Source organism: Phodopus roborovskii, unplaced genomic scaffold (genome assembly GCF_943737965.1).
Source record: "Phodopus roborovskii unplaced genomic scaffold, PHOROB, whole genome shotgun sequence".
Taxonomy (NCBI): Eukaryota; Metazoa; Chordata; class Mammalia; order Rodentia; family Cricetidae; genus Phodopus; species Phodopus roborovskii.
Window position 1 is genome coordinate 21801575 of NW_026126433.1, and position 72089 is coordinate 21873663.

The following is a 72089-nucleotide window of genomic DNA, read 5'->3' on the forward strand; positions in this document are numbered from 1 at the left end:
GCTCAGCAAGTATGGCTACATGGACACACCAATTAAAATTCAATCTTGCTTGAGAGAGAAGTAAAGATGTCCCATACCTCCTTAATGCACTTTTGACAGTTAATGGCTGCCTGATGACAGGGAATCACATCTCTTTTTCTTTCTCTCTTTCCTTTTTTCATTTCCTTTCCCCTTTTCCTCTTCTTTTCTTGTTTTTGTTCAAATTCTTTCCATTTACATATTAACCCCAGTTCCCCCTCTCTCTCCTTCTCCTGCCCCCCATTTCTCACCCCTTCCCAACCCACATCCATTCCTCAGAGCAGAAAAGTTCTTCCTTAGGGAGTAAACAAACTCTGGCACACCACGTTGAAGCACAACCAAGCCCTTCACCCCGGTATCAAGGCTGACACAGGGTTTTGTAAGCAGTTATATTTAAGACTTTTTATCTGTTGTTCTCAGAAACTTCACCAGATACAGCATTAGGAAGTGCACAGAGAATACAGACAAGTGTGCTAGAAAGTGGTTATAACTTAGGAAGCCTGTTTAGTGATAACAAGTGACAGACCATGTCTAATTTTTCAAATGGACAAAAGGAAATCACCTCCAGTAAGGTACAGAAGAAAGGGTGAAGCTGAACACAGGGACCAACAAAAAGTATACAGATTTCAATTGCAGGAACTATACACAGGAACAATTAGCTTTGGAAACCTCTTTTCAAGAAGAGAAAACACAAAGAGGTTTGAAAATACTAAGTTACAAAGGGATATTTATTTCCATGAAACATATAATTTTCCTGAAGGGCTGGTAGTTGTTTGACTCCTAAAGCAGCCCCTGTGCCTGCAGACTACACAGGGCCAAACAGACCTCTACAAAGCACATTTTCCTGTATATACTCTAAATGTGCTCATTAAAAAGAATTGGCAAAATGGAGCAGAGTCAAAAAATGGACAAATAGTTCCTCTAGAGAGCAGAATAGGAACTACCCCAAGGATATTTTGCACTGCCAACATTTACTCAACAGGATGCCATAATTACTGTGGGCAAGTAACAGCTCAGAGTTCCCCTTCATTCTACTTTCTAGATGATCTTTCTAATTGAAGCTATTCTCTTCATTACCCATTATTACTTAATGTATATAGAGAGGGAGCAAATAATGTTTCTATTAGTTTATATGTCAGAAAAATATCAGAAACTACATACTGAATTAATGAAGAGAATCAATCACCACCCAGAGATCTGACACTGAAAAGGTAATAAGTAGATGTAGTTTGTACTCTGTCATAGTTGTCACTGTGTGGCTTCTATATGGGGAGGAAGAGGTAACCATAGAAATCATTAGGGTTTATATAAGCGCCCATCCCTTTTTCAATAATAGAATTCTTAAAAAGCTGCTATTTACATTATCAAATCATTCAATTTTATACTTCTAGACTTCCTTGCTTTTCTCTGTGAACAAACCACAAAGTTTAACTACTGGGCTATGAGCTAAAATAATGATACTGTTTTCTGGATGTGCCTACCCAACCACAAACCAAGTGTGTTTATGCTCTCCTGACAACTTTTCCTCTCTGTTGAATGAGATATGATATGCACAGTAGTAGCCATCTGAGTGTCTGAAATTGAAGTTTTAAATAAAGATGGCAGACACCCTACCTTCCCTGAAGATTATACCTCTAAAGTGTGACATGGGCAAATATACCTTAATCTCTGGATCTTGCTTACAAAATATAACCTATAATGTATATGTTGGTCTCTTGCATTTCATGATAATAATTTGTTTCCCAAATCAATACATAAAACAACTAAGAATTTTACACATAAACTGTCTTATTAGAAAAACAGAGGAAGAAGAAAGACTGAAATATCACCACATGCTGCATGTAAATGTATCTGTCAAGTATGTACTGTATAATCAGGGGTGGTCCTGTGAGAGTATATTGTTGCATGAAGTCTCAGATATCTTTGTTTAGAAGTACACTGATGTTCACTCAATGGCAAAATCTCTAAACATTGTGTCTCAGATTGTGTACCCACTATGAAGCAACACCATGACATATTTTTTAAATAGATTTTGCTGTTTTCCATATATATTATCAAAGTAATTTTGAGACATGGTGTTACTAGCATTTAGGCTTCTAGCATATAGATGAAATACCTCAAGTACCTGCATTTTGCATGTATGTCACCATAGAAGAATGACAGCCAGTGAATGGAAGTCTACTCTTTAGGAATTTCCCGTGGATCATTAAAAAGTTGCTGTACACATCACTAGCTAACAGATCATGGAGACATACAGAGTGGGAGAGGTAAGTGAATCAGCTGTGTCTTATTATTATTCTCCTTGTTCTTTTTTCTTCCTCTTCTTTTTCTCATCCTCCTCCTTTTCCCTCCCTTTCTCCTCCTTCTTCCTCCTATTCTCCTGGATGGCCCAGAGACCTAGCACAGAACCAAACAGGACTGGAGCAAAAAAAGTCAATGTAATGATGCCTAATGATACTCTACTATACTCATAGATTAGTACCTAGCCCAATAGTCATCAGAGAGGCATCATCTAGCAAATGGTGGGAACATATAAAGAGACATTCAGCCAGACAATAGGCTGAGCTTCCCCTCCTCTTTTTCTCCTCCTTTTAAAGCAAGCATTTAAGGTTTTTATTTCTTAAGATAAGCATGGAATTAAGATCTTCCCCCTTATCTAGAGAACTTAAGGGTTAATAAAGTTTCTTCTGAAACCACCTCCCTTTGCAGTTCTAGTGCTTTATGTACTGGGAGTCTTATGTACTTTTCCTCAGGCTTCATGCACTTTAATGGAATTTGGGGAGTTTGTTAGTTTATTGTCTGGCTCCTTTGGCTTAATGGAAGTCTTACTGAGGAGAAAGGCCTGCCTGATTCTTTTTTAACACCATCTGTGAACAGAACAGAAGCTGCTACAATAACTCTCCAATGCATTGGTCAGACTGGTTATCACTGTAACGAGATAACCAAGATTGGAGTTTCTCTTGCACAAGTTGTCTGTTTATCTGTTCCTGAAATAACCCCCAGTCCATTCCAACTAAGACTCCTAGCAGAAGAAGATACGTAGCCTCAACTGGCCACTTCCTGTGACCAGGCAAGACTACCATTGGAGGGATTGGGACACAAACAAAGCCACATAACCTTTGACCTCAAGTCTGTCTGACCTAGGGGATGCATTGGGATAAGGATCATGCCTAGATTGCTGAAGTGGCCAAGACTTGTCCAGCGTGAGACACATACCACAAGAGTGAGCCCACCTCTGACACTACCTAGAGTGCCAAAACCCAGAGGCTGGATGGCCCACAGACCTAGCACAGAACCAAACAGGGCTGGAGAAAAAAAAAAAAGTTAATGTAATGATGCCTATTTATATTCCGCTATACTCATAGATTGGTACCTAGCCTCAATATTCATCAGAGAGGCATCATCAGGCAACATGTGAAAAGAGATGCAGAGAATTTCAGCCAGACATTAGGCTGAACTCAGGAGGAAGAACTGTAGGAGCCAGAAGGATCAAGACCATCACAAAATATGTACACAATCAACTATCCTGGGTTCATAGGAGCTCACAGAGACACTGAACCAACAACCAGGGAGCCTGCATGGGAGGGATCTAGTCCCTCTGTATATATGTGACAGTGTGTAGCTTGGTCTTCTTTTGGGACTCCTAATGGGAGTAGAGCCTATCTCTGACTCTTCTGCTGGATTTGGGATACTAGTCCCCATATTGAGTCACATTCCCAAGCCTTAATATAAGGCAGGGTGCTTAATCTTATACAACTTCATATGCCAAGCTTTCTCTATATCCATGGGATGATTGCTCTCTTCTGATTAGAAATGGAGGAGGAGTGGATGAAGGTGAGAGGCACAGGGGAGGTTGTGGGGGAGAACAGAGGAGAGGAAGAAGGGGAAACCACAGTTGAAATTTGGATGTAAAATAAACAAATAAATTTAAAAATATAACCAAGATGGCAAGCTAAAGGCAGGAGAATGTTTTGTAAGTCATGGTTTCAGAGGTTTCAGCTCCTAGTTGGATGGATTTGCTGTTCTATGGTCAATAAAACATCCCATCAGAGAAGGTATAGTGCTGTAGAGTTGCCCAATATATGCCAGCTAGGAAAGAAAAAGAGGGGCAGACTGCAGATACACAATTTCCCCTTTTTCCTATCCACACTCCAGCATAGGGATCAACACATTTAGAGTCTTCCTATTTACATTATCCTTTCTGGAAAACCATTACAGATCCCAAGGGGTGCATTAACAACTCCTAGGTGCTTCTAATTCCAATAAAGCTAACAATCAAAACTAACCATAATACTTGATAAATATTTGCTTGCTCAAAACAATGAAAGGAAAGATGTGTTTAAAAAAAAAAAAACTCAAGAATTACTAGAGAGATAGCTCAAAAGTTAAAAATATTTGCTGCTCTTTCAGCCACAGTCAGATCCAGGATATCCTGTGTTTTTTTCTGAATGCCACAGGAGCCTGCAAGTATGTCAAGCACATGTTCACAACAAAAATAAAAATAAATAAATAAAAATAATAAAAATTGAGGACTATTAGCTTTATGCCATCATAAACCTTAGGTATTCCATGCATGCCCCCACCACCGCTGCATGCTATGTTACCATCACAAATGCCATAAACAAAGGTACTGAACATCAACATTTATTCACAGTCCTGGATATTGACATTATTTTTAGCATTAGAAGGGTAATCAGTATTTTATCTGGAACAATAGACGCATCCACATTTGACCAAATTTAGCATATGGTTGGTTCCCCATTATTATATTTTCTTTTTTTATTTTCCTCTTAAATATTTAGGTGACAACATAAGTTAAGTTCATAATTTAAATTTCAGGGATATTATGTTGGTTTTCCATACTTTAGTAGCAGCAAAACTCCTTGGATCTAACCTCAAAATTACCTTACACTAGCTCAGACTGAGAGCAGGTACCATGACCCAATATTAGTCACTTTTAAACCCATTTGGTGTCTATCTGTTCGGTAAGCCATTTCTATAGCCCAAGCTACAAATGAACAAATAGTCCTTCCAGGAATGCTCTCTGGGTTAATAGATATTGCTTTATCAGATGGATAAAGGAAGTAAGCTTAAAGCTAATGGATCTTCAAAGAAATATTCCCCATACCACTATGTCTTAGCTAACATTTAAAATATTAAGGAAAAAGGCTGTTCATGCTCAAGATAAAGGGCAGCATTTGCTACCAAAGAAAGAAATAATATGGCATGGTCCTTTGCAATAATGTTAATCTTCATCTGTGTCAGATCAAGTCATTTACTTAAAATATATCGGGATAATGTACCTACTAATACACATTAAATTATGAATGAGGTCAGCCCATATACTTTAATAATGGTCTTTTGTTTCATACATCCCCCAATATTTAGCATTTTCATCAACTAGCCAAGCATTAAAAACATTACTTAATTAAAAGTAAAACAAGCTAATATACATATTCTCTGACAGATCAGATGCATCAAGATTTCAGTTATCCAAAGTAATCTCTGCCTGTCAGAAAAAGGCACTCTCCTTGGAGTCATCCACACAGGGTCCAGTTTTCACTCATGGGATGCTGGGTCAAAAACACCTGCATAGAAAAAGCAAAAGGCAGAAACACAAGTAGGATTTGGGGTAAGAACAAAGCACAATGAAGCTGTTTCTGGGGAGCAACCTTCTCTCTCCCTACCATGTCCTCAGCTGCTTTTCATAGTCCTATATACTAAAGTCTTGACAGAACTCCTAGAGATTCTAAGTAGGCAGCCAGCAATCAGAGGACTTCTATTGGCATAGAGGCAAGAAGAAATCTGAGGTGAACTGAAGTGAATCTTCTGATTACCCATATTCCCAAAGAGATTAAGTAAAAGTAACTAGAAAGGAACTGGGGAAAGTTAGAAAACAAGTCTGAGAATGTAGACACAGTAACACCAGTATCATAAGACTTCATGTGCAGAGGGTTGGTTTGGTATTGATTCAAACACTTGGTACCTTTATGCATTATCCTCATTTTAATTAAAACTCATTGTTTGAAAAAAAAATGAAAGAAAGAAAAGAAAATCTTTGGAAAAGATTGAGGAAATTAAGTTTACAGACTGAAGTTTGCCTAGATCTGCAGTGTGGAATGACTTTTTGAACATAGTGATAGTTGGTAACTTCTATTTTAGACAGACCACAGTAGCCTTTTAAGCATTTCATTGATGTAAGTAGGAAAACAGAGTCTTCAGCTACACAGTTCTGTCTGTAACCTTTTGTTTCTTCCCACAAAGAGCTCTGGCTGGTATCTGCAGTTCTCATTCAGCACTGACCTCATGACAAATTACTTTGTTGGTGGAGTTTGTTTGGAGCACTCCAGCATCCTGTCTCTTTGCCCTGCTCTTATTTTCTCTTTAGCCTCAGGTTCTCAGTATGCATGGTTTGTCTATCAAAACCTGCTCTCAAAAGGTGAACATAAGCATAATCATACTAAAGAACATCTGACCTTGCTTCAGTATGAGTTATTTATAGGAACTTTGAATTTAAATCTACTACAGTCAAACACACAAAATTTGTACTAAAATCCCTACTGTAGAATTTCAGTTTTCACCAGATTTAACCCTTATTCTCTGAGGTATATCATCAACTTCTCTTCCCATCATTTGTAGAAAGTGGTAGTGTCTGTGTGCTTGTGTTTGGGTTGCGATTATGTTATGATTGTAAATGCATGTGTATGTTCACCTGGATGATATGGTACAATATTGGTGTGCACATATGTTTAAATGTTTAAATGTTACTCTGAATTGAGAAAGGAGTCCTTGGAAATTTCTAATTATGCTGTCTAGAGCCAGTATCTTAATATTATAAAGTCACTTCTGCTTTCATTTACATTTTTAAAAAATAAAGAAAATATTCATGCAAAATTTTACAGCTAGAAAAATAGGGAAAGATCATGGAAAAGTGTTTATAATATTAAGGGCTATCATTTTCATATTATTCTTCAACTCTTCTAAGACATCTTCATTTTTTTACTTTATGTCACCAGATTATAAGCAGTAATGCAAACAATAGTTTCTTCATCTACTGTTCTTACTATAAATTAAATACATTCCTTTAGTTTCAAATGCTTGGGAGCAGATATCTGATGCACACATTTCAAGGAGAAAACTGTCTTTACGTTGTTATAGCCACCACATTTGAAATATCCAGTTTGTGTGTTGCATAAGGAAGAGATCTGCAGAATATTTCCTGCCAGTCCCAACCTTTCCTCCAAAAGAGGCCCCCCAGTAAATGTGTCACCAAGTGATTTCTATTTGCTGTGCGTGTTCAGAGGCTTTATCAGCAGGAGGAGCATTGGAAATGCTGACACCACTGTCAGAGAGGAAGGGATGTCACAGAAATCCTCAGAAGCTAAGTGAGGGCCTGACAGCTCTGTCGGCTTAGCAATGCCCTGGAAAATAAGAAGAGGCTCAATCTGCAGGCATTTTTATGATTTAGTATTAAATGTCACAAACAGTGTAAGTCCTGTTAAAATATAAGAGCTATATTGAGAGGTAAATATGCAAATAATAGCCAGTAACCCCTGAGATAGAAAACAGATGTATAGATGATCAGAAGGAAGTCTGGAACAAAATCACTAATATTTAAATCTTTTAACTTCCAGTCCTTTGAGAAAATGATTGACACAGAGAAAGTGTTTGCTTCAGAGACATGTCTTCTTCAGGGAGCATGATGTAGTATTTATATACAAAAAACTGGGGGGGTCCCACTCAGATATTTACTATTATAAGGCTTTTTGGTAAGTGGTTGGGAATTAACATTAAACTACATTATATTTTCTTTGAATTTTCTGCTTAGTGTCATTGGTAAGTCATGGATGTGCATGTGCTCTCTAAAGTCACCATCCAGATCTAGTTTGTTGTTCTCTGCTCTTCTTGTTCCTTAAATACTGTAACTAATTTTGGATTTGTTTTAGCTTATTTTAGTAAGCGTCTCCCATCTGCCACAACCTCTTCTAGGCATTTTAAGTTAACTTGTTAAAGATTTACAACAACCTTATGAAGATCACCCATCATGATTTTCATTCTAAGCAATGTAATCTAGGCTGTCCTATGGTGGGAGAGCTTACATTTCAGTGCTTGAATGCCAGTCAAGGGCCACCAGGTCCAGAATGTAGTGGAATGTTAAAGGAGTAGGAGTCTGGAATGGAGAGATCTGAATAAAGCATCAGAGCGCCACCCAGTGATACAATTGTGTAATGGCAGTGAGTTATTCAGAAACCTGGGCACTGCAAATTGACTACACTTAAAATTCTGTTAAAAATGTCCCAGAGTCAGGTGGTGAAACACATAGAATTGAACTTGCTGATATTTGGAAAAGACGATATCAACATGGACAGTAAAATGTTGAGTAAAAATCTTTACTTTTTTGCAGTTATTACTATTGGTCAAACATGACTAAAGATACCTTTAAAAGCTATGCTTTGCATTGGTAAACATTCTTAACATTTAAGGATGCACATAAAAACCTATCAGTTGATGTTTCAGGTACTTGTTCAAATAAACTGTGATGCTATGAGCTTTCATTGCTCTGTGTTTCTTGGCTACAGGCAAGACATTGAGTAATGGATTTTATTTTCTCATCAAAAGCCTCATTAGTACAATTTGGCATTAAACTCCTGAAAGAAATTAGAATATATTGATTAGCAATTAATAGATGAAAGCAAGTGGATCAATGGGAAGCAGGCCCATGTGACAGTAGTACAAACTGAGGGAGAGTCTTAAATCCCAAAGTATTTCCTAAACAGGACAGTGCTTGATAGTTGGAAATGTTTGCATTTTCACCAGTGAGGAAGCTGTTTCCTTCTCACTGAAATCTGGAAGAAGCTGTTTCTTTAGACAAAAAAGTCTGTCTCATTTGTAAGTCCTCATTTAATGTGCTTATATCTGCCAATAAACATTGGGAAAAGGTCAGTCCCCTAAAACTCTATAAATACCAGCTTTGGTTGGGTATTTCCCAGTGTGGACTTGGCACATCAGAGAGAAAATTGATTAATTGACAAGACAGAAAAGCTCTTCCCAGAGGACATATAAATATTGGCATGTGTTGGGACAAAGCGGTCAATCTAGGAAAGCTCAGAAATTTAAAATCTTAAATTTTCTTTGTCATTAGTTATACAGCATTGTTATGCGTAAACATCCATTTTGTCATGATTGGAATAATATGGTATGTCCTAAGAATTCTGAAGAGTATAAGTAACTGCAAACCTCAACTTCACTACAATAGATTGTATACTCCATTACCATACTGTATCTACTCATTCACACAAGCCAAGCCACACTTTGTCTAAGCATTCTTTAGTTATCTATAACAGTTCACATCCAACACAATACTGTACCATTCCTATATCTGTGAACAGTCATTATCAATATTTCACTTTTCTATTGTCAAGTTTATAACAAAAGCTATGTTTAGAAAGAATCCCAAACCATTAAAGTGGTCCCAATTCAATGTACATGTGTAAAGAGATGCATCTTAGAAATCATTGTTTTGATAATCAGTTCTTATATCTGCATCTGTGTTTTCAGATGTCATACACAATAGAAGTTGTCAAAAAATGTTCTTGATTTATCTTGTCAAAATGGTGTTAGATTCAATGTAAATAAAAGAACTGAAGCCCAGAAAGGATAAGTAACTTAACTATGGTCACTCATTACTGAATTAGAAAATCAACATCTAACAGTCCCCAATATACTGAGTGAATATATTGAAAATAAAGTAAGTCATGATTTACATATAATAAAGGAAGACAAAACAAGGAAAATAAAGCTAAGATAATGAGGTTGGTTGCTGAAAACTTGACGAGATTAAATTTAAATTAAGAGAATTTAGAGAATTTTTTTTTCAACAAGTCTTTGCTTGCCTCAGCATCAGGCAGATCTTAGAAGGAAATTGGCTGCTATCAACCAAAATTACTTATCTGTTATAGGGGGAAATATGGGCTAAGTTGTGTTTGTTTCAAATTTACCCCATGAACAAAGTAAGGAAGCAAGAAAGGAAGGAAATTTTGCTCTATAACATTTCTACTATAATAAGGTTGCAGTTGTAATGCAATGTGCTCTGAGTGGAACAGTCCTTACCATCTCAACCAGAGCATCCTTGATTGATAAGCCATGAGAGAATTTCAATATATTCATCCTCTTTCCATTGATCCCTCACAGTGGGAAAGGGCTGGGGAGAGTCATTTGACCCTCCCTGAGATACCATCACCCCTCCTGTGCTAACCTCCCAGGCCTGCTTGTACTTATGCCCCAGTAACATGTTGTCTCAAGAAGTGCTTCAGTATTCAGGGAGGGGAAGGGACAACTGAAGGAGGGACTCCATCTATGCAGGTAAAGTAAAATCATTACCCAAGTGAGGGTGAAGCTTTTCTATGCCCTAGCAGTTTAAGAAGACACATACTCTATTGTAAGTAACCTTTTACACATACCCTGATTTGAAAACTCCGCGTCATCCATGGTGAACTCATTGGCTGACCAAACTAGATTTCTATAAAGTTATTCCTTTAGTCTCTTGTTGTGCTGTATATGAGATGACAAGGTTATTGTTCATATCTCTCCAAAAACAGACATTTACCTATGTTTAATGTATATCCAGGAAGTTTGCTTCTGGAAGTCTATACAAAAACATATAGTTAATTTTTTTCTGACATAAAATACTAAATAAAATGTTTTTAACAAAACATTAATTAAAAAACAAAGCTTATCAGTAAACAAATAAGAAAAATATAAATGGCTAAACTAAAAAAATAAAATGTTAAGTTAAATTTTTGTTTCAGAGAAGTATTGCTAGAGTAAAAGTGAGGGTTATTGAATATATAAGGCATGCTGACACACAGAGACACAAATGTATGTATCTGTAGTCCAAATATACATCTTATTCTTTTATCCACTAAATCTAACAGACTTATTTATGTGATGCTGAAGTGTTTAAAATGCAGATTACAATTTTTTAGATACAGATAGGTTTTAGCTAGGTAGAAAAAGAGGACATTTGATAATCTTATGTTGATTGTTTAAAATTGTTCCTTGTGCCCATTTGTTTCTTTAAAGGATATGTTTTCCTATTGACACTTGGCAAATTTTTTAAATGTTTTATTATATTTATTATTGTATGTGTTGGTTACATGTGTGTCTGCACACGCACATGCATGCTCACAGGTATAGGTGCACATGCTCCACGTGTGTGGAGATCAGAATACAACTTTCAAGCTTCCACCATTGGATCTGGGGATACAATTCAGATTGTCAGGCTTGAACACAAGCTTTTGTTCACTGAACAACCTTGTTAGCCTGACAATTTAAGACAAAGTTTTCTTAATGTAAGATAATTATTCTTATAAAACCTCCCCAAAGAGAATTAGTTCAATTTTCAGGATCTTTATGATTTTTTTCATAACATTTTTCATAACATAACAGGGGAGCAGAGGAGATAGAGGGAGGGTGACAGATGAGACAGAGACAGGGGGGGAGAGAGGTGAAGATGTGAAAGAGCACAGATAGGTAAGTTACATTATGCTAATCCTAAACAGTCTTTTGTCTAGCTTAACTTTATTGTGAGCTATGAGTGTTGAAAATAGCAAGCTCTTCTCAGAATCTAATCATTCAGAGAAAGGAAAATTCCTAGTTTCAGGCCAAGCTCTCTACATACAGCAGAGGGATTATAAACATCGAGCAAAATGAAATAACAGTGCCAGAAACTGCATTTTAGCCTATCTCTGAGAAACAAACGTGCTAATTTGTAGTCTTCCCACATGCATGCCTGCCTCATTATAATCCACTCTCCACAAGGAGGCAGCCAAAATGTAAACCTCTGCTTAAAACCTATTCAGACAGTCCCATCACTCTCAACATAAAGACCCGTCCTTAGCACAGCCTGTAATTAGAGGGACTCAGAGCTCCAGTTGCCACCTGTTGTTCTGTGTAATCATCTGAAGTACTTCCCTTTCACTCTCAGAAATGATCCAGTTTAGACAATAAATTACACGGTTAGCTCTCCAAGCTCTGCTTTATGCTGCTGTCCTACCTTCCTTATCCTACATCCCCCAGACACTGGATTTGGGGTTCTAACACATACCATCCTACTTCCTAATGCAGGAACTCTTTCAGCTGTCCCTGTTCTTGCAGGCTTGTTTTCCTTACACCCTATTCACCACCATGAGTTAGCACAAAGCTGTTTTTCCATCAGGTAACCCATTCATTTTCCATGAGACAAGTGTCAATGCTGAGAACTTACTCTCCCCACTTCACAAATACTTCCATTTATCCAAAGTGATATAACATTCATTGACAAAGTTATTTGATTAATGATCACATATCCTATAATGGAGTTTCAGCTTGTTTTCTTATTGTTCACTTGTTTTGCAAGTCATCATGCCTGGTACCCTTAACTGTGCCTGTCGTATAATCACGCTTTGATAATCACTTACTGAAATTGTATTTGAAGGAGAAACATGAACCTTTTTTTTTCAAAGAAGATATAAAAATGTTTGCACTTTAGTGTACCTCCCTCAAAATTAAGCTTGCCATATTCCTTCATGAAAAAAATAAATTGTGATAGGCATTTGACTCTTTTGTGAGATTATCAACAACACCTGCTGGTATTCTCTGTACCTTCTTTTGCTATTTAAATTAAAAAATCTCTATCATCATCTCTTTGTTTTGTACACAGAATATATTTGTAAGCCAAATAGCAAGCTCATTCTACTTTTAAAGATGATTTACATTTTCTTCAAGTTATTCTAGCTAGAGGAGACAGTTTTCATGTGTAATATTATCTCCATTAAAACATGTCTTGATTTTCCATATATATATATATATATATATATATATATATATATATATGTGTGTGTGTGTGTGTGTGTGTGTGTGTGTGTGTGTGTGTGTGTGTACAAATACATGTGTGTACTTTAATGACTACTCCAATTTTTCTATTTTGTTGTTTATATGTTCCCAGATGTTTTCACAGTTCCTTTTCATAAATGATATCCTGAGCATTTGTTTTGCTCAAAACTTGCTTCAATTGCAATCTTCCCAGAACATTTATGGTGGTTTAAATTTTTTATCTGTACCTGAAGTTTCCAATTTAGGACATATTCTGTCTTATATAGATTACTTCAAATTAGTCAGTGGATATCAAACTATCACTAAAATTAAAATTACAATAGCCAACAGGTATTAGTCAATTACCATGTGTCACATAGTGTTCCAAGTGCTTTCCCTGTAGTAACTCAGCTCTGTATCAGGAGGACAATAAAAAGTGCAAAATGTAACAGAGCATTCTAAAGCAATTAGCTTGGAACAAAGAAAAGTCATTATGAAAACACAGACTCTACGCCCAGAGGGAAGAATGCCAAGTCCTAGGTTCAGGGAGAGAAATAAGAAAAGTGAATGATTTCAAGTACATTCTGCACTTCAATTTCATGCTCCACTTCAGGATGGTTAATGTTTGGCCTGTGACATTAATATTCTTTAATAGACACTCTGGACACTCGTATTGGATGACGACAATAAACAGATGCTCTGCCACTGCATCAGTCTTCAGAACAAAGCTCCCAGCGCTGAAATTCTGACCTCGTAGAATAAAACCTAGCACATGAAGTATGTCCCAACTTCTTAGATGTCTCCAAATCTTTCTCAGCTTCAGAGCTGAGAATAACCTTGAGGAACTTAAAGTGCAAGAGATCCTTAACGTGAATGAGGTGTAAACAGAGCTTGTGTATTCCTGAACATTGAATCCTAAACGTATAAATTGTGAACTGAGTAAATCCGACTGAAAGTCCATCTACATTCAAATACCTCATTGAAATAATAAGCAATCTGTGACAAATGTATAAAGAATTCATGTGTACATAACTTAATAATTTGTTCTACTCTATGGTTTTCTTAGATTTTTTTTATTTTATTTAATTTTATATAACATAGTCCAATTAAATGAAAACAAACATTTATACACAATATTTGGGAAATTGGGTGTTGTTCTTTCCAAACTACTTCCTGCTGGTAAGGGGCGCTGTCTTGGGGGATTCGAAGAAGATTCAGATATCCTGGCTGTATTCTGTAGGGCTGTTTTGTCCAGCTGTTTTGAATGTAGGATCAGCTTGTACTCTGTTTCAGGTGGTCTGGCATGATCAAACCACATTAGTCTGGAAGGAATCCACATCTTTTCATTTTATGTGGAAACAAAATTAGAAATCCTTTTCCCCAGTAACTTGTCCTTCAACTTAAATTTTGGAGTCAAAGCATTTTTTTTTTTTAGTTTAATATATTATTTTACATGTCGATCCCAGTTCCCTCTCCCTCCCTCCCTTCCTCCCCCCATTTTTATAGTTATATATAAATACACAACTATTACCAACTTAATCTCTTTCCGTTTTGATGAAAAGCCTTGAATTTGACTCAAAAAATATTGTAGCTGCTTTTTATTAGTTTAGTGTTGTTAGACACATATAAAAATAAAACCAGGACTAGATATTGACCTCACAGTTAATTAAGTCTTATCCTGAAGTTAGTATCTCTCTAATTAATGGCATGCATGCTAATGAAGAAAAATGTCCCTTGTAATAGATATGTCTTTGATTCTTTACATTTTATATGAAGAGATCAATTACTGGAAGTCAAATTTCTTTACTCTTGGCTTTAAGAATTATTCCCAGACTCACTCTTAATTTAAATCTTAAAACCAGAAGGACTTTTGTCTTCATTTAAGTTGCAAATACTCAAGACTGTCAGTAAAATATGGGGAGAATTGTAATTATGCTTCTCATTTGCTAGTGAAGAAATATCCCCTTTTCTTATAATATGAACCTGTAACTCTTCCTTATTCTCTGAAATTCCATTCATATGTATTTACTCTGTGATCTTTAATGGTTAAACCACCAGTTTTTCATTTGAGCCACTTAGGATATGTTACATTTGAACTAAACTATATACACCTAGTCAGAAACCTGTAAAAAGAATTATGATAGAGACATGGGCTTTGTATGAGCACTTTTTTGTTCTATTTATGGCTTAATGCATTGTATGGGTATCTATCCAACAACATTGGACATGTTTGTTTTCTCAGACTGTTAATTTGAATGTTAATATCTTCAAAAATATCTTCATAGACACAGAAATAAATAATTTTAACCCTATGTGAAATCATTTAACCCTCTATGTAGTCATTTAACCCTATATGTAGTTATCCTATAGCTCAAACAAGTTGACATATGAAATTAACCAACATTATACACTGTGTTGTAGATATTCTAAATGTGATTTTGAATATAGTTTTATAATGAAAATGTTATATTAATATTTAATTTTTGGCTACCTTCATTTATTTTTCCCACTCCCTATTTCTTTTGTTTTCATTATTTGTTCTTTGAGAAATTCATACAATGTATCTTGTTCCTATCCACCATTCTACCCACTTCTCCCACATCCATGCTCTTTCCCTACCCACCCTAATTTGTCACCACTTTTATGCTGCCCTAAATACTCTTGGAGGTGTAACCTTCACAGGAAGGTGGTTGTCTGAGAGCCATAGCACTAAAGAAAATTGACTCCTCCTCTCCTGGTAGCTATTAACTGAAAATAATAGAGTTTTCACTCTGTCCCCATATCCCCTCTTTTCGCTGAATTGTTTTGTCTAAGGAGGTCTTGTACATACTATCTCAGCTGCTGTGAATTAATATGTTCAATGACCATGCTATGTTCAAAATACTTTCCCTATAGTCCTTTAGGGACTACAACTTTTATAATAATTTTGCCACCTCTTTAGCAATAAACTTTTCGGGGAGGAGGTATGCTGCAGATCTCTAGTTAAGGGATGGATATGCTGAATGATCTTTTTCTCTGCTCCTTGACCAGTTTTGGGTTTGTGTGTTAAGCTATATCTATTGCTCTATCTATTGTTATCTGTTGAGGGTAGACTTATACACTAATATTTGGGTATAACAATTTCTTCGGAGTTAGTTTAGTATTATGTCTGCTTACTATTACTAGTTTCTCCTATTGCTCCTATGGCTTACATTTATGTCTGTAAGAAGCTAACAATAAAACATTCTAATAGAAGACCCTAATCATTTTAACTGATTATCTGACAAACTATAAATATTACTCATTTACTTATTTTGTGAGACAGGGTTTTTATATGTAGCCCTGGCTGTCCTGGAACTCTCTTTGTAGACCAGTCTGGCCTCCAATTCAGAGATTCACCCTGCCTTTTCCTCCTGGTTTCTGGAATAAAGGGGTATGTCCAGACCACTCTGCTTCCTTTACTTCTCATAAAGTACAGTTGGTTGTTTAAAAAAATAAAAAGTATTTGTACTTTTCTTGAAGTTGTTTGAGTTTAGCAGACTATGAATCCCCTAAATTCTAAATTAGCCTCAAGATATAGAACACCTGCTTTCCTTAATAATGAAGGGCATTGATTGTGAGAATAATAGGTGTGTTTTCAGTTAGGGCTGAGAAGTGATAGAGAAAATGAACACAGTAAATCGTCTCCATCTGCACAAAACCAACGACAGTCCAAATAACCCACATTACTTCCAATTTCCAAATCAACTCATTTTATTATAAAAATTGGCACAAATATAAATTGCAGCACACAGAGATAGGAACATTTCACAATCAAATGTAATTGTTTAGATGTTTTGTTCATCAAGTTTCAGTTTATTCTGGTTTCTAATGTTTGTATAGGTTATTTCACAGCTACATATCAATTTTTAATAACAGTTTAATGGAACTTATTGAAAATTAACCAAATGATACATTACTTGTTGGTTATGATCCAGAATTGCAGATAATATATGGAAGTTATGGTCTTTGTATTACCGTGGCTAAAAATGGCTATTAAAAATTTTTTTATTTGTTTTTCACTTTTATCTAATTCAGGACATATTCCTTTGATCTTATTGTTTAAATTTGATTAGTTTCCCTGTATGTGTCTCATAACTCCATAGCATTCAGGGAAGTTTATGTAGCTTGTTCTAAACAGTTACATTAAAACAGAGAAAATCTAAGCTACAAGATAGAGCTATCTCCCCCAATACTGTGATATCCATGATTATAAGCCCTATGTTTGCCATATTTTTCCCTTTGTATTCCCCTTACTCCTTACCATTTTGGGGGCATATGAGTCTGTCTAGTTTCTCAGTTGATAGTCTCAAATAATAAATAGTCCATATAGTAGATATATAGATAAGCATTTCATATATATTATCTTTCTTTCTAAAGTTGTTATATAACTCTAGGTGATCCATGCAATTGCTCACTCCTATTGATTTGGAGCTAAGTACAGTAAAAAAAAAAATTTGATTTGACCAAATTGTCATAGATTAACAAGTGCAATATAGCAAAAAAACATCTTAGGTATTAACAACTCCAGATAGTAATGATATCCGTGACATTGTTTTAAGTTTGTCAAGAAAAAGAGCAAATAAATATCACACACACACATACAGATGAGCACAACCACAGCCATATGTACACACATACATACCCAACACAAATACAATGTCATATGTGGCTTGTTTTTTTTTTCAACTGCCATTGATTGTGTCTTTAACATATAATAAACTTTTGTTTTTGTCTGTCATACTTATCACTTAATTCTTAGAGTAGCACTAAAAATTTGTGATTTTAGCATCATGAAATTGAACCTATGTAGTTAAATTTCCATAAATAATATTGTCAGCCTCTGATATAACCTGGTATGATGACTTTTATGAAGCACTTTTTGGCATTATGTGATCCTATTTTTAACCTATCAATATACATGTGTTACATAAATTAAATCTTAATTTAGTTTTTTTAAACCAGAATTATATACATACTAATATAAATTTATAAATATATAATCCTTCCTAATTAATATAGCTGAAACCAGTATAAAATGATCATAAAAACAACAGTTCCAACCTGAGTTTATTGATCTTGGAAGACAAACATTTTATAGTCTTATAGAGATTTCCCAACTCCTGTATACCAAGAGATTCTTAATTTGCTCTCCTTCTTTGGCAACAGTAAAAGCATAAAAGCCTTTCCAGTGCTATAGTGGTACAACATCATTGTGAATTCATCCCCTTCTACTCTACTCACTGACTTGATTTCACACGAGAGTAAAATCCTTCCTGATCACAACACAATAGCAATGCTTGCAATGTCATTAGAATAACAAATTCGAGAAACAACTTGGATGAACAGAGGATGATAAAACTTTCCTTAAAGGCAGGTTTGGTGGCACACATCTGCAACTCAGGCTGTTAGGGGGAGTTGAAGAAAAATTCAAGATTATGCCAGGCTATATGGCAAAACTTTGTGTAAATAAACAAATATGTAAATAAATACTCATAAAAGGGCACAGACACTGGTAAATAAAAAAGATAACCTGCCAGAGGGCTCCTCCATGGGGAAGTCTCATTCTTCCCCACATACAAGACAGGACGAGGCATGTAAAGGGTGATTTCTCCATAAGGAAAATTGTGATCTGAATGGAAATAAACGACACAGAATTCACCTGGTGAGACGACCCCATTACAGAATTCTCCATTACAGAATTATTAGCATGGCTATACCTGTGCAAGCACACACACATACTAAAAACATTGTTAGAAGAAATGACAAAAATAATAAATTCTAAGTATGTATCTTGAAACACACAAGTAAAATAGTTTGGTTGTGTTAAAACTTAAGGAGCAAAATCCCAATGGAAAATCATACTGAATGGATGATAATGTGAGAGAATAAAGTATTTTCTTCAAAATTTGATCAAATTTTAGCCAAGTACAGTACTATTTCCTACCAAAATTACAATGACTCAAGGCAGTAGCTACCTGCCTTCTGTGAACTCCACTCTGCTCTTTGAATGTTGATTTAAGACGGCAGAATTAAAGCTGATGGTTTCTGGCAATATAACTAATAATTTGTAGCTATTCAATTATTGGAACAAATTGACACGAAACATTAAATGTCTCTATTACCAGTAAAAGTGAAAAAATATGAGAAAAGATGTCATCCTGGAGCAGATCAATCACTTAAGCATTCCAGTAAGTGGTCTCTCAAGATGTTACATTGAAGATCTCTAATTTCCTTTGACAAGCTGACATGTAACAGTTATTGACTAATTTATCTAAACTAATCTTGAATGTATATCTCTCAACAACATCACCTTTCTGGGAAAAGGCTTTCATATGTTTATAATCACTTTCAAGGGTGGAAGGGAACCTCTTTTCCTGTAATTGGAGATCAAACGGAGAGATCTGAAGTTTCTGTGTACACTTCTTTCAGAATGTTTTAACTTCAATCATCTTCACTATAGCTTTTATCTTCTGAGGTTGGAGCCCTCTTTTTGTGTGTCATTAAATAGAATCTGCTCAATCCCATTTCATCTGCAACCTGATTGAAATGCCCAATATCTTTTAAAACAGTGATCACTTACAGGAACTATGCTAAATGTGTTTTAAAATTCCTTTTGAAATAAAAATACTTTAAAAAAAACTTTGGGAAAAAAACATGACTAGAAAAAGACCCAAGTGTTTACTTTTTATATTACCAGATTAGTCTTGTTTTTATAATACTAAACCGGAAGCTATGAAAAAGTTGTAGAGTGAGTCACACTGAAATAGAGGCCATTTACTCATAGAAATAATCTCTTTATATAGGAATTATTTCATCAACCATGATGCTCTGTACTCAGATACTTCAATTTTCAATTTTGTTCATGTGGTTTCTTAGTTTGTTCAGGAGCCTAAATGAAACTTACTGTAAAAAACTAAGAAACATTGTATGTGACTATCATACCAAGGACATTAATAAATGTTGTAATATTGATACCAACTGTTGTCAAGTACAATAATTTTATATTTTGTTTTCCCAATTAAAATATCATTTTAACATTGGATTTTTCAGGTGACAGTTAAGATATCAGCAGGTAGAATTGACAGTGAAGTATATTTTAATATTGAAATTGTTTCTTAAATAAGTTTGAGCAAATTACTGAGAAGAGTTAAGCAAACATAGTATCTATTCATCCCATACAGAATAGAATTGAATAATTAAATGATTACTTGAAATACTAATCCAAGGCACCAAGTACTCACATGTTGTGGTTCTCAAAATGTGACCCTATGTTAACATCTAAATAAGATCCTAGCTCATCAGAGAAAGAATCAATAATAATTTTCATAACTTTACAGAAAATGTATCATAGGTTCTGGAATATGTCTCAGAGGCTAAGAGTATTTGCCATGAAAACCTACTGACCTGAGTTCAAATCCCTACATAAAAAAAAAAAAAAAAGACAGCTACAACTAGCCTTCAAGCTAAAGGAAGTGTGGTGACCTGGGGAATCATTGGGATGCCCTGGTAGTGAGATTTACTGAGAAACACTACCTCAAGGGATTAAATCAGAGAGTAGCAGAGCTGGAAACCCTGACCTCCCCCATGTAATCAGGGGTACTCAAACCCACATGATTTCTCACAAACAGAAAGAAAAAAGAAAGTGTTGCATAACTTTATGTCTTCCTTCACTATGACATCACCACAGTTAATATAGAAACACTCTAGAGCCCTGAAAAAAAAAAAAAAACACTCCAAAGAAAAAACACATTTTTTAATCTTGATCTCTGATAAAATGTGAGAACTTTATCAAGGAAAGTGCAGCCAAATAATTCTTCTACTTGGTTTGCGTGCTTCTTTTAAGATGTAGTAATATCAAAAATTTACTACTATTATTAAATGCCTTTCAGGCATGGTCCTTAATTGAATCAAGATGGTGTTGGTTCATTTAGTTAGAAAATAAAGAATAAGAATGTTTAATTATGGAAGAGATTCACAAGGCTGAGCTCCTTCCAGAGGATTGCTCTTTAGACACATGAGGGAAGTTCAGAGATGCATGTGTAGCATCCCCTTTCCCAAGTGTCCTCTGCTCAAAACATAGTAACATAGTGTGAGATGCCCTTTTTTTTTATCTGTTTATATCTTTCTTTCCTCCTTTCTTTTTTAATTTTTTTAATTTATTTTAATTTATTTTAATTTATTTTAATTTATTTTATATAAAAAAAGTCCATTTAAATGAAAACAAACATTTATAGACAATATTTGGGAATTTGGGCGTTGTTCTTTCCAAACAACTTCCTGCTGGTAAGGGGCGCTATCATGTGAATCTCTTCCCTAAGACATTTACCATCCACAGGGACAACTAAAAAAAAAAAAGAAAAAGAAAAAAAAAAGAAAGTTTAATTATGGATTAATAGATTAATATACTCAACAAGTATGTTGTCAATTATAGGCCAACATCCTGAAGGGAAAAAAAAATCTCCAGATATGTTCATACAATTCTGCTTACATTATCAAATTATTTGTAAAACAGTAATCTTCAAGCAATACTAAATTCTTTAAATATCTGCATTCTACTAAACTCTTGGAAGTATTAAATTGTATCTTAATTATTTATAAATATAATTCAAAGACAGTGTAAAGACTTATGAAAATTTTTATTCATGTTTTACATTATTTCCATGGCTATAATACATGAAGAAGCAACTAAGTATTATGAGCTAGAATGAAAAATGTAAAACAAAATCTTTATGCTTGAGAAATTAAATTTTGTTAGCTCTGAAAAATTTACTTAGTGACATGTTCCACAGCATATAGATTTTCAGAAATATTCATCTTTTATGTAGCATGTGGCCAACACTGAAACAGGGACAAAGTGGTAAATAGAGTTACAGTTATGAAGATAGGAAATCGGGGTACAGGCATTAGAATTTGGTAACAAACACAGAAGTACAAGGAGGAAGATCCAAAATTGGAACAAAATTTAATATATAGATGCTATTTGGATGTCTACTGTATTCAGACTTCCCCTGACTGAAGAAAGCCAGACAGACTCACATGTACTCCCTATAAACAACATCTTACAATAAGTATTATATTCCTTTAGAAAAAGTAAAATCCAACTGAAAAATGTAGACAAGATCTAATAGTGATCGTTCTGATGATAAGAGATTCAGTCTCAGTTCTACATGGAAACTAGGTATGTCCTAGATAAATCACCAGATATATAGATAAATAGAGAAATCATACCCGATGTCATCATAGATATTAGATATCTGAGTGAATTTTTAAAAAATAGAATTAATTATCTCTATTTTCTAAAGGAGCAGGAAAAACCAAGAAAATGTCTTTTAAGTATTGTTTTATGTGAAAAGCCAAACAAAAAATATTTAGGTTTTTTTTTTTTTTCAGAAATATTGTGTTTCAAATACAAGTTTGATCTTAGGTTATCTGAAAAGGCATGCAACTGAATCTTTTCCTAATTAAATCCATGTGAGAACTATGGTAACCCTTTCTGTGTATATTTAGGCAATTTTGAGGGATTGTTCTAATACCAACTTAGGAGACTATTTGATTTTTTGGTTTTAATATTAATGTATCATCTCTAAAATACTTTAACATGTAAAATGAGAAAGTCTAAATTGTGGATAGATATTTTTCTAATGCCAATGGTAAAGTATTATTTAAAATTCAAGTAAGTAACAAATTTTAACATATAGTTGTCTTTGTTAGGGTTTCTATTACTGTGAATGCACCATGACCATGGCAACTCTTACAGGAAGACCATTGAATTGGGGACTCTTACATTTTCAAAATTTTGATACATTATTATCATGGTGGGACATAGTAGAATGCAGGCAGACATGAATCAGGTTACATCTTGATCAGAAAGCAACAGAAAGTAGACTGAGATACTATGATTGGCTTAAACACTCCAACAAGGTCATACCTACTCTTATGAAAACCACACTTTGAATAGTGCCATTCCCTGTGAGCTTATGGAGACCACAATAGTTATTTTAAAAACAGATTGTAATTTTTTTTTGGTGTGCTAAGAAATTTAACTATAAGAAATATTGTTAAAATAAAAAAATGCTTTAACTCCAAAATTTAAGTTCAAGGACAAGTTACTGGGGAAAAGGATTTCTATTTTTGTTTCCAAAGAAAATGAAAAGATGTGGATTCCTTCCAGACTAATGTGGTTTGATCAAGCAAGACCACCTGAAACAGAGTAACAGGTGATCCTACATTCAAAGCAGCTGGACAAAGCAGTCTGACAGACTACAGCCAGGGTTTCTGAATCTTCTTCGAATCCTCCATGACAGCGCCCCTTACCAGCAGGAAGTAGTTTGGAAAGAACAATGCCCAAATTCCCAAATATTGTCTATAAATGTTTGTTGTCATTTAAATGTATTTGGTTATATAAAATTAAAAAAAGAAAGAAATGCAAAGATTACATTTATTCTATGCAAATAAGGGCAAATAATTAAAATCTAGTTAGTAATTCTACTGTTTAAGTTATATGGCAGTTGTAGGTTCTCTGCCAAAATCTATGACTAGTAACCCTGGAAGCTTGGGGAGATTTCAAGTGTCAGGCATGATTTCTATCTTGTTGATCAGGGCTTCAGTACAATTAGAGATCTGGTGGTTTCCTCCCAGGCATTTTTGCCACTACCGCATCCTTAGGACTTGAACAAACATGACCAAATGTTATGGACTGAATAAAAATGTCCTCAAACTATATTCTTTTATGAAAAAGTAATATTCACAAAAAGCACCAATTAACATGCCAGGATGCTAACAAACAAATATATTAATCCATTGATCATTCTCATGAAGAACAGCAAGGCTAAGTTAAAGAAACAGGAATATAAATAGTTAAGTTTAGCACATGTGGTTTGCTAAAGTGGAAGAAAACATGCAGAGAGAAAATAAAATTACTGGGTAGCTCAGTGAAAACTGAATGTGAAACAAAGAACATATATCTGTTTGAAAGTACTGTCTCACCTTGACTGTACAGAAAACAATGGTGGTTTTGAAATTATGAACAAGGAATAGAAGTACTAGCTTAAAAAGACAAAGATGCTTGGAAAACTTGTTTAGAAATGATACAGCAGGATAAAATAATTATTGCCCAGAAGCTCAAGGTACCAAAAGTAAACAGAGACATCTTGTCTTCCTCCTGTCCTTTCTTGTCACCTTTTCATGTCTTACCCTGCTGCGGTGCAAGCGATCACAGACACACTATCAGCTACAGTCACTGAGTGCCTGCATCTTCAGCACCTGTGGAGGGCTCTCATTCATGTCAGCATTTTAGACTTGTTATGAAATAATGCTGAGTGTCAGCCTCTGGTTTCTGGGCTTCCTGCCAGATACTTACTTGACATTCTCTTCCTACAGTAGCAGTTAGGATTCATCTGTTGCCCCTGACCTAGTTGCTTTGCTTTACTTAATTCTCTTGTTCAGTTTTTTGCATGTGAGCACACACACACACACACACACACACACACATGCATGCATGTATACACACATGAATGTGCACACACACATGTCAGAGAGAGAGAGAGAGAGAGAGAGAGAGAGAGAGAGAGATGCAACTGTACAATCACCTTACATTCATAGTGAATTTTTTACTTTATGGAGTGAAATTTCAAAGCATTCTGTGGAAAAATTTTAGAAAATGTTCTTAAATGAAGCATTCCTTCCACCACCATCCATGATTACCCCCACACCACCACATAGGCTCATTAAATGTTAACATACATGCCTTCTTTTATGGATTCATAGGTTTTATTCAGAAAATCTAAAAGAAATAATTGGTAATAAATTGAGGATTGTTTGTTGGCAATGCCTAATGTAAGATAGACAAAAGTCCAGAAACAAGCCCAATTAACTAAAATCTTATTTGCACTACTAATCAGCAGGTAAAATATTTTATGTTTTCACCTTTTCTGTTCTTGTTTCTAGTAATATAAAATAAGTGGCCACCAGGAAGTTTCTGAGAGCATTGAGCATTGTGTAGTACAGACATACAGAGTTTGCAAGGTGAATGATACAGACAAGGTCACTATGTGTAGTTGTCAGAGATCAATTAATGATTGTATAAATGCCTCCCTTCTTATGTCAGCTAAGGCAACAAAATTTCATAAAGTAAAGTCTGGCCAGTCCTCCAAATATCTTAGTTGACAATTCCTCTCAAAAGAAAAAAGTTACAGCTGCTTTAGAAAAGAGTTTCTATGGGGTTGATGTATGACATGATGGAGGATGTCCTGGAATTTTCATGAAAAATATTCACAATTACTAAACTATCAATAAAGATAAAATGAGAAAAAAATCCATAAGGCTATACTTCTTTCTGTTTTCATGTGTATTTGAATTTTCCAGTTGCAAAAAGGGAATAATTAATTCATAAAACAGCTTAAAATAAATGCCCATGTAGTAATATAACAATAATAATAATTAAACAATTTATTCTGATTCAAGAGATTAAGTCCACAGTAAACACCAAGTTTTGAACATAGGTGAGCATTGTCAACACAGCCTAATGAACAGAATGATTCTTGATTCTATTTGAACTGTTCAAGGTCAAATCCTAGTTTTACCATTTCCCTTACTTTCCAACATGTCCATTTCCTCATCTTAGAAATCAGTGCCATCATATGTTAATTTGTATGTGGCATGGCCTTAAAGGTTATTATTTCAAAGGACCAAGAATAATAGGCACAAATAATAAATACCATAAAGTGGATAATATTTATAATAACACTAGTACAACTCAACATCTGAAAAGCATCTTAGGAGAAATGACAAGGAAGTAGAGGGAGTGTAGAAGATAGGAATATGTATGTGTGAATTGTTAGTATATATAATGGTTTTCATAAATACTGCATTCCTATTTGAACAAAATGAAGGGAGATATAGCTTTAAAAGGGGGGGGTAACTTTACAGACTCATAAGTCCACATTTAAAATATGTGAATTCTATTTGACAATTTATATTTGTTTGAACCTTTTCACTCTATTAAACTTCAGATAAAGAATAATACCTGTCTTGAGGGAGTACTCTGAGCATTAGACATGTTAATTCATGCAAAATACTTGTAAGAGGACTTGATGCATAGTAAATATTCAGTAAATTCTATTCAAGGGCACATTTTTAATTGAGTGTTGAAATATTGTATACAAACCACTGTGTCTAAAGATTTCTGTTCCATTAATTGGCATCACTACCTTGGCATTATCTGTTCTCTTACTAGGGAGAACCTGATTAATTTCAAAAATTAATCTAAAATTTACAGGAATACATAATATGTAAAACTTTCACTACAAAAATGAAAAATGTATGCAAATAAATGTAGTAAAACTTCTTCAAAGGGATGCATAAATATACTCTTATTTTCTCATTAAATTATCTTACTCGAATTAAAGATCTCATATAATCATTTTTAAATGTTGGGGAACCCCAGAGACAGCTCACCTGATCTTGTGGGAGCTCAAGCAATCTGGACTGACAGCTATGGAGCCAATATTGGACTGATTTAGGCTATTTACATCTGGGTGACAGTTGTGTAGGTTGGACCAAGACCTGTGCCTGATGTATAAACTGAATCTTTGGAACCTATTACCATTGGCAGGATGCCTCTCCCAGCCCTAATGCAAGGGAGAGGAGCTTAGTCTTGCTTCAACTTGACATGCTATGGTTTGTTAAGTCCCATGGAAGGCCTCACTCCTCCTAAGTGGAGGTAGAGGAGGAGGGGATTTCGGGGTGGGTAGAAAGGAGTTTGATGGAGAGAATAGGAGATGAGAGAGGGGAAACTATGTATGGTATGTAAAATAAAAAAATAAGTTGGGGAACTAAGAATCAGGGAGAATTTCACACAACATGTAGATATGCATTCTTTCTGAACTATTTATTCATAATAGGAAGGTTCTCAGATTTCCCTATTAAATTCAGTTCCATGATATGTCTTCTCAGCTCAGAAAGAAAAACTTATGAAAGTAATCCCTCTAAAGTATTATTTTTCTTTTATTCTCTTCATAGTTTTTCCAAGTTACTTAGTATAAAATATCTCTAAATGGTGACTTTACACAGTAGATGACATTATGAAATCTCATGGTTCTATCAACTTGAATCCAAAAATGTTGATATCCTATTTGTGTCAGGTAATGTATAGGATATCATTAGTGTTAGAGTGTAGAACTTGGAATAAACTTCTAGAATAATATAAGAACTGAGTTTCAAGAAATAATGGAGACTTCTTAGATCATGCAATAACTGAGCTGTTATATTTGGTAAAGAACTGGTTCAATATTGAAAAAGAACAGGAACTAATATAATTTAGAAGACTTCCAGGTTCAAGGTCATAGTTACACACTTTCTGTGTCTGCTGAAGAATTTGCTCTTTGCTTTGATGCTGAAGTGGTTAAAAACAGGAAATGTAAAAGTAAGACAGACAAGTGGTTAGAGCTATCACTTTGTTGTAAAAATGGAGAAAAAAATTAGAGTAGGAAAAAAGAAATATAAATAGGTACAAATCTCTAGCCATGATTGATCTTGCAAAAGGGTGAATGAGCTAAATATCATCAAGAGAGGAGAGAAATGCTAATTCAGAAAGGATTTTTAGAGCAAGGCCAACTGATTGTTTTGATATACAGAGTAAGGAAGAAGGTACCAAAGACTCGGCATATCTTTGTTCCCTGTTCAGAATAGAAGGTGAATGAAAGTAGTACTTAAGAGACAAAATCTACATTCTCAGAAACACACATAAGAGTCAAGTACATTAAACAGATGCAATTATTGTATGGATGTGCATCTGTTGGGTATATACCTAACAGTGGAATTACTGGATCTTGAGGTAGATTGATTCCCATTTTCATGAGGAACTCCAATACTGACTTCCAATGTGGCTGTATGAGTTTGCATTCTACCAGCAGTGGAGGAATGTACCTATCCCTTTTTCTACATCTTCTCCAGCATAAACTGTCTTTGGTGTTTTTTAATTTAGCAATTGAAGGGGGTGAGATGGTATCTCAGAGTTGTTTAGATTTGCATTTCCCTGATGGCTAAGATGTTGAGAACTTTGTAATCAGCCATTTAGATTCAGCTATTGAAAATTCTCTATTCAGTTCTGTACCCCACTTTTTAATTGAATTAATTGGTGTTTTGGTGATTAACTTCTTGAGTTCTTTGTATGTTTTATAATTTAGCCCACTGTCAGAAGTGGGGTTGGTAAAAATCTTTTCCCATTCTGTAGACTGCCATTTTGTCTTGTTGACTGTGTCCTTTGCCTTACAGAAGCCTTTTTAGTTTCAGGAGATCCCACAGAACTCATTGTCTGTGCTACTGGAGTTATGTTCAGGAAGCAGTCTCCTATATCAATTTGTTCAAGGGTACTTTCCACTTGCTCTTCTAAGAAGTTCATTGTGGCTGGATTTGTATTGATGTCTTTGATGAATTTGGACTTAAGTTTTGTGCATGGTGATGGATATGGATTTATCTGCAGTCTTCTACATACCAGCATCCAGTTAACTACGTTCATAGAAATATTATTTGTACTAGCCAGAACCAGAAAGCAACCTAAATGCCCCTCAACTGAAGAATGGATGGAGAAAGTATGGTACATTTACACAATGGAGGACCCTTACACAATGCATGGTCCCCTGGAGAAGGTGAAAGGGACAAGATATTCCAAGCAAATTGGGAGTATTTGGGGAAGGCAGAGGGAGTTAGGGGGAAGAGGAGGGGAGAGGTGGGTTAAAAGTGCAAGAAGATTGAGTCACAGCAAGTATAGAGGGGAACAAGAAAAGAGATACCACAATAAAGAGAGCATTATAGGTGTTAAGAGAAATCTGGCACTCAGAAAATGTCCAGAGATCTACAAGGATGACCCCAACTAATAATATAAGCAATAGTGGAGGGGCTACCTTAAATGTCCTTCCCTGATAATGAGATTCATGACTACCTTCTATGTCATCCTAGAGCCTTAATCTAGTAGCTGATGGAAGCAGAAGCAGACAACCCACAGCTAAACACTGAGCTGAACTCTTGGAATCCAGTAGCAGACGGGGAGGGGTGATGTGCAAAGTGGTCAAGACCAGGATAGAGAAATCCATATAAACTACTGACCTGAACAATGAGAAGCTCATGAACTCCAGTTTGATAGCTGGGAAACTAGCATAGGGCATACCAGATTCCCTGAATATCTTGTTAGTTGGGAGGACTGGGTAGTAGATCAGTATTTATCCCTAATACATGAATGAACTTTGTGAGCCCATTCCACATAGAGGGATACTCTGTCAACCTACACACATGGGGGAGGCCCTGGACCCTGCTCCAAATGATGTGAGAGACTTTGAAGACTCCTCATGGAAGGCCTCATCCTCCCTGAGGAGCAGAAAGGGGATGTGATGGGGTTTATTGGGGGTGTGGGCAAGGGAGGATGGAAGAGTTCAGGAACTGGGATTGGTATGAAAACAAGCTTGTTTCAAATTTAAATAAAAAAAAAATACATAGAAAGAGTCAAGTAGGTACATCCATCAAGAAATAAAAAACGGTAACAAAGAATACTGAATATATCCTGTAAAGGGAAAAGAGAAGCCATGGTCAGCACAGAAGTAAGAAGAAAAGTCTCAGAAAAGAAATATTCAAAGATTATGATATCGCATGAGTTCAAGTACAATGCATGTATTTATCAAACTCAACATTTATTTTTGTGTATTGTTAATTAGAAAAAACTATATGATGATGAGCAATTTTTCATTCAACAAATGTGACAAGATAAGTTGGTAATAAAAGACAAAAGAGGCATCTAGGACACATATGTGAGGTTAAGTGTTCTTATATTGAGAAGATGGGAGTGTTGGAAAAACATGCAACAACCTTGTCAAAATAAAAGTTGTGCTAGATAACACAAAATAGACAAAAAAAATTATTCAATGTTATGATTAAGGAAAGTCCAGAACTCATTCTGACTTAAGTTCCATGGAAGGAAAGGTTAAAGATTTTTAAAGGCCTATGTCAAGTCTTGGGATTTACACAGATAGTCATTGCCTTATATCATCATGGCAAGAAGATGTGCTATTTATTATTTTGTTTATGCACACACATGAGCCATGCTGCATGTCCAGAGATAGAAGCATGGAGTTATTCAGCCCTGTCCTTCTGCTGTGTGATTTCCTTGGACTGACCTCGGGCCACTTTCCCAGGGGATCCAATCTTGGACCAAGGAGAGTCTTACAGACATGTATTCAGCCATCTCCCCACAGGCTTCTATTCTCCAATTGAAGTTGGAAAATGGTGGCACCTCCAAATGTTTTCACCTTGAACATAGGATAAAAGGTTTATAATTTCAAGCAAAACTTTACGAAAAAGAGGAGAGGAGTGGCAGATACTTAAAGCCTGAAAGAAAAGGGAGAAATATTTCTAAGATTTTGGAACATCTGTGGGAACTCTCATATGCATCTTTCTATAAGCCTAGCTTTTACAGCTGGTAATAAATGAGGATTAGGAGTGAAGATGGAGCTGGTGACATGAAAATGCTGGCATTAATGTACCACCAGACAAGCCTGCAGTACTGAAGGGAAGGCTGGAGTGGGTATTAGAAAGTCCATGGAAGGGAGGTATGTGGTTGAAAGGATTCAAGCCCAAGATTTTCAATTCCCTGAATAACGTAGGTGGGCCAATAAATGCGATGATGATCTGACAGTGTGGCATGGGGTAGGTAGGAAGCAGAAGCAAAGGTCAAGGCTTGCAGGAAGAAGGAGCTAAGAAAACTATGACCTTTTGAAATACAATAATGACTTATAGAAAGAGAAACAAGGCATTTCAAATGACAGCATTACCGTTGCCCCCAGCAGCCTTTGTAAAGGGCCCCCTGTGTTTTGGAGTTGTCACTTTTCCTTCTCCCACTTAAAAGCATGAGCCTGCAAAATAAATTATATTTTTTCATATTTGTGTTAATGATGTTTTTGAGTTCATCTGGTTTTTAAAGTTCAGTGTTGAACCTGCTATAAAGATTTCTTGGCAGATTGCCTCCTCTGTGTATAGAATATGAAAAAGAAGCATTGAATTTTCCTACCAACTTTTCTGAACTTTGGTTATTACAGCAAGGCACGGGATGTGCATTTCTCTGCTCCTTTTCACAGAGCATTAGTTTTAAAATAACATCTAAGTCCCTATCTAGCTGTTTTCCCATTTTATTTTCTTCTATTAGCAGCCAATGAATTGTTCAACTTTCCAGTCTCTCTTCTGGGATTCCACTTCCATTGACAATAAGAGTTATTAAGATCGGTATAGTTGATTTTTATCCTTGCTTAGATCTGTTTGCATCCCTTGGGCAAGCTTTCTGTGCACAACTCCAATTACTTTATTTCTATGCTGCCCCTTCTTTCTATCAAAATTTGATTTTGTTCATTGTTATCCACATATAATGGATCCCTGAATTACTTTTTATTTTCTTGTCATAGTTACTTGCTGATTTCCCCCACACTTTTATGACCTGATATTAACAATATATTTGCAAGTTTTGAATAGAGACTTCATTTTTGGAGGAATTTTAGCATTCTTTGTTCTCCCAACTCAAAAATTTCCATAACAGCTATCTTTAAGATAATGTTTTTATTCATATATAAAATTGCATTTCATGAAGTTAAATTTCTCTGTTTTTATCTATAAAAATACAACAGTTACAAACTCAAGATTTCCTTCTTTAAATTATGATTCATTCATATAAAAAAGAATTGATTATTTAATTTAAAAAGACCTTCTATACCCTTGAAAACTCTATGGTTTAACATGAATCTAAACCTTGCCTTGAAATCTAAATTGCATGCCTTTCTATGAGTTGAGTCTATAATGGAGAGTCAATAGTGAATTTCTAACCACCCAGGAAATGAGGCTATGTCAGCCATTAATGTTCCCTCCCCATTGACCTGTTTTGATGTATTCTCTCCCTATAACTACCATGAAACTCTAATTATGACTGTGATTTTTTTTTAATAATAAATATCAGCTTTACCTTTGTGAGATTTCAGCAGCTAGACAATCAAGGTTCCTGAGCCATAAGTGAAGAGTTCTAGGGCATTCTGCTTTCTGAGGGGTCATCAAGGCAGATTGGGTAGAGAAATTGTAGACACTAAAGGGCAAGAGTTACTTGAAAGGACCAGCTGAGGCCCATTTATAAATAAGTCTCCAGAGAATTCCACTCTTCAGTTATAGACAAAAATCATTATTATAATGATGACTTTGATATTCTCATAGCAGTTAACTTTTAAAACCAATATTGTGAGATCTGAAAACATAACATCTCTTTAGGAAACTAAGCCATTTCCCACTGGGAATAAAAGATAGATATATCCAGGTTTTCTATTTAAAAAATACTTGGGGTATTAATAAGCTCATTTTAATGTACTAAATTTCCATTGATGTTGTAACCATCACACTGATGACAGAGAACTACTTCACCAAAAGATGAAACAGAATACTGCTTCATGAGAGAATCTTAAAACTTTTGGTGGTTAAATACAGTAAAATCTATGGAAAACATTAAATTTATCAGAAAATGGAAGGCTATTGGTAGTACCAATATTCAGATAAACATTTTTAGCTTAATGGCCGTAAGACATCCCAGACATAACATCTCAGAATTAATGGCTTTGATAGTTTGTTTTCTCATTGATTTGTTTGTTTTTACTTCCTGGAGCAAGAATTCTGTAGTACACAATCTTCCTGGTGTGACAATGTTATTTAATCAAAGATCATTAAAATCAATATTGAATGGTTGAGATGCCAGCACGAAATATTCATTATCCAGTTCCAGTATGTGACTGCAGAAAATGTTAATGGTATCCAAGATTGAGATTAATAATTTTAAAAGAATGATGATATTGTTTATACATTTAAATTTCTATAGATTGTCAATATTTCATCAGTTTTTCGTACATTATATACGAAGTACTTGTTTGACTGAGGGAGCAATTAATAATTTACAGTCAAAATTAATGAAGATCAATTTGTTCCTTATTTTTTATAATAAGAAAATAACAATTCCTATTATTTTTTCACCCTCCATGTTGAGCAACCGTGTACCCCTCCTTGGGTGCAGACATATTTCAAATCACATGCTGTAGTGTTTAAGGCCTAACGAGATGACAGTGTATGCCTGGCAAATGTAAGGACCTCAGTTCTCAGAACCCATGTTAAGTCAGGCACATATGCAGATGTCTGTAATCTCAGCACTTCTAGTGTGGGAAGGACATGGAGATGGATTACTGGATGCTGGTGAGTATAGTAGCAAACAAGTAGCACCTTGTCTCAAAAAAGAAGACAAGACTAACACCAAGTTGTCCTCTACCTTCCACACATGTGCTGTAACACACATCATAAACATCCATATCATACACACACACACACACACACACACACACACACACACACACACACACACACCACAAACCCCGTATGCACATTCAACACAGGCAGAAGAAACTTGTTTAAACCTGTCAACATATGAAGTAACAATCTTTGGTGACAATTTCATCACATATACCATAGTCATGCAATGATCTGTAAATGTTTCTCAGAATCACTCTCAACTGCTTAGTCATTTCACAGAATTACTAAGCAAATGCTCTTTGCATTGGCCTCTTCTTACAAAGAATTCATTATTCATGACAAGGATCCTAACAGACTGTATGACATGTTCTATCAGTCATTTCCCCCACTTCTGAGGTTTTCTGAATTTCACCTTACATAAAGGTCATAGAGAGGCCAAAAGACTATGGTAAATTATCCTAGGAAAAGACATGAACGTGGTTAAATTTCCTTTACTCTGTCCCTATCTCCAAATAAGAACTCTGCATTTCTGTAATTTAAATGAATGCAAACCATTCACTGCACTGGACTCTGCCTTTGCAGCTATGTGGGTTCAGATAAGACATTTTGCAAGTTTAATTGGAGGGGCTTCTTCCATTCCTATAAGAAGCATTGAAGCATTGTCTTGACTCTGAACTGCCTGTCTTGCCTGTGACACGTCTGGTGGCTTGCTCGGCTGTCATCTCAGGCAGCATCCTTCTGCTAAGCCTTGAAAGGATGTGCTGCAGTGCAATTTCATTCCATCTCCTTGCCCCTTTCTCTCTTCAGCTTGTCAAGTAGCTGCCATTGACAAATCTCATTGTCATCCTGGAGAATTCACTGTTGGCAAGCACAAAATAGCTTGCCAGCAATGGACAGAACACTCTACACCCCACATCCTAGTACTCACAAGGAGTGCTAACAGCTACTTTGTCCCCTTTCCCAGAAAGGCCTCTTGTAAGGTTCTACAGGGCAAGGCAATATGCACTCAGATTATTATACTACACTCACATTGTCCCCAGACCTGAAGACACACACACACATACACACACACACACACACACACACACACACACACACACACACACACAAGGTTAAAATAGTACCCATGCTCTAAATGTGAAATATGAAGATTTCAAATAGACTTTGTAAATAAGTACAGTTTGAAGACAAACTTTTACTTCAATTTAACCTTCCCATTTTTCTAAGTGGCACAACTGTCCAGAAATCACAGATTTAAGATAAAAATTAATCTTAGTAGCAACTAGGTTCGACTCACTCACAGTTAATATTTTAATTTAAACCTAAAGCAATTGGTGATTCCACACATTGTCTCCCTGGCATTAACGTTGTTCATTAATGATCTTAAAATTCTAAGTTGGCATCTGTCCCTGTTAATCACAAAGAATTTTTCCATAAGCTTTCTTTCTATTGGCAAGAGAATATGTTTCACAACTAAGGAGGCAAATACTAATGTTTGTTTAATGAAAATGACTGACAATACAGACACAGATTACATCAGAAATAAAATCCAAGGTCTTAACTAAAATGCTATTTACCTAGTTATATCCCAGTTCTCATGTCTAATGATATCATTCTTAATAAAAAGTACATTGCAAGGATTGAAATGATATATAACTAAATAATGAGTATTTTTAAAAATAAAAGATAGGCATGTATCTAAGTAGTAGAATACACAGACATCATACATGAGACCCTCACTTCAATCCCCAACACACACACCCACACACACACAATACACTCATGAATGCACACACATGCATGCTGGCATGTAGGCACATAAGCATGCACACACAAACAAAATTAGTACTTTTAGATTGGAAGTACACCTGCAGACTTATTTGTTTTTATTTCATTCCATTTGAATTTTCTAAAATATGTAGATTAGTTTTTCTAACTCATATGAACTGAAGTATATATTTCATTATATTGTTTGACAATTAAAATTCCCTCTGCTGTTATTCGTATTCTATATAATGCAATTAAGCATTAAAAGTATATAATAGGAATAGATGTAACAGTAATTGAGGAACTTCATTTAAATAAATAATTGATTCAAGCTATCACATAGCAGTATGCTCACCAATAGCTCATCATTTGCGTAAAATACATTACTCAGAAAATAAACTTGCAAAATTAATGAAGTTGATAAGTCAACTGTTGATGTAAGAGTAACAATAAAAATTTGTATTACTGATGATTTGCAGCAACATAAGCATGAAGCAGTAAAGAGCTGCATCATGTCAGAAATGTCATGAATAAGCATGATAGTGGAGACTGTCTCAGAAGGACAAGCAGGAAAACCAGTGTGGATTCATATGCAATCATAGAACAGGACAAAGTCACAAATTTTATTCTAGTATTAGCCCATCCAGTTAAATAAAGTACACTCATTTTAACTCCATTTTCTCCTTAGCTTGTCCCTAATGTTTTAGATACACTAATTTAAACATATTATAATTTAGAGTGGCTCTTGTTTACTGGTTAGTTTGTGTGTGTGCACATGTGTATTTTGTGTTTGTGTTTGTGAATGTGTGTATTTGTGTGTATGAGTGTGTCAGTAGCGTATGTGATATGTGTGTGTTATTAACTAGTACTTACGACATTTTAGTTATAACAATTACCAGTATCCCTCAAGACTTGCATTTTCTTAGTAAGTGATCTCAAGATGTGGAACCATTTAATATATAACTAAGTTACAACAGAAACATAAACTTGCTAACTAAAATGTACATACAAAAGTCAAATATGACAGCATTGTTTTGGCTGGTTCTTGAAGAAACAGGAGAGCATCAGATGCTAGATGGAGCATCACACTCTTCCAGGGAGTAGCTGAATCTCACCAGGAAACATTCCTTTATGATTTCCATCAAAGTATCTGAAATATGAAGTTTATAATTTTAATGCATTACAAAATATAAGGGAGCTCATGGACTCCAGTCTGATAGCAGGGAAACCAGCATAGGACCGAACCAGACACCCTAAATGTGGGTGTTAGTTAGGAGTACTAGACAATCTATGAGGCATCTAGTAGTGGATCAATATTTATTCCTAATATACAAATGGACTTTGAAATTTTATGGAATATAGGTTTTCAAAGTATGACCTGAAAATTGTCTGGATTTCCTCTGTGTCCGTTGTTATGTTCCCCTTTTTGCGTCTGATTTTGTTAATTTGCATGTTGTCTCTCCTTTTTTTCCTTAGTTTGGATAGAGGTTTGTCTATTTTGTTGATTTTTTCAAAAAACCTAACTCTTTGCTGCATATATATTTTGTATTGTTTTCCTGGTTTCTATTTTGTTGATTTCAGCCCTCAAGTTGATTATTTCCTGGCATCTACTCCTCTGGGGTGAGTTTGCCTCTTTTTGTTCTAAGGCTTTCAGTTGTGCTGTTACTTCTCTAATGTGACTATGCTGCGTTTTCTTCATAAGGGCACTTAGTGCAATGAACTTCCTTCGTAACACTGCATTCAAGGTATCCCATAAGTTCGGGTATGTTGTGTCCTCATTCTCGTTGAATTTTAGAAAGTCCTTAATTTCTTTCTGTATGTCTTCTTTGACCCAGGTGTGGTGCAATTGCACATTGTTCAGTTTCCATGAGTGTGTAGGTATTCTGCTATTTGTGTTGTTGTTGAATTTCAATTTTAAATCATGGTAGTCTGATAAGATACAGGGGACTATTCCAATTCTCGTGTATTTGTTGAGGTTTGTTATGCCACCTATTATGTGGTCCATTTTAGAGACAGTTTCATGTGGAGCAGAGAAGAAGATATAATCTTTTGTCTTTGGATGAAATGTTCTGTAGATGTCTGTTAATTTTTTGTTTCTTTGTTGAGTTTCTGATTGGTAGTCCTGTCTAGTAGTGAGAGTGGTATGTTGAAGTCTCCCACTATAAGTGTGTGAGGTTTTAGTGAGGTTTGAGTTTTAGTAGTATTTCTTTTATGAATGTGGATGCCTTTATATTTGGGGCATAGATGTTCAGAACTGAAACTTTGTGTTAATGGATTTTTCCTGCGATGAATACGAAATGACCCGAAATGACCGTCTTCATCTCTTTTGATTAATTTTGGTTTGAAATCTAACTTGTTAGATATTAGGATAGCCACACCTACATGCTTCTTGGGTCCATTTGATTGGAAGATCTTTTCCCAACCCTTTACCCTAAGGTAATGTCTGTCTTTGAAGTTTAGATGTGTTTCTTGTATGCAGCAGAAAGATGAATTCTGTCTTCATATCCATTCTGTTAGCCTGTGTCTATTTATAGGTGAGTTAAGACCATTAATGTTGAGGGAAAGGACCATTGATTGCTAATGCTTGTTTGTATTAGATTTGTTGTTGGCAGTGGTATTGTGAATATATTTATCCTGTTTTACCTTTGATTTCTGGTGTAGTGGGATTATCTGTTGCCTACATTTTTGTGGGCGTAGTTACCTTCCTTGGGTTGGAGTTTTCCTTCCAAAAATTTCTGCATGGCTGGATTTGTAGGTGTGTATTGTGAAAATCTGGCTTTGTCATTAAATATCTTGTATTTTCATCTATAATGATTGAGAGTTTTGCTGGGTATAGTAGCCTGGGCTGGGGCATCCATGGACTCTTAGTACTTGTAGAACATCTATTCAGGACCTTCTGGCCTTGAGGGCTTCCATGGAGAAGTCAGGCATAATTTTGATAGGTCTGCCTTTATATGTTACCTGTCCTTTTTCTTTTTGCTGCTCTTAATATTCTTTCTTTATTCTATATGTTAGATGCTTTGATTATTATATATCGAGGGGACTTTTTTCTTTGGTCCAGTCTATTTGGTGTTTGGTATGCTTCTTGTACTTTCATGGGCATGTCCTTCTTCAGATTGGGAAAGTTTTCCTCAATGATTTTGTGGAATATGTTTTTGGCAATTTTGAGCTGGGCTTCCTCACCTTTTTTTATGCCTATTATTCTTATGTTTGGCCTTATCACGGTGTCCCACATTTCCAGGATGTTTGTGTTAAGGATTTGTTGGAATTATGATTTTCTTTGGTTGATGAATCTATTTCCTCTAGTTTTTCTTCCATGCTTGAGATTCTCTCTTCCATCTCTTGAATTCTGTTGGTTATGTTAGCATCTGTAGTTCCCTATCATTTGCCCAGTTTTTCTATTTTCAGCATTCTTTTGGTTTGTGTTGTCTTTATTTTCTCTATTTCTGTTTTCAAGTCTTGAACTGTTTCCTTCTCCTGCTTAATTGCTTTTTTTCTTGGCTTTCTGTACTTTCTTTAAGAAAATTTGTTCATTTCTTCCAATTTTTTGTTTGTTCTTTTCTCCCATTTCTTTAAGGGATTTTCTTACATCTTGTTTGAGGTCCTCTATCATTTTTATGATAATAATTTTAAAGTTGTTCTCTTCTGCTTCATCTGCTTTGTTGTGTTCCATTGCCGCATCCCTGCCTGTGGAGAGACCTCCTAGAGCGCTAGGACCACCCAGAGCTACAGGTATTGAGGCTCTGACCCACCTAAGCACACCTGGGAAGTATCATAGAGAGAGGGGGGAGACCCCACCAACACCTACTGGAAGAAGCTATGGGAAGACTGCAATACAAGAAAACACCTAACAACAGAAAGACAAGCATGACACCTCCAGAATCTAGGGAATCTACACCAACTAGACCAGAAAACAACAAAGCAGATGAAGCAGAAGAGAACGAGTTGGTAGCTTCTTTGATGATGCTAGCTTCTCTTTGTTCTTTACTTCAGAACCAATGAAAGTCAGAAAGACTCCAGGATATCCCCAAACCAATTACATCAGAACATTCCATCTTTGATACTGTACCTATATCTTCCTCAAGCCAACAACCCCCAATCACAATACACAGTGTAGTCTTCCCACTCTTTGCTATGAAGTTTCCCTTTGCCACTATGTCCTTCAAGTTACTAGGAAATTCTAGTACCAGTGGGTTACAACAAATATAAAGTCTTCTGTTATTCTTGTTTTGGCAATCATCATTTGAAGAACATAACCACAAATTACCTCTAGACACTATTATTTGAAATGCTATTATTGTTACTGCTGATCATTTATGAAGTCAATTCCAGAAACTAAAAATTCTTCAGGGGGAAAAATCCTTAAAATTTTTGTTCTTCTCGAACATTTTTATGGTGAAGTATATGAACTCTACAAATTAGAATTTTGTAGAAAAAAATGATCACTAAGAGAGATATAAAGAGGGGTAGATTTCCATTATTTTGGAAGCCACAAAGAACCAACATTAGTTTTTGCAATTAGTGAGCTTCAGGCAGAGGAGCTTCCGTATCACAGCTTCAACAAAAACAATATCGTGCTCATGATGCAAAATGAGGCAATGCAGCAATCAGTGTAGGGAGTGAGGAAAATAAATATTGACAGTCCACCCAAAGACAAGAAATCATTCCTCAGGATTTTGTTCAGTTCAAGTTTTCAGTGATTGACTAAGAACTGCTAACATCAAAGAGGATAACTAGTTTTACTGGAATAACTCAAAAAAATCCATATAATAAAAATTTCACACATTAATACCTTGATTGAAACAGCTAAATGGTTGTTTAACTAACTGGCAGCACTGTGGTCAACTTACGTTCACAAATAAAATTAGTCATCACAGAATCATTCCTGGAGAAAAATGCCAAGCAACTTAAAGTTGGCATGTCTAAAGTCCTTTGCAATTCAAAGGTGTAAAAATATCCTTCTGTATTATGAAACTAATATAGTATCTTATGTAAGAATAGGATTAATTACTTTCAAATTACCCTCTTGATTGTTAGTACTTTTTAGATTCAAAGATTTTCTTAGATCAGGTATAATGATCACGTGAAATTGAGTTTGGCACAAACTGAAGAGACTTTGCCTGAAGTTAAAAGGTTCCACTGTTCCTCAGCAGTGAGAGGTGTGTTGGAACTGCTATTCAAAGGTACTCAGAAAAACGTTCTTTACTCTTAATTATAACATTTCCATGGTATGTATTCATCTCCCCACACAGTACTTTAAATCTAATCTGATCAGTTATTTCTGAAGTCCAGTCAGAAAAATGACTTTTAGCCTCCTAAAACTAGGTTTTACTACTAGCTTTTGAACATTCTGTGACCACAACTTAATTATGTGTTTCTAGAGCATTTTGGACCTCAACTTCTTTATTCACAAAGTATTAAACATAGTTTCATGGTCTCTAAAACCGTAGATGCCAGGTACAGTTTCCAGTTTAAGAGATATTATGCTAAAGTAACATAGTTCGCGTGCTGCATGTTATATCACAATTACAACAATACCCATGAATGACAGGAATTTTTTCTTTTTGCCAAGCATGTATTATACTGAGTGGATTTCATCATAAACTCTGTTTGCCAAAAATCAATGCCACTCAGATTTTTTCCACTAAATTTAGTCTCTTTAAAAAATGCACGCAGCTGTCAGTTTTCAGAGAGGTTTATGAATAGCAAATACGTGATAACAAAGATGTGTATTTACTTCAGAGGACTATTACAAATCTGCAAAGTAATAAATATGTCAGGACACAGAACAATACATGACATACAATATTATCCTATAGTTATTATGTAAAATTACACTGTTCACATTAAGGAAACACATCTTCCTAGGTTTCAACATTACAGCATTTTAGAAAGACCAAAATTTCATAGTATTCTTTACTCTAAACTATTCTGGAGTACATATATTTTGAAGTACTAGACTATGAAAAAAGATAAGTTGTATCAAATGGATCTAAAGTGCATTCTCCTTGCATCTCTGAATCTGCAGATAGCACAGTGTGAACCTCTAAATGAACTGAAAGCTAAGACCAGGAGTTGGTGCCCAGGACAAGCAAAGGTGAAGAGTAAGGGCAGCAAGATGAAAATATGTGCAGTATAATAAGACTGGAGATGTTGTGTAGGGTCATGGACAGCAAGGATTTTAGAATCTTTACACTACTCCTGACATTCGTAACAAGTGCTTAGCTTCTATGACACATTGAACTACCAAATATCTTCACACAATTAAAAATAATTTTTTTATTTAAGTCAGTATGAGTTTGTTTCTGTTGCTTATGAACCAAAAAGTGGGTCTTTTTCTTTAAATACAAAAGGTCAAAACAGAAAGGAAATGCACAGAGACAATAAAAGAAGCCAAACAATACTGTGAAACTAATGCCTCGGAAATTAGCACAATGCTTCAAAGGATGCTGGACATTCCATGCTCATATGAGTGCCTACTACTTGAAAATGCATAATACAGGATCATTTAAACAATAGTTACATATATTTATAAGTGCACATGAATGTTCAGAATAAAAATATGCCTATATGCCTATCTTAGCTGGGATTACATGTGGGCTCTGGGACCAGAGGTGATATGATATTCACTCTTAGGCACTTACCAGACTTGTGTGTGTGTGTGTGTGTGTGTGTGTGTGTGTGTGTGTGTGTGTGTGTGCGTGTTCTATTTAGAAAAAATACAAAATATTATTCATATTACTTTCTATTCACAAAACATATAATCTTTAGTTTGGTACCTAAGTATGTGAGAAATACAAGTAAGTAGTCAGACTACCAAAGTATTCACTTGAGTATAGAAAGTCAGAGAATGAGTATGGGGAGCTGTGTTTATGAGCGGTCTTCATTGTCTATGCACATTTAGATGAACGTCCACAAAGGTAGTGCTTTCAATAAATTAGATTCTTAAGTGAAACAAATATTCTGAAAATATGATAATTACTTGAATTGTGTTTCTTTTTTTCTCCCAATTAGGAAATAAAGCCCACAGTGGCTAAAATAATTGTCATGCTCAAAAGGTATATGATTCCAATTATAGGCACAAGTACTGTGCAATGAACTGGACCCTTTATCTCCTGCAATTGCCTTCTGAAAAAAACAAAATACACGGTTTGACTTGTTAAGAAATGAGTTCAAATACTTGTGCTGGTTTTTTTCAACGCAAGCCTATGTCCTAGAAAACTAATAGGAAGGCCAATAATTAATTACTGAAAGAATAAAATTAAGAAAAATTATATAAAGTTCACACTAGCTAAAACAGGATATCTTTCTGATTGAGCTCTCTAACCTGATTCTTAATACAGGTTAATAATGCCATAACACCTAATTTATTACAATAATGAACATGTATCATTATTGAGAGTCCCTTAAAGCTAAAATAATTTTGCTTTATTTTATGATATTTCAATAGCTATGAGCCAGGTAATTTATTAGAAAAAAAGAGTGAGAAATTGCTATGAATTGGCTCTTGATTCTTTATGTAGCTGCAAAATAGTCATGCTGTTTAAAATAGCTAAAACCTTTGTCTCTTTATTTTTCCTGAAATACCAGAACATTTTAGTGATATACTTTATTAGACTATAATGAAATTTCATTATAAAAATATTAGAAATCTTTCAATAGTGAACTTTATTCTCATTCCTTAAAGTCATAGTTATACCCAGAATTCATAAGCTATCTATTACCTAAAGACATTATAATGTTTATTTTTAATTTTCTAATCCACTAATTTTTAATTTACTTTTTTTAATTTCAAACTTTTATTATTTAGAGAATTTCATATATTAGTACTTTTTTACATTAGTTCCATACTGCCTTCTGCCTCCCTATACACCTCCCATGCTACTAAACTCCCTCTGAAATTTATGGGTGCTTCTTCTATCCTATTATTAGTAGTAGTTATTATATGTATGCATGTATATATGTATGTGAACCACTAAGTTCATTTATATGCATGTGTAGAGAGCTGACTTGATACATGAAATATATATGTATATATATATATGTATATATATATATATATTCAAGAAGTTAGTCCCTGAAAAAACTGATTCTCCCTCTCTAAGCAGCCATTGTCAGACAGCTCTTCATCTAGGGTGGAACCTAGCAAAATTTACCCCACTTTACACTGGCAAATCAACTGATGTTGTTATTGTGCAGGTGCTCCATACTGTTGTAATTTCATGGTCACAATCTCATTGTTATGTCTAGAAAACTGTCTAGCAACAGGCACATTGATTCTCTCATGCTTACAATCTTTCTATCACCAGTTCTTTGATTCATCCTGTGCCCTAGGTGTAGGAGTTTCATTATAGATGATTCCGTTGATGTTGTCCACCCCAGAATCACGTATCCTTTGCATGCTGAAGAGGAGAAGAAGGGGAAGAAGAGGAGGAGGAAGAGGCATCAGAGAAGAAGAAGAAGAAGAAGAAGAAGAAGAAGAAGAAGAAGAAGAAGAAGAAGAAGAAGAAGAAGAAGAAGAGATACATGTTGTCAATCTTGTCACTCTCTGTAATGATCTTTATGTGTTTCAAAAAGAAGCTGTTTGATGAGGAGTAAAAGCTATACATATCTGTGGGTATAAAGGTAAGTGTTTATAATACAGCTAAACATTATATTGGTAAAGGAAAATGACAATAGTAAGTTGCTCTCTAGGGTCTATGACTTTTCCAACAGGAAATAACTGGCAAAGTTTACCAAACTAGAAATGAATTCCCACTTCCTGGTAAGCCTTACTCTAAACACAGAATTGCCACTGTTGAACCACTGAGGATATGTGTCCAGGTTGGTCACTATTGTGGTTCACAGGCTTTATAGATAGGTAGGATTATCATTTGTTGATTTTTACTCTTTTCTCTTTGGGGATCTGCTACCAGCTCCCAAATAAATCACATGCAGGGATTTATTATTACTGGTAAATGCACAGTCTAAGCTTGGCTTGTTTCTTTCCAGGTTCCCTTAAATTAGATTATCCCATCTATCTTTTGCCTCCTGCTTTGACCTTATATTGCTTCTGAATATCTTACTTTCACTCTTACTCCATCACTGACTGGCTGGATGGGTGGTTGAGTAGCTGGCCACAAGTGTCCTCTTCTCTTTGTTTTATCTTGCTCCTTTCTCCTCCTATTCTGTCAGCCTGCTAGCCCCACCTATCTTTTCCCTTTCCTCACTATTGACTGTTCCCCTCTTTATTATAGCATCAGGTGCATCACACAGGCAAAGAAACACAGTTTCACAGAGTGAATCAAATGCAACATAAAAGAGGGAACACATCTTTCTATCATTAAAACAAATGTTCCACAGAATAAACAAATGTAACACACCTTAAAATAATATTCCACAACAGATTATTGACTATTTTTCTCCTTGGGCAGTTGCAAAGCACCTTCACGTACTATAAGATCAAGTTCTCATGGAGGAGGCACCCTTGTCAGCTTTAGATCAACTCACCAAATCCCTGCCTCTGAAATGTATGCTATCTTGACTAATAGGCTCTTACCTTCAAGTTCTGAAAGGCAACAAAAGGCAATGGAAATAGCCTGTATTATTTTGGGAGCCTCTTAAATTCTTCTGATCAACAACTCTGAGGAAAGTTTTCCATACAGAGTCCCTCACAGAACCCAGAAGGGACAAGTCCCCCAGAGCTCAGGGGAAGTAGGGGGGCATCAAATGGAGAGAGAAGTAGGAGAAAACGAGGGGGAGGAAAGGAAAACATGTGCGACCAGGAAGTTTGAGCCTGGTTAGGAATAGAAGATAGGAGAGAGAGAGAGAGAGAGAGAGAGAGAGAGAGAGAGACCATAAAAGAGGGAGCCAATATTGGTTTGAAGATAAAATTGAACACAAAGAAAGGTCTAGAGAACTACAAGACTGCTGCCAACTAAAAATTTGAGCTTCTGTGGAAAGGCTACTATAAATGCCCTTCCTGGAGAGTGAGATCAACAACTAACTTATCCATGGAGCCCTCAACTAATGCCTGTTGGAAACAGGAGCAAACACCCATACATAAACACTGAGTCAAAGTAGAACCAGATGGAGAGGACAAGACCAGGTGGAAGAAACACATAGAGACAGCTTACCTGAACAAGGAGGAGCTAAGGGGCCACCAGACTGATAGCTGAGAAGCCAGCATGGGACTGACTCAGCCCCCCCCCCCCGAATATGGGTCTCAGCCAGAAGGACTGAGCACTCTAAGGGACCTCAGACAGTGGAGCCAGGATGTATCCCTGGTGCACAAAAGGACCTTGCTAACACATCCCCCATGGAGGGATAACTGCCTTAACCTAAAGATAGGAAAGAAGCCCTAGTCCCTACTTCACATGACCTGTCAGACCTATATGACCCCAACTGGATGGCATTCCCCTACATATGTAATTGGGGTGGGGGGATGGGAGGGGAGGGTGGTTAGAGTGCATGTGAGAGGGCAGAGAGGGTAAAAGGGAGGGAAGGAGGGAGGGAGGTAGGGAGAGGGAAATAGGATCGACATGTAAAATAATTAAATTAAAAAACAATGCTTTCACTCCAAAATTTAAGTTCAAGGACAAGTTACTGGGAAAAAGGATTTCTATTTTTGTTTCCACAGAAAATGAAAAGATGTGGATTCCTTCCTGACTAATGTGGTTTGATCAAGCCAGACTGCCTGAAACAGAGTACATGGTGATCTACATTCAAAACAGCTGAACAAAGCAGCCTTACAGACTACAGCCAGGATTTCTGAATTCCCCATGACAGCACTCCTTACCAGCAGGAAGTAGTTTGGAAAGAACAAAACCCAAATTCCCAAATAATGTCTATAAATGTTTGTTTTCATTTAAATGGACTTGGTTATATAAAATAAAAAAAAAAAAAGAAAGTAGCTGGTACATAAAAATAAATTACAAGCTTTGTAGACATGCAAGCATGGCTCTTGTCTTATTTGCAGTTCCTACAAGAACAATAATATAAATCTTCAAAACCCACTTACTAGACAAGTCTTAACATTTGTTTAAAATTATGTTACTGAAAATTGACCCAAAAGCTCTTCAAAATTATATTTACTTTACAATAAATGGCTAGTTTAATGAGAAAATAATCTCATAAGGTTAAAACTTGCAGAACACATTAATAACCCTCAGCAATTTTTAATTATTTTCTTACTCATTATAATATTAGCACCTCTAGTAGATATTTTTGAGATTTGGCCACATTGTTATACCTGAGCATTGTAAAACTATGTTTCATCTTGGGATACCATAATTTAGTCCACATGAAGCTCAAGTGGTTAGATAAAGCTTAAATTTTAGCATGTTATTTGCTTTATGGTAATAAATCATAATTTGTTTGTATGATATTCGTTCTTCCCCAGGATAACCACAATAAACTTCTAAGTATTCCTTACAGATGCATTTATTATTATAAAGCAAAATGACACATACATGATCATATCACTCAGTCCATGTTCATGAAATCATTAAGGAAAATGTAGCAATCTCATTTTACATATTTCAAATTAAAGTAGAAGCATAAATGTTAGTTTTGAATAGGGAAGGAAACATCCAAGAACTGAATGTGAGCAGAGACTCGGTTATAGTAAAAATAGGACTCTTCACAAATATCCCACACTTTAATTTTATATGGAATTAAATTTTCCTGCTGTGACCTGATATATGACACTAGTGTATATCACTTATACAAAGATGGAATGGCAGACAATAAGCCACTCTTCAGTTCCTTAGAGTTATCACAAATTAACTCACTGGCAAGTGAATCGTTCACAAATAAAACTTCACTGAGATATGTGGAGCTTCCTTATTACTAATAAATTCAGTCTTTTCTTACCCACAAGGAAATTATCAGTTGTTCACTTTCTGTGACTATAAAAGCCAGGAAGGCAGCTTTCTAGAGAATATATAAGAAGAAAGAATGTGCAAGACCTGTATATTCTTAACCCTGTCATTGGAAAAGGAGACTAATTCATTAATGTCTCCAAGATCACTAAGAAGCAGATGAAAGAATCCTAAGAAGACATAGTGCCAATCATAAAAGGAGCAGAAAACTGACTTAAACACAAGTTACTGAGTAAATGAAGACCAGAGAATGAAACTGAGTTTAGGGAGGCACAACACAAATTTAGGGTTGGAAAGCAGGCAAAGATTTCTTTAACAGCATTATCTTCAACATTGTGGTTTTATATTTTTCAGTAAAAAGAATTTTGCAAAATTAAAATGCTCTCAATTGATATTGGCATTTCTTTTCCTTTGTCCTTTTGTTATATCAATAGTCATAGACAGTGTGTATTCTGATATCAATATAAAATATATTTAATGTCTTAAACTTGAAGAGAAACATATTTACAAGAACAGTGAAATGGAGATCAATGCAAATGACTTTAAAATAAACAAGTTATCCCATACATTATTCCACTATGACTTTATAGGTACCACCAGAATCTGTAATAAACATAGGATAAGAAGGTTTGCTCGTTAGTGCAGTCTAATCACCCCCCCCAAACACATATATACACATGCACACACACATACATGAATGCACACATGCTCACACCACGTTCTCAGACCCTACAGATGCTTAACCAAGCTTATACCAAAACAATATGGATAGTAAAAGAAATATCACTTTGCTGAATGAATTAATCTATAATTTAGAAGGAATAAATCATATCCAAGTTTATTTAGTATTTCTTTTGAAGATGCTTAATCTCATAATTTACTCATGGAAGGTCCTTCCTCTAAGGTCCTTGTGTATATTTTTCACAAATGAAGCAAATTTTCATCTAGATAATACTATTATTAGGCTCTCCTTCAGGCAGATAATGTTTGATTTCTATTAAAGAGTAAGTTTCTTGAATATATATATATATATAAAAATTAGTTTATACAAATTATATATACATGCATACATAAATACATACATACATATGAATTTTCACAGTTGACTTATTTATTAGACCATGGATTTCTACAAGAAATGTCAACTTCAAATAGCAAAGATAAATGGACTTTTGCTGAATAATTATTTCAGATAATAAATTAATAAAGTAAATGGATGAATAATACTGTGAGATTTGGGAAATAGTTTGTTTTCTTGATGCACATGAGATATAAACCCAAATAGCAATGGTATTTAGAACTTGTTTTGATTGATGTTGAACTTAAAATGTAAATTTGTGCAGCAATTAAAGGATCATTTGTGTAGAAATGCAGTAAATTTCAGATAATATGAGACTGCTACAAGCTCTTGGACAGGTTGAGAACCTACAGGCTAATTACAAACTGTGGATGAAGTGCTGTGTTGTTGTGGGCACTCTCTTCTAATGTTGATGAAATGAGAAAACTATTATCCTTGTTAGACATATCAAGATTCATCTTTTCTTAATCACAACCTCTTCTTGCTATAATTAAAATTTTGTCTTTGCACACTGCAAATCCATGGTGTACTATAAAACAAATTAGAAGTTCATAATTTACACTGTAAAAGAAGGGTTTAGTTGTTTCCCATCACTTTATATTTTAATTGCTATTCTATTCCTAAATGTCAGATGCACAGTATTGGCTATTCCAGCAAAGTGATCAAAATGCATAATGCTAATTCTAAATAATTTTGTGCTGTGAGATGTGAATGAATGTTCTCTGTAGCACTATGCTTTCATGATTTTAGAGATTTCACAGAGGAAGAATCCTGGTACAAATAACTTTTTTTAAAGTGATGCTGTGAGAAGTGTGGTGTTAGCTAGGGGAGAATTGAAAACCAATGTACTCCTGGGCAAGATCAGTGCACATGCAAGAATATCTGCACACAAAACTATTCAATATGGCATTTCTGTAATATTTAAGAGTGTCAACTTTTTCTTTATTCCCACTAAATTTAAAGCTGGTGTTTCAGTGGGTTAGAGGAAAATACCAACACCTTTAGTTGGCTAGATACCTTTGTTTAAAAAGATGTTAGGCAAAGTATTTAATGATAAAAATATGCTAAAGACAATATCCTTTTTTTTAGTGAATGATGTAATATTTCTTCAGTAAAAAAGATACATATACTATTTAAAGGACCTTTAAAATGCTGATACATAAATCACATATTTTTAGATAAAACTTGAAGTTACTGGATGAAGATTAATTACCCTAGTTTCAATTTATCCCCTCTCCTCCATGCTCTTGCCTGCCTTTCATCTTTGTCCTTCCCTCCTGCCCCTCCTTCCCTCCCTCCCACATCCTATCCTCCTTTCTCAGACCTTTCTTGTTCTGTGACTTAGTTTAGTATTTTTACCATGTGATCTCTCATAGACTGTGACAGTTCACAGTTATTAATAGTTTAAGTGACATCAACTGTGAGTCTAATTAAGTGATTCATTTTCTGCTATGACTCTACATTCCACTAATCAATTGCATGATTGAAATTTATTCCGAGTTCTAGAGCCAGTTCTTTGGAATTTTGTGAAAGCTTAGTTATGAAGATACACACCGTATGTGAAAATGCTTCTCTACCACTCATGAGAGCACAGGGGATCATCAACATTACTTCCCGCCAAAAGTCTGTATTTTAGCACAAAATCTACATAGGTACCTAAAGTGGTTATCAGTCCACTATTGACCATCTAAGAATAGCAGATATTTATCTTACAGTAAGACTGTAAGAGGAATAAGTTACGAAGGTATGTAAACATGATCAAAATGTGTTATATGAAAGCATGAAACTGAGAAATAAAAATATTTAAAAATAAAAATGTCATCAGAAGTGTGTTAATTCCCAAATTTATATCAACCACTATAGCATAAATTTTCTTACACACACGTAGACATATTTGTAACACACTCAATCGAGCACTTTCTAGCACGCATGAGGTCATAAGTTCAATCCTTAGTTCTATACCCCCAAATAAAGGAAGCATCACATGAACAATAAGTCTTAAGACTTTGTGGAACATTGCATCTTTCTTTGTACAGAATTCTTCCCATACAATTTTTGTTTTAAAAACCTGAATATAAAATATTTGCTACAGCATGACTATAAGATTCATATTCTGCTTCTTAGCTCACATGATGCAAAAGAGAGAGAGAGAAGTGAGGGAAGATAGGAAGGAAGGAAGGAAGGAAGGAAAGAAAGAAGGAAGGAAGGAAAGAAGAAAGGAGGGAGGGAGGGAAGGAGGTAAGGAGGAAAGAAGAAAGACAGAAAGAAAGAAAGAAAGACAGACAGACAGAAAGAAAGGAAGGAAGGAAGGAAGGAAGGAAGGAAGAAAGGAGGGAGGGAGGGAGGGAGGGAGAGGGGGAGGGAGGGAAGGAGGGAGGGAAGAAAGGAAAGGAACAAAGAGTCTTTCCAAGAATTTTTAAATACCTGTCATCACTGACTATAAAGGTCAATACTCTTGGCATCATGAATGCCCTGTCATCTATGGTTATATTTCTTTTTTAGTTAATTTTTATTTAAATTAAAAACAATCCTATTTTACACACCAGCCCTAGTTCCCTCTCCCTCCTATCTTCCCATTTCCCCCACAACCCCCCATCCCACCTCCCATCCACTCCTCCGGGAGGGTGAGGCCTTCCATGGAGAATCATCAAAGTCTGTCACATCATTTGGGGAAGGACCCAGTCCCTTCCTCATGTATCTAGACTGAGAGAGTATCCCTCACAGGGAATAGGCTCCCAAAGCTCATTCATGCACTAGAGCCTCTGGCAGTGGAACCAGGATTTATCCCTAGTGCATGATGACATTTAAAGTAGTCATCAATAAATATTATTATAGGAGAAGGGCATTTAAGAAAGCCTCTCCACTATTGCTTAGGTTCTTGGGTTCATCCTTGTGGATACCTGGACATAGTGTCAGGTTTCGCCGTAATCGCATAGATGCTCCCTATACTAAGGTATGTCTTTTAAGGTATCTCTTTCCTTGCTCTCCTTCTCTGTTCTTCCCCCAACTCGACATTCCTGATCCCTTATGTCAGAATGATTTTATTTCTATCTTTAGATTTTATTTTTAATTGTATGTATGTGCATGTGTGTATATTTATGCATATGCATACATGAGGACAGGTACCTGTGAAGTTAACAAAGCGGGGGGGGGGGGCATCTATTCCTCTGGAGCTGAAATTACAGGCAATTGCTAGCCACCTGTAGGATCCAAACTCTGGATTTCTGCTAGAGCCAAAAATGTTAACTGCTGAACCATCTCTCCAGCCCCACCTGTGTTTCTTTGTATGACACGTCTAACCATCATATAGAATTGACCACTTTTCATTATCTAAAAAAAAAAAAAATTCATCTCTGGCTTTGTAATGCACCCCTTTCCTGGTTGCAAATCTTACTGGAAAACTTTTATTAATTGTTCGTGTGTGTGAAATGCAAGATGGGATTTGTTTTCATTTCATACAATAGCCACTGATAACTAGTATTCTCCTGTTTAATTGTTATACCACCACTGCACCATGGCTATCATTAGTTTTATGACACCTGTTTTCATATAATTCTTGAAACACATGTAGTGCATCTTTGAAAATTTTAAAGCTTCATTAAATTATCCTGAAACTTTTGTCATCTTCAAAATTCAAATACGTATTACTAAATTCCTTAGTTGTAAAATCAAAAGTCAATTCGTTCTCTATTTCTATTGTTTCTTGATGTCCCACAGTACTGAAACCAAACCTTATATTTCATGGTTTTGTCTCTGAGAGAATGTGATTGTTTGGCTAGCTCTCCATGTAGACCTCAGGGGAAGTTCAGAACGGTCCAAGGTATGGCTCTCCCAATCGGTCATCATTTCCCAAAGCTACAAGAAGCACTTGTATACTTTCTGAAGGCAAAGTCTGTTCCTCTTTCCATTCTCCTCACCCTCACCCTTTTCCCCTCTCTCACTCACAAAAAAACTCTCTGTGCTATTTTTGGTCTTTCCCTTTTCAGACTTTATTGGTCTTTCTTGCAGAAAACAAAAGCAAACAAAAACAAACAAACAAACAAAAAAAAAAAAACCCTAGTCTCATCAACTGTTATACTCATCCTGCTAGCCCTTGCTTCCAGCTAAGAGAATTTGTTTTTCCCAAATAGTTTTCTATTACAGTAGATTCCTTGCACATATCTGTCAAAGAAGTCTTAGAAGCACCATCCCAATGGACTCTTACAGATCTGTTTGAATACAGATATTAGGTATCAGGGCTTGGGACAAGATGTATACCTCCCACATTACACTGGAATCCTCATTGGTAAGCAATACACAAAGAAGAAATGCCATACCTATAGGGGAAACAGAGGGTCATTAAAAGATAGTCCATAAGAAGGCAGTGTTATCCAGGTTAGCAGAGTCCATATAATATATGTGCAGAGAATGGGAACATCCATTTTTCCTCAACATTAGTTCCAGATATACCAAGAAAAAGTTTCAGAATGTGAGACAAATTAAACTATTTGTTGTCATTGTCCATGACCAAAAGAAAGTAAACCTAGGAGCTAGAGAAAATTAATTTACCCATTGCTTCACCATCAAGAGTCCAAAGGAGAAAGTCAAAATGAGTATACGATGAGGATGAATTCACAGAAAATTAGCATGGATGTGCCTTCTCTTACAAGATATATACATAAACTATACATGAATTAGTGATTTAAAAAGAATTTTTATGCTTTTCAATAAAATATATGAAAACATAAAACCATCTATAATCCCTGGAAAACCCGTCCCATCCTATCTACAGTCACTCTGCTCCCAGCCTGTGCTCCACAACTGTGTTAAAAAACAAAAACAAAACAAAACAAAACAAAACAAAACAAAACAAAACAGCAGATATTCTAGTATTCTAGTCACAGTTTCTTCCTGCACTGTGAAGTTAGGGAACATTCAGAAAGTCATTGATATTCAAAGGAAGCTTCACATTTCAGCATGTTTAAAACCCAATGATGAAATGGAAGGAGACTGTAAGACAGGGCTTTGGTGCCTAGGGAAATGATTTCCCTCCCATTTTCATCAATAAATGCATAGCTTTGGGACAACCCTGACCACTCCAAGAAAATGTTGAATAAAATATACAGCAAGGTACATAGAAATAGACGATATTAACAAATATACCTCCTCAAACCAATTAGTGGAAAGGTAAATGAGTTGAAAACTGAACCTATCTCTGAGTACCAGTTGATCTTGAATTTCATGCTATGTGGATCAAAGGGAGCTATCTGAATTATATCAGAGTTTTCTGAGGTAGGAGATGTAAAATGTTAGTAAACCTAAAATTGCTAAGGAGTCTACTGGGTTTAAATGTATTTTTTGCTTTCATCACTGTGTTTATGAGGCTGGCCATACTTTCCAGGGGTCTCAACATGCATCCCTCTTCTTAACTAGAACATCTTAGAAAAGAACACCAAACTATAAGCTCAAGCTTATACCATTCCTGAATACATCCCTTCAGGATTATAACTGGGTACAAAAAAGTCAATGGTCACAGTGATGGGTATTTGTTATCTATTCCCAGAAAAGCATGCTTAATAAATTCAATTTTTTTGCATTAAGAAGTATGGATAATCTAAAAGTAAGTAGACAGTTCTTAACTAAGACTGTTGGGGCAAAGACCCTGGACGCTTAAGCAAAGCTCTGGAAAATGACTTAAAACCCCAACTCTTGTTCACACAGAGTACCAATTCTGCTCTCCTGGTGAAGACATCTTTGTATAATAAAAAGGTAATGATGAGAAGAATGGCCCTGACCCTCAGCCTATCAGAATAAATTGGAATCACTGTTAGTGAAAGGTGAATTTTCCCATAAAACTGCCATGCAGTTGGTAATGACTCTTCTTTCAAATCTGTGCTGTGTGACTTCCCTGCGCTCATGAACTGAAGCGCTCTTCACTCACATGGAAGGTTTCTCTATTGTTACCGCTTTTTTCCCCTTGTTTGCTTTGTCAAACAAAATGCTTTCTCTCAAAGTGGTAGGTGACTGGGTTTATGATTTTGTTTTCAGCATCTCTGTGAATATGTCCATTAATCAGTATGACCTTAAATAGCCACAATACCAAAGTCTGTACAGTGTTTGGGAACTCCTCTTAGGGGCTGGGAATGGAACTCTCAGGCTAATGTGCTAGTTTGTATACAGAAATAAATAGGAGTCCTCTTTTCACACCTATGGTGTTATAAAGAGCTTTGCAAATGTTGAATAGTCACAAGTAGGATATAATTACTATAAGAGAACATAATAGGGCCACATGAATAAAGACAAAAAGCCATAAAATGGAGCTGTAAGTAACTCAGGAAGGAAAGGAAACAATCAATGTAGATGATGCTTGACTGACAATGGCGAACATATGTGGGAAATACGTGTCTATTTTAAAATTTATGTCCAAGACTCAGACTGAGTTTAGAAGACCTTTTAGAAACTCACTGAGTTTAGCTCCCAAGGAACCTTTGGTATCATGTTAAAGAATTTGATACTGTCTTTTGTCATCCATTTATGATGAAAATTTAATTTTAATTTTTATTTTTTGATTATTTTTTATTATTTTACATATCTATCCCAGTTCCCTCTCTCTCCCATCCTCCCATGCTCTTCCCATCCCATTCATCACCCACTCTATAGGGAGGGTGAGGCATTCCAGGAGGGATCATCAAACTCTGTCAAGTCACTTGGAGTAGGGCCTAGGCCCTCTCTCCTGCCTCTAGGCTAAGGAAGTATCCCTCCATGGGGAATGTGCTCCCAAAGTCCTTTCTAGCATCAGGGATATGTCCTGGTTCCACTGTCAGAGGTCCCATAGACTGTCTATGCCTTCTAACTGAAACCCACTTTCAGGGTATCTGGGTCAGTCCTATGCTGGTTTCCCAGCTATCAGTCTGGGGTCCATGAGCTCCCCCTTGTTCAGGTCAGTTGTCTTTGTGGGTTTCTGTAGCCTGGTCTTGACCCCTTTTTTCATTGCTCCTACATCTCTACAACTGGATTCTAGGAGTTCAGTTCAGTGTTTAGCTGTGGATATCTGCTTCTGCTTCCATCAGCTAGTAGATGAGGGCTCCATGGTAGCATATACATTAGTATCAATATCATTATCAGGGAAGGGCATTTAAGGTACCCTCTCCATTGTTACTCAGATTGTTAGTTGGGGGCCATCCTTGTAGGTCTCTGGACATTTCTTTAGTGCCAGTTTTCTCTTCACAACTATAATGGCTCCCTGTATTGTGGTAACTCTTTTCTTGTTCTCATCTATTCATCTCCCGACTCAATCTTCCTAGTACCTCATGTTCTCCTCTCCCCTCCTCTTCTCCCCTTCTCTTTCTCCTAATGCCCTCTTACTCACTAGACCCCCCCATGATTAAAATTTATATTGTTTTAGAGGATGATAGAATAGTTAATATCAATTAACATTTTGTTAAGATTATTTGATGTTGGAGAAACCCTACTCTAAGTAACAAAATTCCCTGTGTTGGGATCTTAGACTGTATACACAGTAAAACGTGAGTTGAGTGCCAGCATTTATATTATTCTGCATTTCCTGACTCTGGTCACCTGTCTTAAGCTCTAGTTACTATTGTCTTCCTCACCAAACTGGAATGTTGCCGCAAACTATGAGCCATAGTAAACCCTTTTTCCCTTAACTTGTTATTGACAGGCTAATTTATTACAGAAAAATTAACTGAAATTAATTGTTTCAAATAAGTCTATAATCTATAAGATAGGAAATAGTTATGAGTTCTCTGAAGAATTTGTAAGGGGAAAAAATGATAAAAATAGAACTCTGAATGAATACATAAAAAGGAAACAGGACACAAAGTAATTAATTGGGTACTGAACAAAAGAGATGCATACATCAAAGACTGAGTCAGTTCTAGAGTTTAAGCAGCTAGCTACAGAGTATGCTGATAAAATAATAAAACTTAGAGTAAGATGGAGTGAAACAGCAACTTGGTTCATGTTGATTTTGGAGAAGAGTACAGAGACATATGGAGGTTTTATCTGATGGATCAAAATAAGCATCTATTTGGTGGAAGTTGATAGTATTTAAAAGATTTAATTACTTAGGTAATAGCTTGCTTACTCTTCTTTAAATAAGAAAAAGGTCCAGCAGACTCTAAAGACTCCCCTTGGAAAGACTCACCCTCACTGGGGAGGAGAAAGGGAATGGGATGAGTGTTGGTGGGGGAAACAGAGGAAGACCAGAGGATATAGGAACTAGGATTGACATGTAAAACAAGCTTGTTTCAAATTTAAATTAAAAAGGAAAAATAAAGAAATAAGAAAGGAAGGAAGAAAGAAAAGGTCCAGAAGGATTTACACAGAAAAACTAGTTTTGAGAGAACAAAATTACATCCTCCACGCAAAGGAGGAAGAAATCACTAGGGGCACTGTCAGAGAGAGAGAAACAATTTATGCTGACTTTATTTAGGCTGTTGCAGCAGAAAGATCACTTGAGATTAGTGTGGTTTTGCTTTAGACATTTTTGAGAGGTGTAAGAGTGACTAAAGATGGAGTATATGTGACCTTGGATTCTGAAGCATGAAAATCAACAAAACATAATGTCACTGAGATCAAGGGGGAAAAACATTAAGGGTAAATGTGTACTTATCAGTTAAATCAAGGCAAAGAAGACACAGGTGACTCTATCCCTCAACACAGAATAAACAGTGAGGTTGTAATGAAGAGTTTGAGAATGGCCACAAAGCCATTCAGATGCCATATGGAGCACACTAGTGAAATCTAAACAGTGATATATTCTCTCACAATTGTACACAGTAAATCTTAGGAGAACAATGTGCCAGAATTAAAAGATGTGCCCATGCTTTAGAGGAAGAAACAAAATAATGGATGTGAAAAAAAGCATTGAAATTATATTGAAACAACTTAAAATTTTAAACTAACATTTTGGTAAGGGTAAGAACAATACATATGAAATTGAGGAGAGATTAATTAAGATATCTAAGAGATAGTTAAGGCAAGATAAAGATCATGGAAAATAATCTGATAAAAGGGGTGCCCATCTAAATTGATAAAAATCTCTAGAGATTGAAACAATTTCATTATGAATTTAGAATAGGTTACAATTTTGGTAACTAGAACTAATGTAGGAAGGAGACTTAAGTAATTAAGCATAAAAATGCTGATCTCTGAGGGAGAGATGGCACAGAACACCTTAGAGAAAGAAGCATAGCACACATATTTTTACCTTGCGTGCAAAGATTATTCTTTACTACTATGCAGGACTAATACTAATATGCCCTATTGTCACAGAATGTGGAATATGCAGTGTTCAGAATAGCAAAATGCTGCAAGTGACAGGCTTATTTCAACACTGAAACATCCCCAGGGTCATAAGTGATTTATACAAGATATTTGACAAACAAAATGAAATTATTAATATACCAAGAAGACTTGGTTCTCATAAGTGAACCTGGAGATATTCTGTGTCTAGGGAAATATCCCTGTAAGCAGCAGCATCATAGTAGAAGAGAATATGATCCTAGGTCAGACAGGGAATCTGATGTTAGCTCCACATTATGAAATTTAAATAGAAATAAAAATACACATGATTGATATCATCTAGAAAGGCCCTTGTTAATTTTGAACACACACAGAGATAGACAGACAGACAGATAGGCAAATAGATAGATGATAGATATTAGTTCTTTGATAATTTCATACAGTGTATTTTGAGCATATCCTTACCTCTCCTGCTTTTTATAAAACCATTGTACCTCTCTTCATACCCAACACTCTGTTCTTTTTTGCTTTGGGTTTTGGAAAACATCCAAACCAAACTGTACTGCCCAAATATTCTTGAAAGTTTGGCCTTTCAGTGAACTGTGGTTAACTTATAAGGAGCTATTCACTGTTACTAATTTTAAATCACCTTCATATTTAAGGATTGCAAATTTTCAGCTAAAAATGCTCAAAAATATACCATCTTTGGTTTCTTCCCTCTTCAATCTTTCCACTTTTTGATTATTATGTATGAACAAATATTATGTCTGTGGAGCATACATGTATGTGCATGTGTGGTTCTGTGTCTGTGCTTTCCTACGTATGCATGTGTAAAGGTCGAGAGTTTGATATCGCATGTCTTCCTTTATTATTCTCTACATTAGTTTTGAGACATGATCTCTGGCTGCATGTGGATCACATTATCTTGGCTAGACAGGATCCATTTGCTTCCATACACATAGTGCTAGGGGTATAGATAGTTGCCACCAATCTTGGTTTTTTTTTTCATGGTTGTTGGTTTCTTAACTTTTCTTGTAGAAGCACTTTACTTAGTGCATCTCCCCAAGTTTCACTTCTGGTTTTATAGTTGTTCCAATTCTGTAATCCATCATAGTCTGAATGTTGCATTTCACATAAGTTGTTTATTTGTTCTGTTTTGCATTGCTTAAATGCTTGCCTATTCTGGGCTATTTTCCCCATTATATTGTATTTTTCATTGGCATTAAGAGAAAATCAAATAGTCTAGATAATATTGAATATATTTCAGTTTTGATGATAAACATGAATGTACCCACCTATACACTGTTCTTAAGACTACAATCTGATATGAAGTTCTGGAAAGATCTGGTAGAAAAATTACAAAATAAGAAAATCACCCTCTTTAACAAAGAATTCCAAGTGATGAGTGTATCCTAAATAAATATCTTGAAATATTCAGGGAAAAAAGTTTCATTTCAAATATATTTAATTAAGACCTGAAAATTAAAAGTAATCTCAATTTGTAATTACAAGGGCATGTATGTAGTAGGTATTTGATTAATGATGAACATATATTAAAACAAGGTGAATAGTTAACATTCTTTAAAAAAATTAATTAGGATGGCAGATTCAGTTAATACTGAATTTCCAGGAATTTTTTATATCTTAACCAAAAAGGGGAACATGGTATCATGTATACGGAACAAGCAGATTTTTTTTTTCCTCCTTACTGTAAGGCTTCAGTAGTCATACCTTAGATTCAGCTTCTTGTTTCCTAGCCTTGAGGATTAGGAGTAGCCATACCTCAGACCAGTTCTGTAGTTATTTAGAATAAGACAAACACCCTACTGTAGCCACACCTTTGACCGTTTGGTCTTATAACTTGCTGGGGAAAGTTTTGAACTCTCTGTCCTTGTGCCAAGATAGAGTACAGCCATCTTTATGGGCACCAACAAATTCCCCCTTCTTAATATAATTAAATAATACCTGTGCTTCTGCTACAGGTCAGATGGCTGTGTCTGTCTTAGGTTGTCTTCTTCCACATTCCAGTCTTACCCATCATTGGAACATACATTCTGTCATGGTTGTCCTATCTTAGGTTGCCTGGAAACAAAATGACCTTACATGTCTATGACTACCAGCATAGCTCGATATGTGCATGGGATAGTGCATAGCTCGATGCCATGTACCCCTGAGCCAACAAGCAAGCTTGATAACAAATATGCTTTGTTTGTGACTACAGCATCTCCTACAAAAGGAGAGCATGAATCAAGAAAAAATGGCCTTTTAAAATTAGTCTGGGATGTCCCAAGTGGCTTTAGCTATATCAAAATCTAACTCTGCCTATTCAATTATATTGTATCCAATGATTCATAAGCATCATGTCTAATTACTAACAGAGTGAGCTTTGACTTTTTCACTCATAAACAGTTACCTAGTATAGCAACGGTTGTAAACATTAATGATTCCAGTATGGTTATTAACAACTGACACATAATTGAATTACAATTCTCATAATTTTAATTCAATCAAAGGACAATAAAATGTTCTCATGGTGAATGAAGTATGAATAACTCCACAATTTTAAACCTTTCCCCCCCCCTCTGTAAAGTTCAAAGCACTGCTGCTTGTAATTTCCAAAGATAATTATGAAGATACTACAATCCTTGAGTACTAAATATTAACTGCAAAACTGTTGTCCATTGCCTGCTTAAATACTGAAGTGTTCAATTGTCCTAGATAAGTCCTTTTTTCCCCAAAGGGAAAAAGTGCCAAAACCAGTTATGTCCCAAGATATGGTATAGCTAACTGTTAAAAGTTTAGTCCTTGGCAGGAATCCAGGATGAAATCTCAGGTCTGGGAAGTTGATGCAGCAGGTTTTTTGAAAAACTGGAAATCTCGAACCAAACTGGAAATCTCAAATCTCCTTTCCTTTGGAAAATCTCCAACCAATTATTTTCTTTCTTTCTTGGACTGTAGAGTTGATGACATCAGGGTATCAGGAACACAGGTTCAGCGGGTCCCACTCAAACTGGAATTCAGTTCACAGAGCAAAGAAAAATAGATGATCGTTAAACACCAAATTGCCTAGTTAACTTCATGAATATTTTATTGCCTATAAATCATGTAACAGATAAAATGAAAATCAAACTATTTCTTACCTTTACCTGTTTTTCTGTTCTGTTAGCATTTCATCACCATGAGAAACTTCTGAGAAGAACCATTTAAGAGAAGAAGTCTGTATTCTTGAATCACTGCTTCAGAAACTATGGTCCATATTTAGATGTTTTTATTGCTATGGCTTGAAGCCAAACTGAAGACTATGGTGGAGAGGACATGATGACAACCAGAAATAAAAAAGAAAACAAAACAAAGATAGTCAGAATGGGCAAAAGCAACATATGCCCTCTAGAGACCTTCTCTCTACCATTCTGCCCTTGTCCTATGCCTTTCCTTGAACAATTTTTTTTTTTTTTGCTATTTCTAACTTTCAAGATCTTTTAGGTTGGCATGCATGACTCATCTATCTAACCCCATTCCCAATCATGGTATCTCTTTGGAGAATTTTATGCTATTTCACATTGTCTGACCACACAGGATTTGAATTGAAGGTTGAGTAGAAGCCTACAAAACCTAAGACTTATACTCCACATCACTGTAAAACCAGAATGGATAATATAAAGGTTGGCTTCTGATTACAAGGTAGTTGAGTATGGTACAATGAATCCAAGGAACGCTTGTATGAAGAGAGAACTCGATTGCTCTTTTCACAGGGAAAATAAGTCCTGCTAATCTCTTTCATTTTTGTCCCAGAACAAAGTTATTGGCCTCCTTGTAACAGTGCTGATATCTTCAAAACCAAATTTTATTTGGTCTCAACATACTCTGAACAAACTATAGTTTTTCAAATCTTTCTGCTCTGATTTATATTCCCATTTCTCAGTGCACACTGGCTTAAAGGTACCTTACAATGCACCTGCATAGCATGCATGCTGTGCTGTCTTGGAATGTCTTCCATCGGATAAATTACATTGTCATGTTTAAATCCAGTCTCACACAAATGTTGGTAAGTTATTTACCACAATGCAATGTATATGTCTCCAGTACAATACCCAACTTCTCTTTGAAACCTCATCATGAGCCTTTACTGTTCACATTAATATCAGTAATCTTGTCATACGCATTCCTAGCAGAATTATTTATCAAACTATGGTTACTTATACTAATTCTTGTTAGAATGTCATCTCATGTGTTTTCATGTTGGTCCTTCAAAGGATTCTAAACTATTTGGTCAGGAAGTCACAAGGATGGATACAATTGTAGGTATTGTTTTCCCTCACAGTTTATTTTCCTTTTAATATATTTATTATTTTCTTTATCATATCCATTTATATTTTTTCTTATTTTACATATCAATCCAATTCTCTCTACCTCTCACCCTTTCTCTCTCCCTCTCTCTCTCCCTCCCATACTCCCTGACCACCCTTCCATCACACCTGTCCCCCACTTCACAGGGAGGGTGATCCTGGCCACAGTTTCCCCTCTATCTAGTCCTCCAAGTCCTTTCCCACAAACTCCTCATTTCCATCCCCCAATTCACTCCTCCCCTCACAACCCCAGTCCACACTCTATATTCCTGCCTACTACTTTGGAAGAAGTATTTGGCTTTATAAGAAGCCAGGCAGGATCTAGGAAACCCAGGTAAGACATCACCCACCATCTACAAAACCTCCCTAAGCCTACCCAGCAACCCCAGACTATATGTGTTCATACACTCAACTCACACACACACACACACACACACACACACACATATTCCATATGCTGGTCTACAACTTTGGAAGAAGACTTTGGCTTTACCAGAGGCCTGGCCAGATCTAGGAACCCAAAGTCAGAAGACTAGAAAAGAAAAAGAAATAAAGGAATAAAGCATCCACCCAACAAAGACAGACCAGGAATCAACACCTGGACCTATAATCATTGAAAATCCAGATTCCTAAACAGAAAGGGCAATATGCATCACCAGAGCCCAGATAGTCTACAACAACAAAATATGAACAGTCCAACACAGCTGAATTACAAGAAAATGACCTTAAACTGACTTTATGAAGATGATAAAGGTCCTTAAAGAGAATATGAAAAAAAATTTAATGAAACTGAGGAAAAGACAAAAAGAAAATGAAAGAAATCAATAAGACCTTAAAAGAAAGCCAAGCAAAGACAAATCTTACAGTGACAAAACACCTGGCAAACTTACTTGAAAAGACAAAGGATTTATTTTGACTCATGTTTTCAAAGACTTAAGTCCATCACTGGACAGTAGACTACCAAAGCATAGAGGGCATAATGGAACAGAAAGCTGCTTTACTATGAAACAAAAAAAGCAGAGAAAGGCAGGCAGGTGTGGGGTAAGGGGAGTGAAATAAGGGGAAAACAGAAGGAGAAGAGAGAAACAGATATAAGTATCAAAGCCACACCTCTAGTGACTTACATCAACCAGGCCATACAATCTAATATAACAGTGATTATGTGAATAACTCTAGCCACAAACTACTTTTAATAACCAAGCTTTCAACACTTAAACATTTGAAAAGAAAGTCCTTATTCAAACTATTGTTGTCAGCCTTAAGCATAAAAATGAATGAGTAATTAGTATGCAAATAGACATCAATTAATTAAATATACTAAGAAAAGGATTTCTATGTATGTATTTAATAAAAAAAGAGATAATATCAGAAATAGCCAACCAAAGAAGTACATTACATAATGGGTTAAAGTTGATCATAATGTTTAATTACATGTTTAAAAAACTAGTAAAGCAGGTGGAAATCATTCATCTTGTTTGCCCTAGAGAAATAGTGGCATAAACTACAAAACCAATGCATCTAGTTTTTGTTAATATTTCAAAATATGTTTATTTTGTTTGATTTTAAGAAAAGGTCTGATATCACTTAAAGTGATCTCAAATTCAAGCAATGTTGGCCATGAATTCCTGATTTTGCTGCCTCTGTCTCCAAAGGGCTGGAGTTATTGAGGTGCAACCATGCTCTACTTTACACATGTATTTTATCTGGTCAATTTATGTGAACTTCCTACTTGCTTTTAGTGTTATACTGTTGTTACTATTCTTGTAGGTAGAATTATATTCCTTACCTCTTATATTTCTTACTCCCTCTTTTCCTGGGCTGATGATGTTCTCCTTGGTGAATTTTAATTGTTTCAATAAAGTTCAGGGTTGCCAATTTTATTTAAAACAATCTATTCACCTGTTTTCTGTTTGTAACTGTTTTAATAGTTTTATTCATTTATCATTTTAGTATGTTTTTAATTGAAATCGAATGTTACTGCCCCCCAGACCAATTTTTAAGTTACATGTCATTTTAGCTTCTGAATCCTCTGTCCTTCAGTGTTCTTATATTAAAAACTTCATGCTTTAAGCACTCTCTGGAACTTGAGTTTTAACATTGTATGCTTTTATTGGTCTCAAGACAATTATGACTTTATTGTCAATATCATATTTCAGTAATATTCTTTTCTTGAGCTTTGTTGATACATATTTAATTATTTTAAAGTCCATATATTTAAGCCATACAATGTGATGATTTCTTGTGCATATGCATTTTAAATTAATGACCACTATGCTGGGAGCTAACATATCCATCATTTACCTGCCTTGACAATTTATTTGTTCTTCATATGTTTGTGATTACAGTGAACTCTCATAATAAATTTCAAGTAAATAATATAATGGTATTAACTCTACCAACACATTCCATATTGGGGGATGGGACTTCAAAACACATTATTATGCTTTTTTTCTGTTTTCTTTCCATATTATACATGGTATCTCCACATGTATTAATATCACAAACTAAAGACTCAGTTTTGTAGTCATTTTATTTTTTTTGTGTGTAGAATGTATGTTCCTATGCACATGTTTGCATAGGTGTGCCACAAGCTATGTATACAATTGAAGGTGTGTGTGTGTGTGTGTGTGTGTGTGTGTGTGTGTGTGTGTGTGTGTGACCGAAAGGGAAGAGATTCAGAGAAAGAGAGAGAGAGAGGAAATACATTCAGAGAGACCTATAGTCCCTCAATTGATGTATTGATTTCAAGGAGCACCTTCTTCTTCTACCTTACTTATGAGTCAGGTCTCTCAGTCAAAATCAAGCCTTGCCAATACAGATCTTCTTGCTATCCAGCTTGCTCCACCTTTCAAAGCTAGAGTTACAGCCAGGCTGCCATGCACACCCAGCATTTATGTGTGTGCTGCCATGCACACCCAGCATATATGTGTGTCCTAGGGATCTAAACCCTAATCCATATGCTTGTGTGATGAGCACTTTTACCATTGAGCTTTCTTTCCAGACTAACTCCTCCCTCCCTCCCTCCTTTCCTCCCTCCCTCCCTCCTTCCCTCCCTCTCTCTCTCTCTCTCTCTCTCTCTCTCTCTCTCTTATCTTTCAGTGTTTTAAAGGTATTTTTATGTGTGAGTGTTTGGCCTGCATGTATGTTTGTGCACCATGTGCTCTTAGATAAGAGAGCACCAGGTCCCCTAGAACTGGAGTAACAGATAATATAAGCCATCAAGTGGGCTGGAAATTAAACCCAGTTTTATTGGAAGAGCAGCCAGAACTCTTAACCACTGATCAGTCTCTCCATACACTTCTTGTGTAGGTTTTTTGGTTTTATTTTTTTCGGGGGGGGGGGGATAGCCAAGGCAGGACTTTTCCTTGTCCTATAGTTGAAAATGGATTTGTTCTCCAGATATTCTTGTCGCCATATCCCAGGAGCTTGAATAAGAGGTATGTATTCACCACCATACTGGGATAAAAAGAACTCTTTTTATTATTAAAGTATTATGACAAAGAACTTGCAAATAAAAAACACTGTATTTATTAAGCTATAAAATTTTACTACAATATAATAAATGGAAACACCCAAATAAAAAATCACATATAATTATATACATAATTATTCAACTTAAGATACAACTTTTTGCATTCTCATTTCAATCTCAGGAAGTGTCATAGGATACGGAACAAAATATTATTGGGATGTATTGTAGCTAAGAAGACTAAGGAGTTAAGAATGGAATGGACTTCAACTTTAAAAATCAAACAATGGTGTACTTTTCTTTGTTGCTAACTCCATTGATCTACACATTTTGTTGTTCTCCTTTTAACAAGTTAGAAAAAAGGAACATTCATGTAGCTATTTGGGAGATTAATAAAGCATGGCTTGTTATTTGTAACCAGGGCTGTTGTTGGATCTCAGATCTATTCAATAGCTTAAACAATTCAGCAAGCCTGAATGATACTAGAAAAAGAGCTCAATAACAGAGGTCATGTTCAGGATGAACTGTGTCCTCCTTCTTCTTGTCAATGTAAGTCAGATATCCTGAGTAATTAAATATTTGCACAAAATGAACAAAAAGTGTTCCTTTGATGTAAAGTTAATGATTGTGATTTTCAAACACTGTGTGGTGGTATGCAATATCTTGATCTTAATTCACTCATATGCTTTTATTCAGTAAGAGCATATGTGGTACACTGTAAATTGAAACATTATGAAGATGTGCAAACAAAAGGATTGCAAAATTCTACGATTGAAGGAAAAATGCACGCATTTGGGGAAAAGTAGTAATAAAACTTTCCAAGTGAAATTATTTTCATTTCTTAACAGTAAGATTATAATATTTCAATATTCTAATATGATTTGAAACAAATAAAATGGCTAGATTAAAAAAGTTGTGAGTATAAAATTAGTGACAAACATTCCTCTGAAAATATGAATATTTTTGTTCTCAAAACTTTGCAAAATCTATAGATATTAATGAAAAACATCTCCATTAAACTCTAGTAGCATGCTGACTTAATGGCATAGATACAAAAGCAAAGTTTGACTTGCTGAGAAATGTGACAGTCAGGGTAATTAGATTTCTTAACTCCGGGATGTATTTCATCTTGAGATCTTTTCCCTGAATTAGTATTTGGGCTTCTTCTGAATGTAAATTATCTTTCTACAGTATATCAATTTATTTCCATCACAGCTGACTCTAGCTGAACCCAGTCCTGCGGAGGCTGCTGATTATTTAAAAGATGTTTTCAAGAAAAGCTTCGTTAAAAACTGGCAAGTCCTCTTTAGAAAAGTTAACATTTCCTTTTAGTAAAAAAAAAAAAAAACAAAACAAAAATGTCAATATTAAAAAAAACTAATTTAAATTACTTTTGCAGTTTAGTTCTCTGGTCCATTTAAAATATGAGCAGATAGTGTATGCATTCTCATACTTTTTTATAGGTGTCTTAGTTTCTTCTTAGAATCAGTCTTGTGGTCACTCTCTGCCTCTCTTAGAATAACTTGAGGAGACATAAGAATCAAAAAGTATAAATTTTATTTAGTCCTACTTTGATCCAAAAAACTTAGTAGTCCATATGCGTGTGTGATGAGCATTTTTACCATTGAGCTTTCTTTCCAGGCTAACTCCTCCCTCCCTCCCCTTCTCTCTTTCATCTTTTTGAGTGTTTAGGGTGTTCTGTCAATTAATTTAATATCTTTTCTAACTAACTCAAGGTGTCTGCCATCTTGCCCTTGAAATGGAACACACACCAGGTCATGCCTAGCTTGCTCTTGCTCATGAATAAGGAATATTTCTTCAGTTAGCCAAGCCACTGATCTGTAGCTATTCATCAATTACTTGCTCAGTCCCAAAGCAACACACACACACACACACACACACTATTACACTTTGACTAGGAAATAGGGAATGGGCTGCAATATCCTAAACAGTTTATGACAAGACAATGATTGCCAAATTTTGATTTTAAAATCATCATCTGTGTGATTATTAGTCCAACTTTTACCCTTATATATCAAACCAGATTAATACTAACAGCTCCTTCTTATGTTTTGGGTCTATGGAGCAGTTGTGACTCAGCATGCTATGTAGAAGCAGCACTGAATGGTTGCTGGTATTACAAGTTGATACTATTGTTTTCTACCACATATGACATGAAATAACATTATCTTTCACCTATTGCATACCTTGTATAGATACTGGAGTTGTTGTAACATACAATAATAGAGATATGTATTCAAAGATGAGAAAGACAGTCCTTGCAGCAATACTGGAAATAAAATGGAGGTGTTAGACTGTGGAGCTATCAAGATCGATGTTCACTGAGCAGGAATGGAAGTGGCTGCCTCCCTGTGATCTTTCATCTTTGGATTTTGTCTTTAAAAACTTCAGAACGATAGTGAACCATTACCTGAAGGACTGAAAATAAGCAAATTTGTATTTCTCTCCAGATTTTTTTTGTTATTGTTGTTGTTCTTCCTTAGCCATAGTTATATAAGTTTTCTATAAATATTCTGTGATGAACAAACCAAAGTACTCTCTATGCCACTGACAAACATAGTAATTGGTAAAGGACTAAAAATCTCTTAGAGAAACACAGAAGTAAGGAGCACGGCAACATCCAGCCACCACTCCTCTATTCAGGGTTTGGCTTATGTGGTCGAGACTTGACTGGGTAAGAGTTTTTAGTGTATCTGGAAAGCTGCATTGAATAACATCATGTGGTACCAATGGGATGCATTCCTAAAGTTACTCTCCAGAGGAAACCTCAACAAGAATTTCAGTAAATATCCTGAAATAGTGTTTTCCAAGTCCCGACACATAATCAATACATGCCCATCAATATGGACAGAGTTAGTGTGAGAAATAAAAATTTTCCTGAAAATATTTTAATGTAATAAACAAAGATCAATATCAGAATTAAAAAAAACTTAGTAAAATCAAATGTCTCAAGACAGAACCACAAGAATAAAGTTGCTTATTGAAGTAGGATCATTGTTAAGATCACTGTTCATAGTGTGTTAACCTTAGTCCGAAAAACCTAACATCAAAGCCAAGGCTGATTAATTTAAAAAATTACACGGTGTTTCTGACATTTGTTCTGTGTGTATTATGTATGTATATTACATGTATGCATTATGTGTATGTGTGTGGTCCAAATACAGTATCTCAATGGTTTTCTGTCTGTGTCCCTGTTGCTCAGTGAGTACTAAGTTACAGTCATGGGTAAGTTGTTTTGGTTTGCTATTAAACACTAGGGTGAATAAAGACAATAATTTATTGTGCATTTAAAGCAACAAGAGGTATGGAGAGATGGCTTAGCAACTGAGAGTATTAGTTTCTCTTCCAGGGGACCTTGGTTTAATTTCCAGTATCTACAAGACTAATTGCAAACATCTGTAACTCCTGTATTAGGGGATCTGACATCCTTTTTTGGCATGCAGGTAAGACATACATGTAGGTAAAACACCTACATACATAAAATAAAATGGTAATTTAAGAATTATTTTAAAATAAATAAGTAAACCAACAGGATTGTGAATGTTTTATAATAAATATATAATCAATTTTTTGAAGACTGATATATTTAATCGGATTTAAGCATTACATAGCAGGTATCAAATGATTCCATGATGCTCCATTAATATGTAGAAATCTCAGGGATTTTATTTAACAGTTAAAAATAAAATTAAACAAAATCTGACCTGGTGAGATGGCTCAGTGGGTAAAGGCACTTGTCAATAAGCCTGACCACCTGAGTTCAATCAATGAAACCCATGTAGTGGAAAAAAACAAATTGCTAACAATTATAGTAAGGTCCCAGGCACAACCACTCACCCACCCCCACACACACATGTGCATGCACACACTTTTTTAAAATATAGATTAACTAGTCATCAACTTACTTAATATCCACCCATATAAAACTTTGAATATTTTATTGATCCATCTCATTAATGAGCTAATTCCTTAAAGCAAACCTGAAATGAAATGTAAATCAAATGAAATGCTATGGAAACAAAGTTCTTGGACCTCCTAGCTTAACTATCATAATACGCACACAGACACACACTTATCTGAAAAATAGTAAATCTTGCTCAAATATTAAGGCATACTCAAGACCTGGAGACACAGTTTGCATGTGTGAGGACTAAGGATATGGTGGGCCAAGCTAATCAGCTTCCAGGAAGCACCACAGAATATGGAATAGGGAGTACCAGTAAGGACAAGTTTGGCTATTTGATCCCCATAGGAATCTTGTAGTGTGAACCATGATTATCATTTTGCTGACTTACTCAAAGCACAGAAGAGATGCTAACAAAACTGAAAATTCAATCCTCTTTCACTGCATAAGCCCGACTGGACCCTGCGTAAAATAATATTCCTAGTTTGCACTCTGCAGAGTCATGAGGGAGGAAGAGGCCTTTTTTGAGAAGTTATTAGCACATTTTTGTCAAATCTATGGAGGTTCAGTTTCTATTGAAACAGCCAAACTTCAAAGCAAGAAGGCATGGAGATTGGACTGTCTGATGGACAGCTGTCATGCAGAACTGAAGAAGATGAACTGCAAAGAGCAAAACTGTCATCTGGCAGCCCAGGAGATTGAGCACTTGCTGACTACCAAGTTTGCTACAGTGTAGAAACATGGCTGTAAAGTAGTTGATAATATGATGGACATTTTTCAAGCTGCTGAAAATATCAGCCTAAGGGAGGAGAAGTGATGCCATTATCAAGATGTCCTATCCAGGGAGGTCAAATGGGCAGTTGCCTTCTGAGCTCCTGTTCTGCAAAATGTAGGCTTAAGTGAGTTTTCAGGAATATTCTCTGTCACTGTGGATGTCTTGTCTCATCTGATAGCCATGGGCCTGAACATTGAGGCCTATTATCCCCATGGGATGCTTCAGTGTAACTTCAGGAAGTGAGGGTAGAGGTTGAAAAAGTCAGCAAGATAGATGTCTGAGTCACTGCATTTGCCAGCAAAGTGTGGACATTCAATATAAAGCTGAAATGATGCTACAGTGAAAGAAGATTCTGGGGCTTAAAGTTTTATAATGGATAGGAAGTTGAACCTCAGGGCAACTGGCTTTAGTCACAGGTTTCTGATACATATTTCCTTCCCAAATTTGGGTTAGTTGAGGGAAGGGCACAGGGTTTAGTTCAACTTTGTAAGGAGAGTGGTCACTTTTCCTAAGAGCATGGTTTTATAAGAAAATTGCATGTTGTCTATACACAGAACAAGAATAGAAGATGTGGATTTATTTAAATTGGTGCAATGCAGTGGTAAGGTATTTGTCCAGCCCATACACTGCCCAAAGTTTTATCTCCACCATCAAATAAATAAATATTTTAAATGAACAAATAAATAACTTTAAACCATTTGGACTTCAAGCAAACTAATTTTAAAATAAAGAAAAGCAAAACATTAGAAATTTAAAAAGTGAAAGAAATGAGTTTCTGCAAATAAATCAAGACACATTGCAACAAAAATTTCTCAAAGATTAAAAGGAAAACAAAAGAATATCTTCCAGACACAGCTACTAATGATCATATGAACTTATAGAGACTTTGACAGTGGGCATAAGACCTGCACAACCTCAAACCAAACAAAATCACAGCAAGGAGAAGGGGCAGTGACCACAAAGTCCTATCCCTAACCAGGAAGCTATTTGCAATGAATTTCTGCTGGGAGAGGGAAAATCGCCTTTCTTCAATAGAGTGAGACAGGATATACTTACCTCACTTCTTAGTAGACCTCATGGTGAGGTGTAGTTTACAAACACACACAACTCCATGTGTGTGAATGTATGTGTGCTTTTTAAAAACACATGTCTTTTAGTTTTTGAGATTATACTATAATTAACCCATCCCTTCCATATCTTTTCTCCCTCCAGACCATCCTATATACGCTTCTATTTTTCAAATTCATGGCTTCTTCCTTCACTAACTATAAACACACAAACACACACACACACACACACACACACACAAAATATATATGAAAATAAAGATATAATGTCTCTAAAACACATTATAAATCAAAAGGCAGGGTTCCTCATAAAAATTCAAGAAAATAACAAAACGTTTGAGATATTAAAGTAACAGAACAAATATATAAAGTAAATATTAAAAAATGTAGAAAGAAAATTATAGCTATGTCAGCTTGAGAAATCTTACAATGATATGAATGAGGCCAAATATCCAAGTTCATTACCGAAAAAATACTTGTAATAGAAAATAAAGGACTTTATTGGATTAGGTCTTTGTTTCCATTTTGGCAAATGTTGGGACACATGTGCTGGATTTTAAGGTCATAATGGTGCCTCTAACATGGTATTGGCAGCTCAAAGATCTGGAGACCTCTTATTTCCCTATTGCTTCTATGGGCATGAATCAAATTATGGATTCATCATGGCACAGAGGGTTTATATCATACACCCCCCAGAATTAACAATTTAGCAGAGTTTACTCTTGGTAGTTTTGCATAGTTTTAAGTAGGTAGCTGAGCAAGTATCATCCTATAGTGAGGGCTAGGAGCAAAAAGACTGATGGTCCACCCACTCACTATTAGAGTGTTTAACTATTTAGAGTATTTAACCAGGGTCACCAAGAGAACAAGGACTGAGACCAGTTGCTAGACTCTAGATTTTTTTTTTTTTTTTTTTTTAATTTGGTTGGTTGGTTAGTTGGTTGGATTTTAAGGTTATTTTGCCTTACTTTTCCATGTAATTTTCCTCTTTGTTGAAAATAGATAATTTTTTTCTTACAATATGTCCTAATTATGATGATTGCTCCTCACAGTTAATCCCCACTTCTTCTGCCAGTCTAGATCACTTTCTAAATCCCATTGGAAAGCAAATCGGCTTCTAAGGGATAATGATGTGATTGATATGATTGACATATAATATGATATGATAAGATATGGTTTAGTTAGATTTTTTTCAATCTTTCACTTTTTGGGAGGCCCACCATCAAGCTCCCAAATAATCACACAGAGCCTTATTCTTTCTTATGAATACCTGGGCTTAGCTTGGTTTATTTCTAGCCAGCTTTGTTTAATTTAAATTACCCTTTCTACCCTTTGCCTCTGGGCTTTTATCTTT